This window comes from Anomalospiza imberbis, chromosome 4, assembly GCF_031753505.1.
Source record: "Anomalospiza imberbis isolate Cuckoo-Finch-1a 21T00152 chromosome 4, ASM3175350v1, whole genome shotgun sequence".
NCBI lineage: Eukaryota > Metazoa > Chordata > Aves > Passeriformes > Viduidae > Anomalospiza > Anomalospiza imberbis.
In genome coordinates this window covers 57681941-57739714 of record NC_089684.1, presented here as the reverse complement: position 1 = coordinate 57739714, position 57774 = coordinate 57681941, and the positions used below count along the sequence as shown (strand labels likewise).

The 57774-nt window shown below is 40.5% G+C and overlaps 2 protein-coding genes across 6 annotated transcripts; both read right to left on the bottom strand.

Annotated features, from left to right (window-relative positions):
• Positions 1-273: 273 nt before the first annotated feature.
• On the bottom strand, positions 274-23124 carry CD38 (CD38 molecule). Its single transcript, XM_068188707.1, has 8 exons — positions 22826-23124; positions 9141-9270; positions 8377-8512; positions 7586-7668; positions 5856-5932; positions 5135-5227; positions 2843-2929; positions 274-1014 (listed from the first exon to the last, which is right to left on the bottom strand). Exons 1-8 carry the CDS (start codon positions 23062-23064, stop codon positions 933-935), a joined length of 927 nt encoding a protein of 308 aa, XP_068044808.1. The 5' UTR covers positions 23065-23124; the 3' UTR covers positions 274-932.
• A 15641-nt stretch (positions 23125-38765) lies between these two features.
• Positions 38766-55020, bottom strand: BST1 (bone marrow stromal cell antigen 1). Of its 5 annotated transcripts, XM_068188710.1 has the most exons (10): positions 54953-55020; positions 54177-54290; positions 50263-50392; positions 49102-49237; positions 48535-48617; positions 47859-47935; positions 45170-45262; positions 43599-43685; positions 43059-43118; positions 38766-40018 (listed from the first exon to the last, which is right to left on the bottom strand). In XM_068188710.1, exons 1-10 carry the CDS (start codon positions 54961-54963, stop codon positions 39904-39906), a joined length of 906 nt encoding a protein of 301 aa, XP_068044811.1. In that variant the 5' UTR covers positions 54964-55020; the 3' UTR covers positions 38766-39903. The 5 variants fall into 5 exon arrangements, with proteins under 5 accessions (XP_068044811.1, XP_068044813.1, XP_068044814.1 ...); XM_068188712.1 differs by lacking the exon at positions 54953-55020 and having other exon boundaries at positions 38766-39658; positions 54177-54411; XM_068188713.1 differs by lacking the exon at positions 54953-55020 and having other exon boundaries at positions 38766-41487; positions 54177-54410.
• Positions 55021-57774: the final 2754 nt, after the last annotated feature.

Sequence of the window (57774 nt, the reverse complement as noted above, 5' to 3'; positions counted from 1 at the left end):
AATTGCACACCTCAAGGCATCACCTTTCACTGCAGAAACTGAGGTCAAGAGAGACTCCTTATTGTGGCAACCCTTTGATGTTTGTGTCTATTCCAGTGGATGGCCAGGTTGTGGCCTGAGGGACCTTTTATGAAAGTTGGGAGGCTAGTGTTTACTGCTATATTAAGAACAAAATGTAATCTGACCCGCAATGGTGTATCCAGTAGGATTTTAATGGAGCTATCTGAGTCAGTCTCACTATTTTCTCTCCCAGCTGCACACTCAGCAGCTCTCACAGGTGCAGGCAACCCTCTGAGCAGTTTCTGTTTTTTTCTTAGCTCAGCTCAGCTGTCTTCACACCAGCTGCTCACTGTGATACCATTAAAAGGCAAGAACTGCTCTGCCTATTCCATTGCTTGCTTTACCTGGTCAGAAGTGTCACAGTACCTGGGAAAGCCATGATTTATATTATGTGCCACTGGGCAACATTCTCCTCTGGGGAAGGTTGCGCTGGGATGCAGGGAAAGTGTAGCATGCCCTGGTCATTTCCTGCTTAACCTTTCAGCAGGAGGGAAGATGAGCACTAATCTAGGCGAGTTCTGTCTATCCTGGAATCTGTTTCTTCTCTGTGCATGCCCCCAGGGAATCCCTGCTCCGTGCCAGTGGTGAGCTGTATAGGAGGGAGCAAACAGGGCAAAGCACCTGCCTTCCATCACTGACCACAGCCCCGGCCCATCTGAAACAGCGTTTGTGTGTCTGTGTGTGTGTGTGTGTACAGCACCACACCTCAGGTATCATCTCCTGCTATTTGGCTGTTAGTATCACAGCAAGGATTTCTGGTTATGGACTCAGTACACACCATGCTACTGTTATCACTCTTAGCTATGCAGCCACATCTTCTCCAGCTTTGCACACAAGTAAGGAAATTCTTCAGTAGCACGGAGAACTCTGTTTCAGGGAATTGTTGTGCTGTTGGTGCAAAGCCTGCAGTCTGTGTGGTCTGGATTATGCACACACTGAAGGAGCTGAACAGGCCTGAAATAAGACACAAAACCAAACAAATATTTAATAATCACTTTGCAAGTACAACAGAATTACTTCACAGTTACTGAATGGAAAGTGAAAGTCAAAGAGCATGTTACATCCATGCTTATCAAGCAGATGGATTTTCTTAGGGGATTTTTTTTTTTTATCTTGCTGCAGAAAGGTAACTTTGGAGTTCTTAGGGACAAGAGCAAATCAGTACAAACCAAAGTAGGATCTGACCTCACGGCATGTCATCTATTCTGCAGTATAACAAATAATTACGAGAAAGAAGAAAGATGTCTTGCACAGACTGTGGAATTCCTGCCATGCTGGAAGTTCACCATCTGTCTTACTCACTGGTAAACCCTACTGCTACAACAGAAAGCTGTTGCTGTGAATGTCAGATATGATCAGATTTTTTTTTTCTAATGCATTCATTTTAGAGTTACTGTTGACATGGACAAAAGCAGGAGAAAATGACCAGCACCAGTTGGTGCTACGTGGCATGCAAAGGCAGATGCCCAGCTGATACAGACCCACACGGCTCTATTTGTGATGACTACAGGGGAGTGAAGCCAACTTACACAGTCTATCCTGAAGTTTGGCTTTATCTGTACATTTTTTATTTTATTGTTATTCTGCATATAAAATAGCAAAATTAATGGTCTGTGTTGCAATTCCCAGTTGTTTATATATGCGTTAGTTGAGCTTTGACAAAAAGCCCTACTTGTCACTTTTCCTTCAGCCGCAAGTTGTGAGACACAGCCATGTGTGTCAGGTTCCTCCCTGTGCTAAGCCACAAGGGGTCTCAGCTATGATATATTTCCCCTTCCTGCCTCGCCCTGTAGCTTAATTCATCAGAGGCTGAAATAATCTGTACCTACTTACAGGTCCTGGGAGTATTGGTTAAAGGTTCCATTTACCCAAAGAGAAAGTAAGCACATGATTTGGCAGATTTATTCACCACACCAGCATTAATTTTTTCAGAAAGTGTGGAGCACCCATTAATCAGGTTCAGCAATACCCAGAGAGAAATATATTGCTCTGCCTTCACATTTAAAGACCTATAATTTGTTTCCTTTGCAGACCAATTTTTCCTTACTTAAACTATTGTCACAAACTCAGAAGTTTATAGAAATCTTTGTTTACTTTGGAAGTGTTCTTATCCAAGTATAAGCCCTTGACACTGAAAAGCTGCTCCTGTCAGACAAGATATGAGCATAATTGAATGTTTGCCACTTTTATAATGTCTCTAAAGAACAATTTTGCTCTGTGTGAAGGTCTCTGAACCCACACATAGGAATGTGGCTTTTGCATTTCCTCAACAGGAAGATGGAGATTTCAGGCAAGTCAGGACTTGGACTGCTGTTTCAGAGACTCCTGTTTTTTGCTCCTGGAAATGGTAAATTACAGTGATTAGTAATGCTTATTGTATCTCATGCCTCACTCTCTGACAAAGCAGCAGGACAGAAAGCATGCTCAAACCATGGTGAAGGAAGTAAGGACCACCCTGCGTTATCTGTATGCAGCAGGGAGGAAAGCTGCCTGTTTGGTTCAGAGTATTTTAGGTAAAAGCCCAGTCAGAAGAAAATCTGGTGGCTGGATTGCTCCCTTCCAGAAAACAACTGAACATGCTCAGTGGGAAGAGTAGGGCAGAGAGCAAGCCCCAGACCCAGCCAGCCCCAGGGCTGCAGCCTGGCTGGAAGCCCCTGAGAAGGACCCAGCCACGCTGGAGAGATGTCATGGCAGTCAGGAGGAAGTCCACTCTAGCTTGCTGTAAACCTGCAATATTAGTTTTATGTTAGCAAAGTCATCACCAATAAGAGTGGATAATTACCTGTAATTGTCTTCACAGATGATCTTAAAGTTTCGTTCTTCTAAAATGCTTATTAACCTCTGAATGGACTGACCTGAGCAGGATTCACTGTGGAGAGAAGACTTCAGTTACTTGTGTTCCTTGTGTGTACAAAATGCCCACCTAAATTCCACACTATGTCACTGCTTTATTATAGGTAAGATTCTTTAAAAGCTTGTTTGCTAATGTGCTCTGAAGTCCATTGGCTTTGTGGAGCTTTGGCTACCATTGGGCCCTTGCTGGTAGAAACGATGTGACGTTCAGCTGTGCATCTTGCAGGACAGAGTGGTGCAGGAGGACATCTGTGGAACATGACTCAGTTCACAGCTCAGGGTGCTCTAGAACTGCTCCACTGCTGCTGGTGGCTTCCACCCACAGCAGCACGATATAAGGCTTACTGAAATCTGTCAAAGGGTGAAAGGGTCGAGTCCTCTGCATGATGAGAAAAGGCCAATCATGAAAGCCAGCAGTGAAGTCCCAGGTAGGAAGTAAGATAGGAGGAAACTGATAGAAAGCAGGGGACAAAGCAGGCTCTGAGCACTTCCTGTATGTTTGACTCAGTTTACAGCTGCTGCTGCTGCTCTAGTTTGGCAAGGGGATGTTTCAACCACTTTTGCATTGGTAGGAGCCCTAACTTGTGTATTTCTTTCCCTTCCAGATAAAGGTTTCAAGAAGCAAGTAGCACTCTCATACCTTCAAGATCTTTATCTCTATGTTTAATTTAATTAAATAGCCCAAGGGCCCCAAAGCTGTAGTGAGAGGTTTGACAAATGTCATAGGCACAGACAGAGACACAACAAAAGACTTGTTACCTCAAGGTAAAAATCATCTCCTCATCCAGAGTATAGGACTCACTTCTACTAGTGGAGACAAAACCAGTTCCTAACATATGACTCGTGGAGAGCACTGCCAGCTCTTTTTTTTTCACTAGACTTGTCAAGCTATCAGTGATTCAACATGGAATACAAATCAGAAGATATAAGGAATACACACTATTGGGGCTACCCCTCCCACTCTCTTCTTAGAAGCAAGTAAAAATAAAAAGGAAATTGCTATGAACTTGTCACAGGAGGAAGGTGTGTCCAGCAAGGGGGCTGGCAGGGCACTGCCTTGTTGAAGCTCTTGAGGGGGAGCATAGTGGCTTTTCTGATGCTGGGAAATCATGGGACAAAGGATTCAGTGCTGTGTGTGGGGAAACTGATGTAAAGATTACTCAATGTCCTTTTTCCTCAGCAAACCTTTATGCAAAGGACCACAAGACTAAGTCTGGTATGCTGACCCAGCAGAGATGCACACCTGTGAACGTGGCAGGTGTGTCAGCTCATATGGAAAAGGGACACTTCTGGGTGTCTGAGCTAAGGGAGGGGCTGCAACACTGGAGTTGGAACTGTGTCAGAGAGTGAGGCTGTCTGAGCAAGGTCCACACTCCTTCCTGAGTTGCACTGCATCATCACAGCCTGCTTCCTGACCCATGGCACCAAAGCTGCTGTTTCTCTTGTGGAGATCATTAAGAATAGGAAAAACCATGGCAGTGCATTATGACCATGTAAGCCACAGAACTGGCTCTGAAAGGAGGGGTCAAAGGCACAGAGCCTCATGCTTAGTGTTTCAAATGTGGTAGATCTGCAAATGAATCTCAATTGGATGAAAAATATCACTCAGAAAGGCTCAAATGTGATTTGAGGTTGCTGTTCTGGTATCAGTAATTCCATGGTAAGCATTTCAACTACAGATTTGTTATTAAAAATCACAGAATTATTTAAGTAAGAAGAGACTGTTTGATGGGCTGGAAAATATGAGCCGGAAAAGGTTGCCCGGGTCCCATTTAGGTTTTGAGTATGTCCACAGATGGAGACTCCACAACCTGTTCTGTCATTCAAAAATGGCACAGCATAATCATACTGCTCCTGTGGACAAACATATCCATGTTTGGATGAATACATGGACATGTTTATCCTTGCACACATAGCCTGGTCTATGACTTCAGTGCTGCACGTTTGTGACCTCAGTGGAGCTGAAAGGAACTTAAAGGTCATGGGACCTCTTGAAAGCAAGGAAAATGTCATTGTGTTTTACCTATAACTGTTCAGCAGTACCTACAACAAATACTAGGGGGAAAACCAGTACAAATGCTATTTTTTTTCCTGCAAAGTAAGCACCTAGAAGGTGAGTGTAAAGCAGATTTCATGAGTTTAAAACAGTGTTGCTGCCAGACCTGAGCTGTGCCCTGTGCCTTCCACACACTGCTTATCACTGTGCACCAGTGTCACTTACCTTTGAGGTCCACCAATGTTTTGCATAAGCCAAATGTGCACTTCAGACACTTTATCTGGGTCCAGGTTAAAGATCTCAATACTTCCAAAAATGCTGTAAGAATGGAGCATGAAACAGCAAAACACTCTTAGTTATCTCAGAAAGACGTAAAGAGTATGCTCCCCAAATACTAGTGCGTGTTAGTGCTGCTATTACACTCTGTGAGAGAACATTATCTTGCCAATGGATTTTCATAGAATATTTAATTGCCTTATGGCCAAATGTTGTCTCCGCCTTCTTATTTCACTTTCAGGGGAACTTCTGAAACTGCCTGCAGACAGAAACGAGCTGAAGTTTTGCCATCTTTAGTGCCTCATCTCCTGTTCAGCTTCCTGGCTATTGATTTGGTTTGGTGCCAGGGAAATAACCATGGCTGTTCCCCCAGAAAGCATATTCTTCATCTTTCGATATTATTCAAGACTGCACTTCCAGCCAGGTAGCCAAGTCTAGTGAAGTAAAATCAAAGAAATTGTAATAATCAAGTTGCTTTGAGCAGTAAGAGCACACTGGATACACCACCCACATAGGCTCTGAAGGATTTCAGTTACAGTCTCTGAACAGAAGGAGTGAAAAGGATCAGCCTTACAACATTCAGGTTGTAGCAAAATCCCTTCTGCACTGGGATTCACAGGCAGACAACCACATGCAGCCCCACAGAAACACGAATGTGTTGAGTGAATACCTGCTGCTTTTGAAAGCTCCAGCTTCTACTGATCCATTGAGCATCACTTGAACCACACCACATGCTGCTTCTGCAAACTGAACCAAACCAATGGACATTACACTCTGACACTACATGCAGTGCCATGGCAGACTTGGGGCTGGTAGAATTCACTGATGTCCTCAGAATTGTCTAATACAAGCAGAGGATCTGGGCAATATTTTTGCAGAACATTTCAGTGCTAAAAAAAAAGCCTCTGAAGGCTGTGACAAAACTGTGATAAAGCCTCATTAGATAGCTATGAATTGGCAGTCTAAGGTTGCATGGGACTGTTACAGCAGCTTGTCTGGTTTCAGTTTTATAGGGCTTTCCAGAGCCCCTAAGCTGCAGCTGTCTGTAGTAACTCACAGTAATCCTCAGACTGCTTTAGTTCAGAAAGTAAGGACAAGCCAGAGCAGATTTATCACTAGTTTAAGGACACACAGACCACCACATGCTTGTTTCCTTGTGACTCATGCTCTGTGTTCTTTTGTGCCTCAGGATTTTTCTCTCTTGATATTTTAGTGGAATTATCACTGAGGTTTTTTAAATTTGATTTTTAATATACTGGATCACTGCTTTTTAAATTCTTTTAAATTTATGTCCAAATATTTAAAGACTACTAAGGTGTATAAAGTACATACTCTAGATATATAAGACATTGGTAAGGTAAAGAATTTTAAAAAAGCTTAATGCAGGTGACTGTAGTTATGAAATCTTTCATGTCCTCATAAACAATGCGGCTCAAACTCAAATCTTGAGAGCTGCAAAGTTCCAGGAAGTTTCATTATGTGTAACTTTCAAATGTATTAAGCATGAGTTTCAGTAGATCTTGAATTTATATGGCAAGGAAGCCTGCAGCTGAGCAATCCCAAGTCTGTATGTGGTTCTATCTCTCACATACTCTGGAACTGAACCATTTTCACTCCTAGTTTACCCAGAAAACATTTTTTTCTATGATGAGTATACTTTTTTCTTACATACATGAGAACTGGAGCAGATAGCAATGCTTGTTTTCCACCTGGGTAGTCATCTACTAATAGTCATACCAAGGGTGAAATCTTGAGAGACAGGTAAAATTGAAGTAATACAGGACATCAGGTTTTTCTCTGGCAGTTTGTTCCTGTGAAGTGCTGATTCAACAAAGCCAGGCTAATTGCTTAACTGGGACTAGCAGGATCTCATTCCTGTGATGGGAGTTGGCATGTGTCTGTGGGTGGGGACATCACAGGATCCGTGCCAGGTGCTGATGTGGGTGGATGTGCTCTTCAGGTTTATGCTGGGAAGCGCAAGGGGATTCTCGGCCTCTTGGAAAATGTCTGTGCCAATTTGGGTGCTGTTTTCCACATTAGCATGCTAAAATAGATTTTAGTGTAGCAATTTACATTCTGTGATTTAATTAAGGTGATTGTTATAATTGATAGTATTACTTGCAGAGCTCCAGATCTCTGCCAAAGGTTGTTCTAGACACCGACCTCAGCCTCTGTCCACAAAAAGAATGCCCGAACTACAAGGACATCAAATGTTGTACATAAGATATAAGGCCTTGGATTCCAACACGATGATTTTTTAACATCTGGAGCTAAAGCTTTTGTCAATTTCTATTATTCCATCTTTTAAGTCCAATCTGCAAAATCATATTTTTTGGCAATGTCAGGAACTTAGTGCCTTTCCTTGCTATTGGATTCAGGGAGATGTAGTCTAGATCTTACCATCTTGGATGCCATTTTCCAGAACACAGAGCCAGGGTTGCTCTCACATTCATTTCGTTTTGGACAAGATTCATAGTTGATTCCTGAGGAAAAATACATTTATAGAATAGCTAAGGTTAGAGTGAATATTTTTGCAAGGCTCACGTGGCTTTGTGAGAAAAGAAAATTTGCCCTGTACAAAAGCAAGAATGCTAAATGGGGAGAGGGCTCTAACAGGAAAAGGAATTTGCATCTGTTCAAAGGTCTTCCTGTTTGCTCACAGTCTTTTCAGGGAAGCAGTTGCAGATCCCATATCACAAATAATTCTCAGAAAACTGAGAAGGGAAAACACACAATCCCAAATGTAAGAAACGGGTAGGCTCTTGACAAGTACTGTCTGATTGCATTGAAAAATTAAACTTTGGCCAACATTTTCAGTAATTCCAGCCCAGTTTAAGGTTCCCAGCCTTAAGCACCAACCCAGGAGTCACGTGGGCAGTGATTCCCCCAGGGTACCTGCACACTGCCCCAGCACTTTGATATGGCCAGGTCCTGTTTGAATGACATTCCTGCTTTGCAGTTTGTCCCACAGGAACCACAGGGTGGAAGCAAGAAAACAAAGTAAAGGGGGCTAGATGTGGCCATTAGTTCAAGCAACAACTTGGTGTTAAAATAACATCCTAAGTTGTGGTTTTTAATTTAACCTGAGAAACAGATGCTATTTTCAGAATTCCAAAATATTGGACAGTTAAAATTTCAAACTAAATCACTAGAAAATAGTGTGAAAAGGATTGTGTTTAGGTGCAGATTACCTGGGGCAGAGGGATCTCCACACCACGAAACTCTGTCGGCCATATAACCCAACAAGGTGTCCTCCAAGGTAAGGAAGTTTTGATTGGATTTTGTATAACGATGGACAAGATCACCTGTCTTGCTCCAAAACAGTGACTGTGAAATAAGGTACAATGTCTGGTAAGTGACAGCTATACCACAGCTGGCCAGAGAAGTGTTCTGGAGAAAACCAGAAAGTAAATGACAATGAAGGAATTTTAATTTTATTGAAATGCAGCGAGTTCACCCTAGTGGGTCAGTTCTTATTTGAACACTGTTGTTTGCAGAATATTTTGGGTAGGTTTTTATTTTTTCTGGAAAGGGACATGGTTAGCTTTTAAAGGATTTTGAAACAAAGGTTTGGCTAGTTTTCATAGGATATTTACCACATTTGTTGCTTGTTTGGAGCTGCGGATGGAAGAACAGCTTTCTGGAAGCAATGTCCCTCTAACAGCACGATGGCATGCTCCTTACAGAGAGCCACATGCTCAGGGAATGGGGACATCCCTGTCACTTCACTGGGATGATCCTGGCTTAAGCCAAGCCTTACACAGGGATGATTCCCAGCGACAGAGTATGGGCAGGGTTACTGGGGTCCAAAGGTGTAGCTGCAGGACTGTTGCAGTAAGTGCAAAAGTCAAAATGCCATCCTCATCAACCTTCAGACCCTCACAGTTGTGAGGGGTGAGATCCCATTGCCCAGACCAGGCATCCCACCACAGCCCACCCTGCACTGTGCTGTTACCTTGTTACAGGGGATAGGATGACTCGCTAGCTCCATTAAAGGCTGATAATCTTCTGGTGTGATATTACAGGGATTCTTGTAAATGAACGCATCTTTTAATGATTCCCATATTTTTAGACAATCCTTATCTCTGCCGAAAGATTAAAACATAGTTAATAAATATTTATGAGTATTTGTGCCTGTGAAAGGCTCTCCCTCTGTTGTGGTCAAACACTCTGGATCAGATGTTAGAAGAATTCCAACATTCCAGTTTGGTGCTCAGGCACCAAATACATGATCCATTACAAAAGCAGAGTATCTTCAGCAGATTAAGTATATACTGAAGAAAGAACAATTTAAAATCATCTCTCTTTCCTGCATTTCAAATTAATTTACTGCAATATCTGAATATCATCATGTTTTTACTCTTTAAAATGATCAGTGATGATTTTACATGAGCAAAAGATCAAATTTCTTGATTATTCACACCAAATCATGAGAAACAAATAGCTTCTCAGACTATAGGTTGTACATATTAAAAGTAAGGTCAAAGGATACTGACCCCTCAGATACAGCAAGCCAAAAATATGGCTATGTATATCCCTGCAGAGAGTTTGATCCTAGAGAAAAAAAACCCTGTAATTTAATCTAAAACAAAAGCAGAGATTTAGCTGTTTGGGACCTGAGTTTTTTTTTATTTATGCACTAATTTGCAGCTATTGACTTTGCTAGAGGCACAGCTGGTTTGCACACATAAAACCAGGATCCAGATCGGGTGCCACTGCACAGTGCTGTCTGAAACTGAGCCTGGGAGCAGGGACAGGACACATCAGCCTGGAGGGTCTCCAGCCAAGTGGCCAACTGAGGCAGCCCTGGCACGTCACGCCACGTCACGTCACGTCAAATCTTCTGTCAAATGGCCAGCCCCAGCTGCATTAGGGCCCACACCTCTCGTTTATATGAACCAAATTTAGCTCATGGTAAATAAAGATGAGTAACAACAATGGCTTTTTAACAGGACTATTACCTTTCATTCAAGAGCCTAAATGCACTTTCAGTTGCATCACTGTAGAAATAAGAAGCCAAACTGGGTGCTGCAGGGAGCATGGTCATTGTTTTGCTCTTGCACTCTTGTGTCAGCAAGAATTCATGTTTTACTTAGCAGGACTTGGGTGTATTAAATTTTCTCCTGGAGGAACATTTCTCTGTCTGCAAAGCGCAAATAACCCACAGACACCATACTCCAAACTTTGGTACTTTATTTAGGGGTTAGGAAGTTGTAACTACCTCTTCTTGCCTCTAAGGATTACAACATGGACACACTGAATCATCCAAAAGAGAGGGCTCCTGCTGACTGGGGGGTGACATTAGAGAATAGGCAGCTGTCCCCTTTGCTCTGCACAGTCAATGGTATCATAAAGACAATTTGTACAGCTTGGCTGTAAGCACAGGCACATCTCATAAACATTTATATGGCTCACACTTTCTAATTTGTCAAATGATTTGTCCTCCAGGCAGGCTTTTATTTTTCTTTTTTTTTTTTTAAGCTACTCTGAAATCTGCTTTATGTAAGAGTGTTAACAGCCACAGGTGACAGCGGGGTACCCGGTGATCTATCCCTTCATATGGCAAAGTTTTTATGCTTGGTCTCAGAAGACAAAATATTTTTCAAGAACTCATAAAAAAAACCATATTTTTTTTTTATTTCCAAAGTAGAGAGGTAGGAAATAGACACAATATAAAGCATTTCTGCTGCTAGACTCAAGCCATGGCCATGAGAGGCAAAAAGAAAACCATCCAGGTGATTCCTGATCATGCCAAGACAGATTGCTGAGTCACTAATCCAAAGCATCAGTGTTCTATCCTTTCAAGACACCAAACTCATCCCTGGTTGACGTGTGTCAATGTTGTCAGTATCTGAGAGAAGAGTCTTTATGCACAGTCCTGGCAGAGCTGAGCAAAATTGCATCTTTAATGTCATAAGAGCTGGTAGGTCTTAGCCTGCAAGTGGGGGAGGCCCTTCTACAGCTGCTAATTGGTGTGGAGCTGCCAGCTGTACCACAGGGAAGAACGTAAGTCATGAAGATGGGCTTTTATTGAAACTAGGCAATTTCAAGCATTGTTTTAGGAATAAAAATACAGATAATCAATGTAAAAAATACATAAAAAAACTAAACAACCTTTTCTTTTTGCTGTCCTCACTTACCAATATAGGGTTTTTTTTTACAAATGAATAATTATAAATCATTGATTTGCCACAGGAAAGCTATTTCTCTGATATGAAACACAAAATTTGTCTCACATCCTGAAGAGATTACCAGGCACATAGAACTGTGATTTTGGTTTACATATGATTAGCAGTGAGAAGGCTTGAAGACCTGCAAACCCCAGCTCCTGGAAGATGTGCCATTCTTTCCAGTCTCACTGTTGAGGTAGATTCTGTTAATAAATTTTCACCTGACCTTTTTCCAACACAGAAAGAAAATACTTGTCTGGTGTGCAGCATTGAACTCGCACAGAGCAGAGGTGAGGGCAGAGACTTTCTGTAGCTCTGGGCCTTCTGAAACAATATGAGAAGTTTGCTAGCATGTGGTATGCTAAAAATTCCAGCAAGGACAGCTTCAGGTTGAAACAAGAATATGTGCCTTGCCAAAAAAAAAAAAAAAAAAAAGACACAAACAAAAAACAAACCACCAAAAAAACAATCAAGCACGTCTGAGAAACAAACTTTTCTCTTGAAGCTGCTCCCAAGTCATAGAATATGTTGATTTAATGTTCCTCCTGGATTTGCAGGAGAAAGAAAGGCTGCAAAAGAGATCCTCACTCTACCAGTTAATTACATTTACCTAATTCAGATAACTCTGGAGTCCATGGGGAGTACTCTTATGTCCCACACTGCTGAGGGCCTTGGGCTCTCTCTTTCTCTGGCTTTTGTTTGTATATTTTGGGTTGTATATGAACTAATTCTGCATCCTATCTGCAAATGCCATATAATCTCTCCAGGCGTAGTGAACTTCTTCTTTTGAGGCTAGCTTTGTTTATGCTGAAATATCTAAAGCATTTTATCATGCTATAGGCTCTGAAATATTGAATCCTAATTCAGTGATATGAAGCAAATATACTCTAATTTGCATTTAATTTTTTCAAGTTTTATTTTTTTTAATAGAGTTTTGGCAATACTGGTAAACGTGAAATAATATCTAACAGAAAGAACACATGAAATCTTCTGTGAACTTGAAAACTGCAACATTTCTCTGGAAAACAAGGACTGAAGAACTTGCCTTAAGACCTTTTTGAGCCAGAGATTCTACCCTGAACTCAGTATAGCATAAAATAAGGGTTGGGATACAAATAAACTTTTGCTTATTAAGTTCAAATGTTATACATATTGCAAAGCATATCCTCCATTTGTCCTTACACAGGGGTAGAAGTTGCATTTTCCAATAAATTTGAGCATTGCTATCCATTTGCCTTGTAGATGAATATCACATTAATCTATCAAGCAAAAGCTGAGGCCAAGAATATTTCCATTAGCATCTATCCCAGCAGCCAAATTTTAATGTGCATATTAGAAAAATGGACAGTTTCTGCATCATTATTTCTTGCATATCCATACACTGGTCTGGCTAACCTTGAAAGAATATCCTTACCCTGAAAGGAACGGGACAGCACTGAACTATCTGGTAAATTACTGTTATTATAGATTTTTTTTTTTGCTTTGCTTTACAATTTTTTTTCTTTAATTGGACATGATTAAGCAAATTCATCCCAAGTTTAAACTGATTTAATTGGTATAATATCAAGGATAAGTTTCATCCCCTCTGATTTCAGTTGCACCATGAACTAAGTCTTGCTTTCAGTTCATTGATTGACACTGAATGCTGAAAACATCTTAAGAAGGGCATGTGCTGCCTCTAGTTTTCTACTCAAGAATTTGAGAGCAATGCTTAAAGTATGGGACCCATTTCAAATTTAAAAGTAAAGAATTACTTCCAGACTTTGGAGAACTCAATCAACTCTGCCCATGTTTTTAAATCAGCCTGCCAGGCAGAGACACTTTGCTGGTGAGACCTGTTCTCCCCTGCAACCAATATCAGATTTTCCAGGGCCCAGAATTTTATTTCTAAAACACTGCAATGTCCACAGGACACCCTGAGTTTTTAATTGCAGCCTTGTGGTGAAGCTCTCAAGTTAACAGCTGGAAACAGTCCCCTGAGCCCATGTACCTAACGTGTGCAGTGATCAAATCTCTGCATTGTGTGTAAGAAAATCCTTCTCATTTGCTACCAGCACTAGCCAGAACAGTGATGAACCTAAGCACTCAGAAATCTGACTCTTTAAAAAGTCAGCAAGATGTTTGTGGTTGTAACATAGCTCCTTAAAGACATAAAGACAGTTTTCACTCTTCTGGGGATCTAAGGCATGGGTTTCACCTATAAAAAACCAAATATCTCAGAAGGAAAATGTGTATCAAATGAACTAAATGGTGTAGCAACATTTCTGCATCTAACAGACCCATCTTTGCCTGTGTCAATTTATCTGCTGCATTTTGATAAACTGTGATGTCTGTAGACAGCAGTGATATTTATACATCCATAGCTGATCTCTTTTATTCATGTGAGTTTATGTGTAGCTCTGTCTTTATGCTGGAAATTATTCAAGGACCAATTATACAATTGGTATACAATTATGTAAGTATACAATTGTATGTTTATCCCTGTGTTGAGAGGAAGCCCTCTGTAACTCAGAATCCTTTTGCTACCTTTTCTGCCCCAAATATTTCTGGGGTTTTATTTCTTCAGCTTTGCCTTCCCTACTTCCAGCCTTGCTGTGTCTCACTGCTGCTTTGGAGCAGTTTTTTTGGAGCTGCTGCCAAGCACAGCCCAGGCAGCTGTGGCTCACTGGAGTGAGGCTGGGCTAGGAGCTAAAAGCAAGGAGAACACTGCCATCAGGTGGGAGAAGGAGCTCCTCGGGAGCAGCAGCTGAGGTCAGCCCCAAAGGCGAGACCCATCTGCAGGGCACGGAGCTGAAGATGGGGACGTGCGCTCGGATCGGCCTCCTTCTTGGAACTGTAGCACCTAAAGCCTCCCATCAGGTATCTGTGTCCTAAAATCCAGACAGATACGAATTAAGAGAGGTCAGCCACTGTCGTTGCTGAGGATTTGAGGGCATTAATGCCTGCTGGTTTCAGCATTAGGATTATGGAAAGGGGGAAAATTAGCAAGGTAAAAGATGAAGGAAAGAAATCAGATCTGTCAAGCTCAGTGTCTTCAATAAGCACAAGCCTCTCGTTTCCCATTTAGTTTAATTATTGTAAAGAGTCTGCCACCATAACACCTACGGTGAAAGATTTTTTGTCAACATGAAAATGACATGCTTGATTTTTTTGGCAGCTTGGTTTGGTAAGTATTGCTTTCTGCTAATTACATAGTTGAAAACTCAGTAAACAAAGCATTGGAGAAACTGACTGGGCATAGAGATGGAGATCCAGAACCCTGCCTCATAGGAAGATGACTTCTGGAAAGGTTGCCTGTAAATTAAATTCTGCATGGCAAAGAAGGGGGTGCCTGGAGGTCTGGAAAAAGAAGTCCTAGTGAGATTGCTGCTGGGTGCACCCCAGGGCTTTGTGTGTTTCTGTACAGTGAATGACCTGGAGCAAGTGACAGCTCCCCATCACACCAGTCCTTCACCTTTGGCAGCAAGAAGAAGGTTTTAAGGGCAGAAGTATTTGTGGCTTTGGTTTATGGCTCCTGGAGTATTTTATGTGAGTGGGGAATTGCTGCTGCAGGACAACACTGAGCCTTGTCACCCTTCTGGGAAGGGCTGAGCCAAAAGGTGGCAGCTGCAACCAGCGAAGGGTTCATCTCCACGAGCAGGTTGTTTTGCTGCCTGGATTTCAGCCTCCCTGGGTGAAAAAACAAGCTACTAAAGTAGGTGGTGTTTTCAGAGGTGCTCTTTAAGTGGAATGGAGTCTCCAGAAGGGCAGAAGTCTCACCTGGACTGCATTTTGACAGAGTCATAGTTGCTCTATAGTTTAAGCTTCCAAGTGAGGGCCATGTCATCAACAGATATAGAGGGAATAAATTCTAGCTGGGATCTTATCCTTTGATCAGAAAGGGTATTTGTAGTAGAGTTTAAATGTTCATATTAAACTTCTAAGAACACTTCTGTAACAGTGATCTAAATTAAAGTATGTGCAGGGAAATATTCAATGGCTTAATGCACTTTCACTTTTTCCCACCCATAACATGAACTTGCACTACATTGTTTTGTTTTGTTTTGCTTGTTCATTTGTTTCTAATAGAAATAAAGCTGCTGGAATGTGGCATAAATGCACTAATTTGTGAGAAGTCCCTGCTTCAAGGGTGGGCTCTGTCAGCAGGACACAGACAAGGGAACAGATTGATTTAGTACATCTGTGAGTGAGCTTCTTGATAATTCCTTATTTTGTGGTCATCTCCTGGGAAGACAGAATGCATCTTTAGCATGTTTTTTTTTGTCCTTGGACACTTGAGACAGACTTTAATTTGACCCTAGAGGGAAAAAGGATCTATTCCTCCTATCCTTATGGATAACCAGAGATATAATTCCACATGGTGCTCTGAGGTGTTAAACAGCTCTTGAGTTTTAACCATACCTTAGCAATGACAGCTGAGTCATATCGCCTCTGAGTGTGGGGTTTTTTCACTGACATCTCTACAGATGTTATAGAAGAACAGAAGCAGGGAAAAGTGGGAGAGAACAGTATTCCCCTTTACAGCTACAAGCTCATAAAAACATTTAATAATTTCAATCCTAGGGTGGTGCTATAATTCTAACAGCCACCAGACATTGCCCTGTAGAGTCAATTCTATAAAATCAATAAGCAAAAAAGAAGGTAAAGTAGAGGCAGCTAATTGACTGCACATGACTAAATGGCCGCAAGAAGTTACGGTGAAAAACTAAGTTTAAAAGTATTTCATCAGCAAATACTTCTGATTAACATGTAGAAGATCAGTACAGACAGAAAAATATTCTCTCTAATATCTGGGATTAAAACCAAAGGAGATTTTGATTGCAAGGATATTTTAATATAGTGATGCAATATGTGTAAACTAACCCAAATATGAAAAATTATTTGAAATTTTATGGAATCTTGCAGTAAGAATCATTAAATATCTATACATTGTAAAATTAATGTAAAAAAGTTTGTGTATATGAGAAATATAGAGTTGTTTAATAACAATTTTTATGTGATAAAAACTCAATATAGAAAACTGAGACGTGAGTTGATATATGTCTGTCAAGTGAGAGATAAATTCAGATCTCCACAACATTTCTGTATCTTAGTAGTACATTGATGTTGGCCATGGACAAAAGACAATTCATCTTTTGACATCTCCCCGTTACACTTGCTGGACACTCAGACCTTGGGCTGTCTGTGGAGTTGCAGTGTGGGAGGGTAGATTTTCAGCACAGAACGGATCCTGAGCTTTGCACAGAACTGGATGGCTTTTCACAGCCTTGCAGTGGCATTTATTCTCCAGAAAAGCAGAAATAAATATGCTGGAGATTAATGTTCTCAAGAACAAATAAATGATAGCTACCCACTGCCCTATGAACTTTTGCTAAAAGGAAGTTAATTTCTTTCTGATGAACTTCCTTTAGAAAGAGATGACAACAAAACCCAAATAGAGTCCTACCTTACAGTCCAGAGCATTTAGGGAAGCTAGCTTTAAGCAGCATGAGGACTCTTTTGAAAGACAAACTCCAGAGCCAGTAGCCCCACCTCTCTACTCTCAAGTACTAATCACTGCCTTTTTGTGCCCACTGAACATTATATTCCAGTTCCCCATTAAAGCTCAGTACAGCATATTTCAATAAAAGTGTACTTTTAAGTAGGACTCAAAGAGTTGTTAATATTTATAAGGATATCTTTGCTACCAAGAAACTACAAGAACAGTCAAAGTCACTTGTATACAATTTAGAGAAAAACAATTGTAGAAGAAAACCTTGTTATAAACATTGAAGGGTAGAATAAATGAAGAGCAGAGCAATGCAGGTTTCATATAACAAAGGCTAACACAGAAAAGGTATTAAAGTCAGCACACAAGCACATGAAATAGGGAGGGGAACTTTAACGGCATACACAAATGTTAGGACTTGGGTATTTTAATAAGCAGTGTGCTATTATGATGATACAGTGCCCATCTTAATGCTGAGAGACAAACCAGATGTAGGAACAAAATATCAAGACAATTTTCATTAGAGATGATCCAAAACATTTCTACATTGCTGTTTGTCCTAGTTTACCAGTGGACTTCTTCCAAGTCTAAAAGCATTTCCTAAGAAATGAAGAAAAGGAAGGCACTTCTGGTGATCATCTAATCCAACCTCTGTCTCAGAGAAGGTTTCTCAGGACCAGGATCTGTCTAGTTTTGAATGTCTCCAAGGATGGAGCCTCCACAAAGTCACCAGTCAACCTGTTCCAGTCTTTGATCACCCTCAGAGTAAAAAAAAAACCCTGTTTTTTCCCTATGTTTAAATAGGATTTTCTGTACTTTAATTAATGCCCATTGCCTCTTGTCCTGCAGCTGAATACCACTGAGAAAAGCTTGACTCTCTCTTCTTTACTCCCCTCATCTGGTATTTACCACCTTGAGCCTTCCCTTCTCCAGGCTGGACAGTCTCAGCACTCTCAGCTCCTCTCTGTATCTCAGACACTTCAGTCACCTTCATGTCCTTCACCAGATGTGTTCCAGGTGTGTCCCTGACTCCCTTGTAGTGACAAGACCAGAACTGGAGCCTGCACTCCAGACACATCTCACAGGGCTGAGCCGAGGGGAAAGGTCCCCTCTGTCCCCGCCGTGCTCGTCTCGTGCAGCCCAAGGCGCCGCTGGCTCTTGTCACAAAGGCACACTGAGGGGTCACGTCCAGCCTGTCACCAGGCCCCAGTGTCCTTTTCCACAGACAGTGCAAATAAAGCCTTTTGTTTGCTCTGGGACCAAAAAAGATGGCATAGCAATGATAACAGATTTTTTTTTTAGAAAGCGTATTCTTACAAACAAACAAACAAACACGGAGTCCTTTGCAGTTTGATGGAGATCAAATTAGGAAGCTCTAGAAATCTGCTGAGCGCTCTAAGAGAGACTAATGCATTACAACGGGGTGGTAACTTGTACTCTTCAGAAGACTGGTTCAGTAATGGTTTCTCTCATCTAAGGCACATTTTCTCAATGAAAAAACAAGCCTAAGGTAAGTTTCAGTATAATATCATGGCTATAAAAATAAAGCTAGGATTTTTGTGAGACTGAATAAAATCGTGGTTATTTAGTACAATGCTTGATGTGAAAGCATTAACAATCAGTGAACAAACACAAAGAAATTAGATTAAAAATGCCTGGTAAAGCATGAAGGCAAAATGCAAAAGTAAGCATACATCAAACCCCAGATTTCTTTCGGGAAGAAATTATGCTGTGAATGCAATAGTATCTCACACAAAATCATGGTCCATATGTTCTTTTTGACAAAATGTATCTCCATCTCCACAGGCTGCAAAGGAATGGGAAGGCAAAATGCATTCATGATAGTGCAGTGAGGAGATAGAGCTCTCCTGGACATGCACCAACTCTTACTAAATTTAATGGAATTATAGACAGTTAAAATTTGTTACAACAGAACTTGCCACTAACGATAAAAACAACATTGGTTAATCTGATTATATGTAAGGGGGAAACATATTCTGTGTCCATACAAGATTGCATGAAAAATGTATTGAAGTTTTACACTTTCAGCTTCATCATCAGGTTTTTGTATTGCTTAGTCAGGCACAGCGGCATTGTTTGGCCTGGCAGTTACATGTGTTACGGATACTGCTCCCTGTCTGCGTCCTTGGTGCCCCCTTCCTGTCAGAAGTTAGACAAAAAATAAGTTGGTTTGACTTCAAACAATTTTTAAATAGTAGGTCCTTGCCATCTTCTCTGGACACAACTCTGTGTAATGTACTCTAGGATGATCCTGCTTGGGCATGGAGGTTGGACAAGCTGACCCTCTGTAGTCCCTTCAAAGCTGACCCATTCTGTGATTCTGTGGTTCTGTGAATTAAAGACCAAGAAGTGACTGCAGCTGTGAGGGGGGAGCACTTATTAGCTGAGAATAAAAATTCTCTCGAGCTGCAAATGTAATATCAGTTATTTCTAGATCCAAAAAAGCATCTCTTATGCTTTGGGCATTAGTGAGCATTAATGACCTTTTATATAACGTGGCTTCTCCACTCCTTCCCCAGGTCACAAAGTGCTGCTGGTTCCTGCCCCCAGCCTGCCAATTCAAATGTGGTGAAGAGGAAACCTAAACCAGTTAACTTAGGCTACAGCTGTGGCAACTTTTCCTGCCCCAGTAGGTACAGAGGTGCCAGACGACCAGAAGCAGCATCCCGCGAGTGATGGGCGAGCGCTGGGTCACCACAGCAGGTCCCAGTCAGCAGGGATCTGCCGAGTCCCCTGACCTGCGCAGGCGAGCCCGCAGCGCTGAGCTCCCGCTGCGCTCCCCGCCCTGCTTGTGCCGGGGATAAATTCCCGGGAACTTCGCGGGGCGTGATTCTGGGGGTGAGGCTTGCAAGCGGTTCGATAGCCACGAGAGGGAGTCCGTATTCCTGGGGAGGAGAGGACGAAGTCATTGGAGCTCAAATCGTTTCTTCAGACCGAACTGCTTTTAGCTTTATTCAGCCAAAACTACCATACATAGTGATGGCCACGCAGGATTTTTACAGGACTAGTGAAATCAGAACTTCTAGCTTCTGTTAATGTTGAAAAAAAAAGGTAAGACTACCAAGCTATGACAAGCTATTGCTCTGGAGCCAGTATTTTCCAGGGAAGTCAAAAGAGAAATACTATTCTTTACTGTCAGTATGTAGATGCGTGACTCGGTATGCAGAGAACAAACCTCCTCAAGCCTGCTGCTATACCATCCACATTTCTTCCTAAAAATAAGGCTAATATTGAAAATGCTTTATTGAAATGTTTGGTATTCTCTTGCTCTTTCTCTTCCTCATGAACTTTGTCATGACAAAGATTATGCAGGAAGACTGAGGAAATTGCATGTGTACGAATACTAGGAGTCAGCCAGCAGCAGAAATAAATCTGAGGATTGTATGGCACACAAGCAGTTGAACAAAATTATTACCAGCAGATGCTGTAATACAGTCCAGAGAAATGTCCTTTTGTGAGCAGGTTCAAGGCAGAGATTGGATGAACTTGAAGAATAAGCAAATCAACAGGGTAAAATCTGATTACATGAGGTGTTTACAAAACTCAACTGCAGACAGCAAGAGCCTTTCAGTGGCCTCTCTGGGCTTGGGTTCAGCCCAAAGATTGTATTGGAAAAGAGAAGAGCATGACCAGAGAGAGCTGGCTGGGCATGGTAAAAGGGCTCCAGTAAGATAAGGGAGAATGCAAAGAGGTATCCTCTAGAATTAAAGAATTGTGATAGTGAAGGTGTACACTAACATGTCAGAGGCCTTCTTAAATTATTTACAGCACACAGATGCAAAAGCAGAGATAAATGGAGGCTGTAGAATTTTGTTAAAACCATCTGTGATAGCCAGAAACAGTATAATATCCATAGTCATGTCAACAATCCCCCTTTTTTCAAAACCTGCTAGCTATTTCAAATTGAAATATGGCACTACAAAATATAGTTAATGTCACTAACTACCACAGTGAATAGATTTTATGTTTAGAAAATATCACCAAAGTTGGAACTTAGTGACTCTGATATAAAAAAAAGTAAAAATACCTGGAAGTGTCCACAAGTTTTCTAAAGGCAGATCTTTTTAAAAATAATGCACATCAGTGTAAGATTAAAAGGGCTAGAACAAAATATGGACAAATTTATGAGAAAATGACAAGATTTCTAACCAAGATAATGAAGTTCCATGGTGGGAAGCAGTGGCAGCAATAGTCCTGGCAGAGTACAGGGCACAGCTTGCCCAGCATAAGACTGCCCATGTTTCTGCAGTTCCCTGTTCCTACTCCTCTCTTTGCTTAAGTTCACCCATACATCAGATGTATGTATCTGATCCCATACAACAGAGGATCCAAGGCCTACATTAATGATGAAAGAGAGAGAGAGATGAAAGATCCCACTCTCCAATGTGTCCTAAAGGCACCCAGCTCATTATCAAAAAGTACTAGTGACAGAAGTGGTTGGTTACACAACCTGCACAGAGCTCAGCGCAATCAGAAATGAGCAATCTTGAATTAATTGCCTAAACAAATCATTCCTAGAGACATCTGTGGTCCAGAGTCAGACTGTGTTGTCAGTGAAACCACATGTGGCCATGACTGAAAGCACACTCACACAAAAGTGGTTTTCACATCTTCAGCACCCCAATTTGAATGAAACAAGCCCATGTAACAAAGGTTATTAGGCCTGAAAACAACTTCAGACTTAAATATTGAGTGTATAATTCTTTAATAAATTAATTTATGCTTTTAGAAACATGCATATGATTTTGCAACTTTCAGGAGCTTTTTAATTTTATTTACAAAAGAATACTCCTTTCCCTCAATAAAGCCAGTCAAATATTTAACATAAAGCATGAACAAGTCTCTGTGTGCTCAGGCCATGATTTTCCACATGACCCTTCAAATACTGCAGATCAGCTTTTTCATACAGTGCAGGATGTCCAAAGCCAAAAGAAACCCAAATGCAAGCAAACTACATACAGCTTTGTTCTCATTAGCTCAATGTCAGAAAAACAAGAGGTGGCAATTGCCTTTTTTAGGACAAAGACTAGGATGATTCTGTCACCTGGCCAAGGTGTGGGGCAGCCCCACAGCACTCAGCCCAGGGAGATGGAAAAGTCTGCCAGAGGCTCACTGCAGACACAAAGCAGGGTGGCTGGTGCCACAGAAGGGATGGATGGTTCCCTGCTGAGAGACCCTGGCTGCTCTGGATCCTGTCCTGGGTGTCCCCAGTACCTGCTGGGGGGCCTGGGGCACTCCTTAGTTCATACTTTGCCTTTCTCGGCAACAAAGGGGATCAGAAAATCAGTTCTCAGCTCCAATACGCTGTTGCAGCCCGTGGAATTTCTTCTGCAGGAGAAGAGGGATGGGATGCCTCGGGTGTTGCACTACCTGCTGTGATGAGCTGAGCAAGGACCACCTCCGGGGGAAGGTGTTTCCAGGGACTGATGAGCTGGTATTGTGATCCACCTCTATTTCTTCATGCAAGTTCTCTGAGCTCATCAAGAAGCCTTACCAACATGCTAAAACAGTTTTGGATAACCTCAAAGTACTCCTGAATGTTTTTCTAACATTTTTGTCTGTCCTATAAATCTGTGTTGAACCTTGTCCTTTCCCTCCCTCCTGTGTATTTTCAGTTGCAGGACAGCAGTGTCACATTACAGACTTCGGCAGATCAGCTTTACAGCAAATAGCTTCACCTCCATGTACTCAAACCTGTTAGAATTCAGCTTTTATTTCAGCAGGCATTAGGGAAGTTGTAAAATTCATTTATAATTATGTTTTGATTAGTGTTACTTTTATTGCCTCTGCAGGTAGTTTCCTTAAAAAGCCACCTCTGGGGCACCGAGTTTCTGTCTGTGCATTTTCCTACAAAACAGGGCTCTTAACAGCCTGATTTCTCCCTGGCACTGCAAACGCAGTGCGAGGCGGAGGCGAGAGAGGGTCCTGCTCACCTGACACACGACCCAGACCTCTACTCACCCCAGCTCCGGGTGCTGCGCCGTGATGTAGTTGTAGCATCTTCCCAGAATAACTTCTTGCAAGTTCTTCGTGGTCCCCCTGTCCTTCCACTTCAGCATTTTGGGACCGACCTCGTGCCTTGCGTGGGTCAGGAGAGAGGCCAGCACGACGGCGAGGACGAGGGCGGCCAGCAGGACGGCGATGCCCACCAGGAGGACCGTGCGCTGCCGCAAGCGGGCAGAGCCCTGCTGCAGCGGCATCGCGCTGAGAGGCGGCGGCAGCTGCTCCGCCGCGGGGACAGCGGCTCCGGCGGCCAGCCCGCGCCGCCCCCGCCCGGCGGATGCCCGGGAGGCCGGGCTGACCCCCGCCCGCCCCGGGTCACCGGCCGCCCGCAGAGCGCGGGGCTGGCCGGGCACCGCTGCGCCCTCCGGGGACCGCCGGGCACTCTGAGTATCCCTGGGCTGTCCCGGGATCCCGGGCTGACCGAGGAGCGCGGGGCTGACCGCGGCCACCGCGGGTCCGGAGGGGCAGGGTCCGGACCGCGGGGCCGCTTCCCACGGCCCCCGCCCCGCCGGCTCCGTCCGCTCCGCCGGTCTCAGAGCCGAACGAGGGCTTTTCGGGGCTCGGGGCGGGAAAGCGAGAGCCTGGATGCTGTTTGCGCTCTGTGCCTTACTTTGCCGTGACCTCCCCGAGGTAAACTTCGGGAAGTAATCGGTGGTAACGCACACAAGTGAACCCCGGGAAATAACTTGTAGAGTTCCTGGAGTCCTCGTTCAAATACCTGCAGCGATATGCTCCATCTAATGTGTGAGTAAAAGATGAATTCAAATCACCACGGTCTGTTTGCTCTAAATTAATTGTTTTGTACAGGACAGGTGTTGAATCTGACTTTGCGTAAGGCGAGAAGGCAACTTTGCAGAATCGACTTTGCAGTAGTCATAAAAACATAGTCTATCAACACACAATGGGTTATTTTACTTCTCTCCCTTGCCCATAGGCTTGGATTAGTTTTCACATTAATATTTAAGACAAGTGTGTAAATTATGGGTGTTTGAGGCTGTATGAAATAATCCAAGGAAGTATTAAGTGTTCTCTGCAAGAGGGTTGGTTCCTTACTGTACTCTCCAAAGAGGGCAATTCTACTTCCTTAGTCAAAAAGTCAAAACCAAGTAAGACTCAAATCTCTAAATCTTAACAAAAGAAGTGATGCAATTCCAGAATGTTAACTATAAATTGTTCATAGATTTTTAATGATTGTTTACCAAGCATCTGTCTTTAACAGACTGAATTTGAAAAAAGGAATTTGTGACAAATCTCAGCCAGCCCTAAGTAGTTCTTCTGAAAGACTTGAGATATGCCATGCTCTGACAAAAGCCTGTACTGGCAAGTGGTATTGCTAAGCATATTTTTCTGATTACATTTTCCCAGAAATTATGTGAACTTTGCAGAACTGAAACCTCAGTTTTAAAGCGACATATCAGGCTGCCAGACCTGAAGTGGTCAGGCAGTTATAACAATATCATCTCCTCATAGGAGAGATAACAGTGTTCTCTCTATGACACCTCCTGTGGCCCCTGTGGTCCCCACTGCTGAGAGTGCACACAGTGCAGGAAGATCTGTAGGAGACAGTTCAGTAAGAATTAACTCATAAAGTAAGTTCTTCCCCACATTCCTTTCAATAAGCATGTGGGTTTTCCTTGATAGGCTCCATTGATTGTTCTCTATTTTCACCATCCTGTAAATGTGAACGGCAAAGTACTCACAGCTGAACTGTGAACTATTTTATTATATACAAATACAAGAGAAGTTCTTTAATTTAATATTTTTGCTGTGTTGTTTTTCCTTTTTTCTGTGTTTTCTACTTGTGATTTTAGTTTCATTAACTAAAACCAGCTAGTTTATGTAGTAACATTGCAATCTCTACTTGCTTTAGATATTGAAAATACATAGCTTCAGTAAGAGTCACTTTAAGAGTGGAACGATAGAATAGTTAATTTAAAGGTTTAAAACTTTAAGAGTCCTATTTTTCAGTAGCCTGATTTGAGTAAACTTTTCCATCTCTTCAGATATGACAATGATTCCCGAAGAACGAATAAGTAAGGTGAGTGCAGACTCAAGAGGCTCTGGAAGGTGTCCTTGCTGCAGATTTTGTAACACCTCAAACTACATGAGGAGTGTCAAAGACAAGTAAATGTCAAGCCTCCTTCCAGCAAGCCTTGGCAGCCTAATCAGAGTGAATAAATAGGACAAGCAGGGTTGACTGGACAGCACTAAAAACCAGTAAAAGCTCATACTCCTAGCGTTTCAGAAGGTGGTAGATTCTTTCCCAGCATGAATGCAAGCATCAAATCACTCCTCACAAACTTTCTGGCCCTTGAGTATTTCCACGAGAGGTGTGATTAAGATAATAAAAGTGCCTCAGCAAAGAAGAGATGAAATAGTATTCCCTGAATGAGATGGGAAGGAAGATCAGAAGATAAAGTGAAATAAGGAGGGCTGAAGGGAGATGAAAAGCAGTGCAAGGGCCTTGCATTCCCTTAGCTCTGTGAAGTGAGCTGGATTTCACTTCTTCCCTTAGAAGTTTTTTCAGTGCCAATGACCTTAAGCTGAATGACTTTATTCCACAGGAATTCAGTTCTGTAAACAGGACCCTACTGAAATCCAAACTCAGAATTTCCCCCATGATTGCAGTTAAGGGCTCATGGATCTCTATTCCTCTTGAACTGTTTTCCTAGTGCTTATTTTTCCACTGTATAAGGAAAATCACAGTTTTTGAAAGCACTGTATCTCATAAACTGATAGCCAGTTTCTGGAGTACTCTGAGCTGTGTGAATTTCCAAGATATCAAATCTAAACAGATCTTTTCAAGGCGTGTTACTTTTTTGAAAGCCTTTACACTAAATCTTCAGATGGGGTGATTAGAAAGTGTTTGTGAAAGACCAGAAGACAGAAATACTTCAGGAATCCAATTGTCAGCCTCTGCCTTGACACCATGTCAAGGTGTTCCCAGCAGGGAACTTGATAGAAATGGTTCTGTATTAAGTACAATTTATCCAACAGCATAGGAGTATTGTAAGACAAAAGCAGCAGGTTCCCACTGCTACCTGAGAGTTCTGTGGATGATATTTTTGAGGCAACTAGGGATAAAAGACTATCCTCCAGCTATTCCAAGGCCTGATCACTCAAATTTTTGATTATCCTTTTCTTTTTTTACCTTCAAATGTAGATAGTTCTGTCATCCAAAGCATGGCTGAGGAGAGAAAGAATCCTTCATGGTAGAAATTGCTGATAAAAGGTGGTGTGCAGCAGGTGTGACTGAATCTTTCCAAAACAACCACAATATCTGCAGTGCCACTAAACACTCCCAGTACTGTGGACACCTCAGATTTCTGGATGTCACTTCTCAGCAGAACTTACAAATGAGAGAACTTGATCTGAAAAGAGCAGAAGCTGTCGTAATAATTAAAGAAATTATATATTTCCTGAATTTTGTTGGAATAGCAGTGACTGTAATTTCACTGTTTCCCAGTTTCAAAGGCAAATGCTGTCATAACATTTAGAAAATGTTTGAGAGGAACATTGAAAATTAAGTGATAAAAGGGCTGGGACAAGGAAATCATGTAGCACAAAGAGACAGCTGTGAAAAAATATGTACCATCTAATCACACAATCTCCTGCAAAAAAAGCCTTTGTAACTCGGTTGTCTGGGCATCCAGTTTAGCTCTTCTTGCTTTCACCTCCTCTGTAGATGCTGCTAAAATGTAAATTTTCCTGGTGAGCAGTGCATGACCTGCAGCATATAGGAGTCATTTAACCTGTAAGTTGCTCTCTATTTACCTGGTGGCAGCCCCCACTGCACCTAACCTAGAGCTACAGGCAGGCAAAGAGACTGGCAGAGAGACAAAGGTGCCTCATCTCTGTACCTGCGCTGGTGGCCCTCTAAAGCATGTGAAAAGAACCCCATTTGTGTCTTGTGCAAAGGCACATCTGCTGCTGGGAACACAGGACATGTTATACTCCTGTTTACCAAATGAGCTGCCTGGAGATGGTCTGAGCATCAGCATTCCCTTCCCAACCCCAAATCTTTTTTGTTCACCTGGTTGATGTTACATAGTTTTCTTCTTCAGTATTGTCATATTGTCTTGATCACTTTATGTTACTCCACACAGACTTTGACTTTATTTACACTTGCCTCTCCTGTAAATTCTTTAAGATTACTTCTGATGACAAAATGCTTCATTATATGTTCAACTCTAAGAAACAGATATCAGGGAGGGTTAATCTCTTCAGAACAGAATAGTGTGGCTTCCATTCACAGAAATAACAAAAGGAAGGCTTCTGCAGCCTTCCTGGTTGAAATTTCTGGCTAATTACTGTGCAAGATTCAACTTCTGGTTGAAATTGGCTAATTTGTGTGCAAGAATTTAGGAGGAAACAGGCTGACAGAGAGAGGAACAGAGAAGCAAACCAAGTGATTGCATAGGCCTCCTTTCTTTTGTAAACTCAAGGGAAATTCTCTTCCCACTTGCAAGGCTGCAAACAGCAGTGACACAAAGTACTGTGCTGTGCTAAATAAGTGACAGCATTTGCTGCAGGTGCAATACAAAAATCTACCTGATGGATGAGGTAACTGGCTGTGAGACCTTTGCCAGCTAATCTGGTACTACAATGTTCCATGATATATTGAAAAATTTTTAACCTCTTCAGCATTTTCTCAATTCTTTGAAAGGATATTGCCTCCTTTTGTTCTGTGCCTTGCTGAATAATGAAGCTGTTTGAAAGTTCACAAGCCTTTCTATGTTATCTGTGTGGTTTGTACACGAAGTGCAGGGCTCTGCTAGCACACAACTGCCCTGCATCAAATTGTGTAGCAAGTGTACAGATAGACACAGCTTCCTCCAAGCAACTAAAGCTGAGGGTTTGCTGCATTTACCTTATAACTTTGGACTACTACATTGAATCCCTGTTTCCTTCAAATGGTGATTTAATTTGTACCCGACCTGTATCTAAGTAGCTTACTGGAGCAATCAGTAATGTAGATGTAAAATTGATCATCGAGTTTAAAGACACACAGCTGTATTTTTACTGTTTTATTTTAGACACTGGTAGCTTTTCAAATGTCTTTTTAAATCAGTCCTTAACTTTTCTTCTAAGTATCCTGAAAAATTGTAAAGAAATTGGTTGTGCACCAGTCCTCAAAACTAGAAATGCTTTCTGTGTGTGTGTGGGCAGGTACATTGTCTCACTGATACTGGATTTTTGCAAGGAGGTGCTCCTGAATTAATTTGTTGGGAAAATTAGTAATTTCTTAATTGCTATCTGCCTCTGAGTGTACACTTGTGGACTTGCTAATGTACTTATGTTTAAGCACCCAGGACTTTTCCGTGCAAGCAGAAACACTATTAGATCATAGGCATCCTTATATTTAAGAATTGCTGGATAGAAAGTGGTGTAAAACTACTTTCCCAAGTCCTCATACCTATATTAGTCACAAGTGTGACTATGCATTCTCTGAGTGTTCTCAATATGGACACTTTATTCTTATTTTTGCTGCAAGTAACATCATCATGATGAGTATTACCCCTTCTTAGGAAGAAGGAGAGGTATGGGGCAGATCATTGCCATTACCTGCAGCTGTACACGCTACCACCTGGGCAGGAGAACGCCAGCTCTCATCACTGCAATCGCTGCATCTAGTTGTGGATGCACACACATTGCTCCATGCTGAGGGTACGTTCTGGGGCTAAAGCCCCCGGGTTTGGAACTGGGACTTCATCCGGGCTGCTTCATGCACAAGTTCTCCAAGGAGTGCTGCAGGCAAGAGCAGACTCACCTGACCTGTTAGGTTAATGGTTGGACTCAGTGATCTTAGAAGCCTTTCCAACCTAAGTGACTCTGTGATTCTATGACCACAGAGCAACAGGCTCAAGCTGCTGGACCCAAGGCACAGAAATTCATCCTAGAAATTGATGAGTCATAATTTGTAGTTTGCCCGCTACAGGCTGCTGGGGCTGTCCATGTCTTTCACCCGCATCATTTGTAAGCAGCCTGTTTTCCATGTGGAAGTTGATTTGTTTTGTTTCATGTGCTGCAGATGGGTTTGGGTGGGGAAACGAGAGCGGATCAGCCCATGCTGATGAGCAAATGCCTGTGTCCTCTCAATAATGCACTCTGCTGTCTCAACTGGAACCGACTATTTTTCCTATGCCTTCTCACACCAGGAGAGTGTGGGAGGACCAAATGTCACCACTGTGCCTTGTAGCTTTTGTTGGTGACCTTTTTACTACCCTGCACACAAGCCTGGCTAAACAGGGTGTAGTTGTTTCTCAAAACTTGAGCAGGAAGTTGAGGGTATAAGGAAACAAAGAAATAACAATACAGATAAAATCTAACCAATATGGAAGTGCTTCTGCTTTCTGTGTAACTAATGTGGAAAAGTACATGCACAAAGAGCTTAATGCTGGACTGCACCCCAAGGCTGATGCACCAGTTTTGAATTGCAGAACCAGAAAGAGCCAGCACAACAGCATGTGACAAAGCAACATCTAAAACGAGAACCCTTGATTCAAGACAAAACCCTCCTGTATTTGCACAGGCTCATGCCAGTCTCCTTCCCCCATCCCTTTTCCCTCCTCTTTCTCAAATACAATACTTGTGCACTGCTGAGGGGCAGGATGGGGGATGACATAGGGCCACCAGAACAAAGCTATTTTATTCTTGTGCGAGTCACTGGATGATCTGGTCCATCTGTCAAACACCCGTCAGATCTGCAAATAGGAAGAAAGTTACATGGGGCCCAGTGGACCTGCTTGGGCTGCTCATGAAGGTCCCCTCTCCATGCTCACAGCTTCTTTTGCCATCTTCTGCAGCTCTCTGCCTCAGCCCCACTTCTACAGTTTGTACGTGCAAAACCAACCTCTCAGGGCACATCAGTCCAGTGCTCTGGTGATGGGCACCACCAGTGACTGGGGTGTCTTTCAGTGACCTGGTACAGTAGAGAAGTTGTGCTTCTCTGTCTTTTATGGGGGATGAAATGATCGGGTAGTAGTTTTCTCAAAACTCATGGAGTCAGTGACTTATTTCTAGATGCCAATCAGCAGGATGGGAAATTTTGTGATCTGAACAGACTATCAGTCAAAAATTACTGCTTAGGGAATGTTGAAAAGTGGCTTTATGAAGGAGAACAGATACAGAACTGTAAATGCACTAAAGTTGGTGTGATAGAAACATTTGTGACTGAATGACTGTGGTTTCTCCAGAGACCTGGTGGGTGTGACCCAGGATGTGATGTTCAGGAGCCGCTGAATTTCAAAGGAGGCCAAGAGAACAAGTTGATTCAAGGACAATCTCAAAGCATGAGAGTAGCCTATTCCAAAGGGCAGGAAGTCAAAGCTGTGGCAGGAATCCAGCTTGGCCAAATCAGGAATTCCTGACCAAGCTCAAATGTTGGAAAAAAGAATAAGGGGAGAGCAGAAGCAGGGGTGGACTGTCTGGGAGGAATGTAGAAGCATTTCCCAGACTGTTAAATTATGTAGCAAAGCCTATCTGCACGCCCACAAAGGACCTTGGAGAGACAATGGCAGGGTGGGGAAACCAAGTAATATTCTTCCTGGGATATATTGTGGGATGCAGGAAAAAAGCAGTTCATGATCACAGCAGACTTATACTAAGATGTTTAGGAGGGGAAGGAAAGGTGGGACAAGAGTGATTTAGGTAGATTGTGAGGAACAAGTGTGGTGAAATAGACAGGTAAGGGACTTAAAAGGGCAACTGCATATGAATAGTTGGCTGGTCAGTTCACTTGGCTGTGCTCTGTGTCTGTTTGAGCCAGTCTGTCCTGACTTCAGCTCCTTCCCAGCTCTTCCCTGGGTGATGGTTTTCCAGACTGTGTGCCTGGGTGTGTACTGGGGTGTGAGTACAGCAGTGGGTCTGTGTCCCTGGTGCTGGTGGCTGCAGTGAATGCGGGTGTGGGAGTGATGGTGAGCAGGTGACATGACCTGGGAGCAAGGGGGTGAATGTGTCTCTAAGGATCCATTCTGGATAAAGCAACACCAGGATGTCTCCAAAGTCAGGAACTATGGGACAAGGGGAGTCCTAGCTGGCCCTGTGTGTGTAACAGACAAGCAGGGAAGAAATTAAGAAAGCCAAACCTAAACCAAAGTTAAAATTTGTGAGGTGTGGAAGGGCACCAGGAATGGCTTCCACAAACACAAACAAAGCTGAACAAACAGAAAGAAAAAGATGGGGCCACTGCTGAACAGGGTAGGTGACCCAGTCTCAAAGAACACTGATAAAGCAGAGGTGACTCAAAAACTTAACACTGTCTTCACTGGTAAGGTCTGTTCTCATGTCTCATAGGGTCATTGTGCCTACAACACTCACATAGGAGTTTGGGGCAGAAAATGACTACCCATAGTAAAGACTGAGTTATGGACCATTTAAGCACACGTGTTTAATCCAAGTCCCAGAGGAGACACATGTGAGGGTCGTAAGGGCAAATGGGCTTATGTCACTGCAAAGCCACTCTTGTCCTTGAGAGGTGCCTCAAGCTGTGTCTCTCTGAAGCTATCGTTTTATGAAAATGATTTGCAGAATGTTTTCTAATGACTATCTAGTGGAACTAAAGAACTTTATCAGACAGGTCACCAAAGATACTGGTGAATTTAGGGAATTGAAGACAGATGGAAAACTAGCTAATGTTTCCTTGAAGAAAATAACTGAAGTCAATTGCATCTAAGGGAAACCTCCAGACAGCTTAAGGTTGACTGTGAACGCAACATGCTGTGGAATATTATTTGTGCTGCTTAAATTAGAATTTTAAGTGATCTTGATAAAACATGTTAGGCATCAGGTTTTAAAATAAATGCATCCATTATGACTGCTAAAATTTTATGGATGGCTAATGATGTTATAAAAATAAAGCTGTCTTTCCAGTTAGGCAAAAGTGTTGTGAAATAAAAAAGAAGAAAATACTGTGTGTGACAGGCCCTTCCAGAAAGATATTTAGTCATTGCCATTCTTGGGAAACTTAAAATATCACTGAATGATGTAGGGATGTCTGCAGGTTATCTGGCCCCAGCAATTGCTCAAATCATGGCTTTAAGTATAAGGTTAGATTTGGTTACTCAGGATGTTCTTCAGTTCTTCATTTTTTTTCTTCCACCTCTATGGATGAAGAGTCAAGAATCTCTTTGGGAAGCCACTCTCATGGTGATTTTTTAAAATGTTTAATCAGAATTTCCCTTGCTGCACAGTTTGACCATCGTCCTTTGTCTTTTCACTGTGCACCCCTGAAAAAGAGTATAGCTTCATCTTCTTGACAATCCTTTCTAGACAGTAGAAGAAATTATCCTTTCTGGATAACTTTCTGATATTCTCTTGGAAAATTTGTTGCTATAGCATACAGAAGTGTCTCATGGACAGCTGTGGTGTTCAGACTTTTACAATTTTCTGACTCCCATCCACATGACTTTGGAAAGATTTTTAAGAAATGCTTCCTCTTAGATCACTATTTTTGGAAGAAATTTATGAGATTAAGGGAAGCTGGGGTAAAGAGTTACAGCATGGCTGTGTTAGGAGAAATTGGGGGTTTCTTTCCCCCCAGAATTATTTCCATTAGGGATTTGGTAAAGCAGAAGTTGTGGACTCTGAGACCTTGAGTCCTAGAATACAATCTCCATCTTACCTAATTTGTGTTCCAAATGTCCTCACTTTCACACGGGAGATCACAACTGGAAGAAGAAAGGAAGCAAACTGTCTTTTCCCTTCTTCAAATACTGTGTTATAGCATTGAGGAAGAATCTTTTATCAGTAAGTGCTAAATTTTCCTGATCAGTACATTAACTTCCAAAATCTTTCTGATTGCCTGCTAGGGTATGTTTATCTTTGTATGGATGGTTACTCCTGTTTGCTGTTGTCCTATAAAATTCTTCTTCAATTATTGGTTCAGGGATGTTTTGTAAAGGTATTTAAATTTTGTATATATGTATATGTTAATTTCTCTAAAATCTTCCTGATCAGGAAAGTCCTACCAGACTTAGACATAGAAAACTACCTCAATTTTTTTATATTACATTGTTTCCCACCAGGCTATGGAGACAGCATAAGAGACAAGAGCTTTTCAAGGCCAGTAACAGAGCTTAAGATTCCAGAATTCATTGATTGCTTTTTCCATTGGTGTTGTGCTCTGCTGAAATGGCACTGGAATGACAGATTGTAAATTGTTTCTTTCTAGGATGTGATGTGGAAACAGTCATATTATTTCAGCAGATTTAAGCAACTGGCGAGCTGCACTGACATGAAGAGCCATACCCTGAGCAGTCTCAGAAGTGGTGACATCTGTCCTTCAGCTCCGATGTTTTGAACTGTACTGCAGCTTTGACTGCCCTACAAATTAATACAGTATGACTAGATGTGCATTTAAAGCCCATGTCCAGGGCAGGGCTGTTTAGAAACAGCTATTCCTTGGTCATTGTCCAGGCAGACATGCACAGCCTGGTTCCTTTCCCTTGTCTGTCCGAGCAGCCCCAGCCTCTCCCTGTGTTGGCTGTGCGAGCTCGCCTGCTGCCAGCTGGAGCCCTGACAGCACTGACGGCGCTGTTCTCTGTGAGGCAGGGTAACAGACACCAATTACTGATTCTTTTCTTTGTTCACTGTAAACAAAGATCCCGAAGGGTCCAAACCATTCTGCCTTTTAGGACCAAGCGCCTTCCTCCCGTTTCTGTGCTTGTTTCCTGCCGCAGTGTCCAGGAAGAGTCTTCTTGGTGCTCCCCTGCGGGGAGCCGCCCTTCCGTGCTCAGGAGCGGCTGAGGGTTAGGAGCGCTTTCCTCGGAAGGCACTGCCGGCGAGGGTGAGGGAACCGGGAGGAGACAGTCCAGGCTGTATCAATCCAAGGCTTACTGCTGGCTCCGGGGAGCTCCTGGCCTCAGGGGTACAGCGCTGGAAAGCCCCCGAGGAGACCGGAGCAACCCCTTTTCTTAGGGGCTGGAAACAAGGCAGGGGTCTGGCTATCCACCAGCGGGGGATAGAGGGGAGCGGGACATGAAGCCATCGACAAGCAGGACAACATCGGGGAGCTGAGGAGGGGGGACCCCTGGCTCTTGGCCAATCACTCGACGCCCTGCGTGGAAGCTTCTAGAGAGAGGGGATGGAGAGTCGTGACGGACAAGGTGCCAGGGAGGGGATGTGGGGATTGACAAGGACATTTCTAGGGATTTGGGAGGAGTGGGGATGGGATTGACATTTAGGGAAAGGGAGACAACTTGGGATGAAACCATAAATAAGTGAAAAACAGGGACAAACCAAATAACACAATACAACAGTTTCCCCTGCTGGCTCTCCTCAGTGTCATCCCATCTGCTCCTTCCCCTTCTCTTGGAGAGCCTGGCAATTCTACAGGTGCATCCTGAGCTTTGCAGTTCCTGAAGAATTTCCTGCTGCCACCAGTACTGCTTCTTGTATTTTGCAATTCCCAATTCCTTTTTTCTTTAGCCAAAGTGCTGGGTTTGTAACAAAAAGAAGTCATAGCTGGAGTTTGCACATTGATTTTGTCAAGGAACAAGGCAACATGCCAAGAGATCTCCTACATACCAAGGGGAAACAGGTTGCTTCATTCTTTTGTATCACCTTCATCACTTTTTGTTATGCCTTTCTATTATACATGTCAGAAAATGATGTCCTTGGCAAACTAGAAAAACACATTCCAAAATGTATTGTTTAAAGCACAGCTCTGAAGAGTGGGAGGCCCATGTTTAATGACTCATTCATTCTACCTGAATCAGGATATGAAGAAAGTGGTTTTTACTCAAGACATACTTAATTTATAAAAATTTTAAAAATTAAAATGTAATTAAATTTAATTAAATTAATAAAATATAATTAAATTTAATTTAACAATTAAAAATTAAGGGCTGTGATAGTTGAGTTTGCAAGTGAGAGCTGTACCAAAGTTACATCCTATCAGTGAAGGATCTTACCATGATTTCTGATGAGGTTGCTGTACTTTTCTTGTGCAAAGCATTTTTCAAGGTTTAATTTAGTGCCGAGGAAAAGCACATGCAGTAATCCCACCAGCTTTCATGAAACTGAGTGCTTGTTTCCTAGCCAGTACTAATTGTTATGCCGCTCACACATTCTGAAGAGAAATACCCATAAGGCTCCCATCCCACTGAGGCAGCCAAGGAAACAAAGTTGATACAGAATTAGGCTCTTCGACTCCAGGAGTGCATAAAGAGCACAATTACTCCTAAAAGACCTATACAGGGTAGTTATGCCATTTGTAAAGGCTTCATGTGATGGCTCAATGGTCAAAACCAAAAAACTTGACAAAGATCTTGTCTAGTTGACAGCTATGTAAAAGATGCATTTATATACATGTGTAGAAATATTTGTCTGGGATTTGATGCTGCATTTTACAAGATTATTGGTTATGCTTACTGTCCTTAACTACTTTTCAAGTGATATATGTCAAGTGATATATGTCATATAATCCCATGCTAATGTGCAGTGGTGACAGAAAGTTCTGAGTGAAAGCCCAAAGCATACATTCTGAGTTGTGGAAATAGCAGCTCTGGATTTCCTGGTACCTTTCATCAAAGCAAAGGGATAAGTAAAAATGAAGCTCAACACAGGCCAGCATGTCCTACAGTTGGAACTTGGTATCAGAAGATTAAACTTTCCATGGGATACTTTGCTTCTTCGCTTGCTGCTCTTCAAAATGGCACAAAGTGACCTAGGACCTTTTCCACATCTGTACCCTGACACAGTGTAGCAGATAGAATGCCTGTCAGTTCTTTAGCACTCTTGACTTTACCTGCTGCAAATAGGGGAAAAAAAATCTTCCTGCATTTCGGTAACCCAGAATTCGCCAGAGTCTTCTGGTTTCTGCCTATGGTACTCAGATTCTTTGTTAATTATTTATTAAGTATTGCATACTGGAAGAATTCTGGAGGATTGTCTCTGCACTTATGGAATTTACCACACTTACTGCTTCCACAGGCCACAGGTATTCCTAGTCAAATGGTCACAAGTGAGAGATCACTTACATCACTTCCACAGCACTGCCTGCTGCCGGAAGGAAATGTATACTATAATTTCCACAATTTCCACCTTTGTTTTCCTCTAACAGAATTTCCAACAGCATCATTTTCTGCTCACATATTCTGCTAAAAATACAAAGTAACTCATCTGAACAGAGATCAGGTTCACCTTAGCTGCAGAGACAGGGAGAAGGAAGGAGGAGGGGGGCTGCCAGGCAGCACGGGCCCTCTGGCACAGGGTGAGGGGACATACGTGCCACCCTCCCAGGCTCCAATTTCCTGCTCCAGTCTCCCTGCCAGCCTGCACTGGAACTGAGCTGCTGCCCTAAGGGAATGAGGATCTCTGAGCTTGCCTTCATCATTCTCAGGAAGCTAGGAAATCAGATGCCTGCAGATTATAAACAAAATCTGACAGATTAAATTCTTTGCCTCTTACATAAAATTGCATGTAAATTTAGACTGGGCAGAAGCTGGAATTAGGAAAAACCTGAAAATCAAAAAGAACTTGGGAAGTGTTTGAGCCACCCTGACATTTGGCTAAATTAAGATACTGTACCTCCCCGTACTGAGCTATTTTAAACCAAACTTCTTGGCTCTGCTAAAAGCACTCTTCTTCCACTTCACACTATTGTTGAAGCAAAATATATCAGAATTATTTCTAGGTAATTCAATTGAGAAGAACACTATAAAAAGAGTTAGCTTTCATGGAGCAAAAAGTATTATTCAAATTATTGAGGTTTCAGGTCACATTTCACTACATTTAAAATTGTTGATTGGAAACATAGTCATGTCAGCTGAATATCACATCAAGACCAATATGACAAAAATAAGCACCGGCAGTATAAAAAGGGCAGAGAGGTCATCAAGTTGTCTTCGCTTTATTCTCATAACTTTTTACTCCAGAGCACTCAGGACTTAGCATTTAAAAATAGGCAGAGCAGGTGTGAGCAGATGTATATGTGTGCATGCACATACATGCTGGAAAAAGGAACTACTCTGAATTAGAGTTCAGCTTCTGAAATTTATGCAGCAAAAAGAAAAAGTAGGTTAGTAGGAGGGGAGATTATATTAACTTCTATACAGCAATGTAGAATGTGAGATAACTGAGCTCTTACGTGGTCCACAAAATGGGCACAGCAGGAAATACTGCCTTATTCCCAGTAGCTTCCACAGGTCTGTCTGCAGAAATGCAGAAAACCTTGTAATGCTCCTGCACATGATGTTTTCATTTGTCATAAGTAGTTGGATGTTAATAGATTTACACAGGATTTTGGCATCTGACAGGACTCAAAATTAAGTGATATATATATTGTTTTAATCTGAAACATTTTCTCCCTCAAATTCACATCTGAGACAGCTGTTTTTGTAGTACTGCTAGTACAAATATGAATGGTTGAAACATTTTGAATCTATATTTGTGAACTTCCCCAGGCTTGAATGAGTTTAAGGAAAAGGGCAGATGCCTTTTGGACAGCAGGATTTCTCCACATTTGGCACAGCTCTTACATAAGACATTGCTAATCAGAGCATTTCCTGGGTGTTCAATACATAGCACAGGCTCACCACAGGCTGACAGTCACCACTAAAGTGTAACATATATCTGTAAATAGTACTATTCACATCTTTATAGATGTAGAAGTAATAAAAAGTCATGTTCATGTCTCTCCCTCCCTCTGGGAGTAACAAATGACCTTATTGTTTCTTGCTTTGCTGACACTTCTACCCCTCACCTTCCGAGACGCCAGTCACACTGTTCTTTTGCACAGATTAAAACCATTATGTTAAACTCAGAACAAATGAATCACACTCAGCTTGAAATTTGCAGCCTCAAAAAATCTCAGGAAACCTATGTGTCTAGAACTTTGCCTTGTTGCTTTTTTTTACTAGCCATATTATTTGGTTAGCTAAAAATCTTTACGATATTCCCAGGTTTTTAAAGCAAGTTTGAGACACTTTGTTGAACAGGTATTAGAAAAGAAATTGCTGTCTTTGCTACTGTATTGAAGTAATGGGAAAAGAGGAAAGAACATTAGAAATAAGAAAACACTGCAAGAGGTTCTGAGCATGTTGTTTTTGACATAAGGTTATGCATTAAAAAAAATCTCAATTGTTTAAACTGTAGTTATCCCACTTTATATTTTTTTTTTTTCCAAAACAGAATTATTTAACACTTTCTACATAGTGTTTGGTACCCTGTGTAACTGCCAGCACTGACTGTGCTGCTGGAGTCAACCACATGCAGAGGCTGGAAAGTTTTCATAAGCTGGAAAGCAAAAGTTGGCCAGCTGGGATGCTTGGATTGTGGCTGGAAGTTGCCTAAGAGGCACATGGCTGGTTAATGGTATTAAGCTGTTCTCTGGATCTCACACACAGGTCAGTAGGCAGGACACACCAGCCCTGATACTGGCTGGGACACCTGGGAGCCTCACACACACAGTCTCTACAGCCTGTGGCCCAAAACATGGCGTGATATGATCTGCTGTGAGCAAACAGAAGATTGATCAAAATTGCTTGGCTTTAGCTGAGATGTGACTCAGACACCTTTAGCTATGAGGTGTTACAGATACCTTTCTTACTACTCTGGTGGCTGATGTAAATAAAACATGAAAAAATAAAACAATTAAAAATGAAGAGGATGTTCAAGGAAATAATCAAAGAACTAAATTTACAGCACAGATAGGGAACAATTTTGAGGCATAATACAGCCCATATTTTTAAAGGTCTGTAACTTCTGATTTCAGTACTTTTGTACTTTCAGTACTTTTTTGTGTCTGAAACAGATACAAAAATCCTTCAAGCTGGAGCCTAAACCCACCTGTCACATAGGCAAACCCAAATATGTGTGCAATGTAAAGAGATTTACATTAAAACCAAATTAAAGATTATTACAGGCAGGGAAGAAAGACAAATAAGCAACTACAATATATTTTAAATATTTTATCTTTCAAACATACATGATACAGCTGCATCAGGGATTAAAAGGATGTAAATCTACTATGGACCCTTAAATCAGATTCATTGAGATAACAGGAACATCCTCTCCAAGTTTCCTGGCAACCAGTCAATACAAACACAAATAAATAATACAGAAGCTGACACAAAATGTGCAAAAGATATCTACATACAATTATTCTATGTAGAATGACTATTTTTTTCTGAAGATTTATGTGTTGTCTTGGTAGCTGGATGTCGTGGTGGTTTAGAGGAGCCTCTAGCTGAAGCACTCAAATTCACACAAGTAACCCAAGAAACCTTCAGGACGGCATCTGCTCTCTCCTCAGTGTGTTCTGAACCCTGTATTTGAGTTCACTGCCAGCAGGCCAATGTCTGACTTGGCAGGTTCTTTATCTGAATTTGATGTACCATAAATCACATTGTGGTGGAAAAACCGTGGAACTTTCTAGACCTGGTATTTCTGACTATTTGCTATCCAGTGGCCAGGAAACAGCCAGCTGAGGAACAGCTGTGCAGATGATGAAGCAATTGCCATTGTGTGGTAAAATATTGTATGCAAGTATGCACCCAGAATCATGCTGTACCCTAGCTTTTAAGTTTGGCCCAAGTACAGGATCACTTATGAAAATGAATGTACTTTTCCACTGTCTTACCTATTGCATCTTGTATCAAGTGAGCAATCTAAGATCTCTCCCACTTGGATTATGTTTCGCCGTCCCAAAACATGATAATCAGTCACTTAGTTTCCAAGGTCAGATGCTGGGATGGTTTTACAAACAAGTAATCTCTGTGGGTGATGTATGCATAGTATCATTTTTCTTTCTGAAATATGTGAACAGGAAGTATTATTCTTGATTTAATGCTGGAGAATAAAGATAATAGGAAATAGCAATGAACTTCTTCTAGAAAAAGAAAATGAAGGGTGAGGCTTTCAAGTAGCAGTGGGATAATTTTTGATACTAAAACAAGCCAATAATTAGTATGCAAGGTTTTAATATGGCAGATTTTCCTGTCCCAAAAGTAGAATGAAACTGCAGTTAGAAATCAGCTGAAGCCAAATTTATAGCCATGTAAGTCAAACAGAGGATATGGATTCAGTTGATTAACTCAGTACACTAAAGCAAATCTGAACAAAAAGCCTGCAAAAGAAACAAACATGAGCTTGTTCCAGCTGCCTCCTCTGTCTGAAGTTATAGGTCCTCTTTGTGCTGCTGGTGCAGATCTGAAGAAGAGAAAACAAACAGGATGTTCACAGCACAGAGCTGAGTTAGGATTCTTTTAAATATCAGGGGTTTGTTGCCAAGGATGAAGTTTGTGGCCCAAGTGCTAAGCTAGAAGTTTCTTTATATGAGCCTGCCAACAGATTCCCTTTGGCTGTCATGATTCTATTACAGAATATCTTTGCAAAACCCTGGGAACTCTTCTTTCTACCTTTACACAAGAGCCTTCTTGTCTCTCCACATCCATTTGCTGTCTCTGGCCTTATGCTTGTGATTTTGTAGTGCTCTTCTAGACAGCAGTGGTCCTGGAAGACTGTATTTTTACAGCACTTGGTGCAATAGTATCCAGATCCACATCTATGTCTCTGTGACATCGCAATAATGCAAGTAATCCATGCCACCACTAACAGCTTCCATCTGGCGTCCTTCCTGCTTACATTTGTAAGCCATCTCTGCCATCTAGTGGGTATTTTCTACTCACAAATTTTTTCTAACGTCAGGGTGTCATCCTAACCTTAAGTCGAAGTCCAAATTTGACTCAGCAGGAACATCGTTCAAGTCTGGAGTTCAGGGGCACCACCACCACACAAGAAGCCCCAAGTAACTACAGCACCCTCTAGGCCATCCTTGTGCTACCCTGACTCAGCTCTCACCTTTGCTATGCCCATGTAAAGGGAGTTGTGCTGACATAAAAAGTCACTTGTCCAACTCTGAAGTTTTTGGGCTCAGGACATTATTCTCTGGAGGCTGAGAGGGCACCTATCAGCCTTGTAATAGCAAACAGCCCTGGTGAAAGGGATGCATGAGCCCCTGCATGCCTGTTCCACTGTTCACTATGGAAGTATGAACACTGAGAGCACCTACTCTGCAAAGGAAACTTTTCCTAACAGATACCCACTCCAATTAGTGATACCCCTACTGACCAGCCCCCAGTCAGTTAATGGACCATCACAGAACACAGAAAACATACCTAAAAAGGTTATCACGAAATAATTTATATGCATCTGCTTAAGGCTCTTTCTGAAAAGGCAGCTAGTTTCGATGGAGGTGGTGTTATTTACTGCAGAGAATTGAGTGATTCTGGGAAGAATGTAAGTATTCATTGGCCTGTAGTATTTAAATTACTTGAATTTCAGGGAGAAGAAATGATAGTTTTGCATGCAGATTGGGAAGCTCTATTGTGATTTGGGATATATAAGAAATTAATCATACTTATTACAGTGCCATGCATAGAGGATGGAATACAGTGCTCATGAAGGAAACAAGCAAGGAAACTTTTCCTAAGGAGGATGAGAACAGCTGAGTTGCTCACGAGTTACCCCAGGAGAGTGTGAGTCTGGTGTTTCAAGTGCACCAGGGATTATGTTACTTTGAGTACCGACATGGATGGAAATGAAGGGGCGGCTGCTCCCCTGCTTACACACTGCAAACGCCATGCGGCAATACTGCAGAACTGCATGCTCACCCTTAGCTGAAAGGAAAAACACATTAATGGTTTCCAAAAACCTTCTCATCCGGGTGTCCTCAGCTGCGTAACACACCCACATCACAAAACTTTGAGAAAAAATTATTTAAAACCTGGGAGAGGAGAAAAATCTTCTGTTAACAGCTCGATAAAATATTGTATTTTTCAAAGTCCCGTGCTTTTTCTTCCACTATTTCTTCAAAGGGGATGACTGTATTTTCTTTTTACACATTGTCCTGGGGTAACCATTCAGTTGCAGAACAAGGAAACCCTATTTTAATCCACTGTCCAAGTGGCATTTTGTAACCAATCGAAGCCCTAACAAGAAGTCTGTTCTATGATCTACTGCCTAGAAGAAGTCTGGAGCTATCAGTGGTATCTGTAAATCCACCATTTTCATAACATTTATATGCTGGTGCTAGGATATAATTTGCATGCGAGAATACATGTTGCATTGCAAGGTGAGTAAAAGTTTTCAGTGACCAGCAAGAACAGGGAATACACACTTTCTCTGTAGGTGTGTACCAAGAACTGGACATATGTTACAGAAGGTGATGTCCACCTCCTTTTCTGTACTGCATGAAGCACTACAGCCCCTCCCAGAGGCAGGCAAGCTGGAGTTGCACCTCTGCTGCCATAACCAGGCACAGCAAATCAGGACTTTCATAGCAGAAGTTATCATTGCAATATCACACAGGTATTAACAAATAAAAATTTGCATGTGCTTGAATAGGGAAGAAAGGACAGTAAGAAATAAAGCATGGATTATCCATAAAAAGAATATAACCACAAAACAGTGTTTATGTATTGATATATTCTACAACATTCCAAACAGTGAGGAAGTTCTCATTCAGATATCTTATGTCTATCTATATATGCAACAGCATATAGATTATGAAACATAGTCAGAATTGAAAGCAGTCATTTTTACTGTAAATTCACCAAAATACATAATAAATTAATTGCATGTTCCTCATATAATATAGATAAATATGGATAAGTAGGGAGTTTGGGAGCGATGCTTGCTAATTAAGAAGTTATGTCTTGGATATAATCTGCACACTTTGTAGATAACTCACTGGCCCAAGGTAAATACATCAAAATATAGAGAGTAAGTTTCACACAAAATTGAAGATTAAAAGAAAACTTCCTCAAAATTTAGAACTGAAAATTCCAGTAGTTGGAGAAATGTCCTTTAGATCTGTTGCTATTTAATCTATACTTTGATTAGTCAAGAAATTATATTAATGAAAGCAACTTCAAATTTGTATATGATTTTATATCAGAACAGCAATATGTACAAACTTCACATCATCGATATATAGTGTGACTGTGTGATCAATGAGGCTCCATTAACACCTAATTTTGAACAGCAGGTGCTCACAGGCAGCTGTGAACAATTTGTGACTAGAAACTGCTAATTCAATCCACAGTAACTAACAAATTCAAGACCCCCGTGTATTGTATATGGGGAATATATAACAGGTGGTAGAGGTGGGATCTGTTGAACGGTTGACTTCTGTATCATTTATTCAGTTGTAATGACAATGAGGATAGGTTGAACTCCTTTTACTTACGATGCAAGGGCACACTTAGAATTATCAGGATTATCCAGGCAGAGTAAGAACATTACAGACCTGTGAAAATACCATTTTATTTAGCATCTTTCAGGCAGACAACTGAGGAAAACAAACATGAAAAAATGAAACAAATTCACAATACTATCATGTTTAAATCTTCCCTTCATTAAATTTATCTTACAATCTATGAGAATGACTAGAGCTGTGAAACCTCTTGTGAATAACTGGTAATTCTGCAGACATTCAATAGTATTTTTAACTATTGTTTGGATTTTAAATCCAAGTACATGAGGCTGTTTTCTGTGTCTGACATTGAGTAAGTACAATGCTCCACTCAATCATACAATAAGACGTAGTGTTTTGCTCAATAAACAACGAAAAAATGCCAAGTCTGAAAAATGTGACATCATCCCTCCAACATATCAGTCCCTCCTGAAGACACGACATTAGTGGCACTTCAGTATTGCACAGCAAGAATCAAAATAGATATAAGGTGCTTCTGCAAATACAGCATAATAATAAAAAGTTTTCACTTACTTGTAATTGTCACTGCAAGTGACATCAAAACCAAGAGTTTTCAGCCTGTTTTCCAACGTCTTTACACTATTAGTTCCACAGGAATCTCTGTAAGGAAGGATTTCAATATTATTGCAAATCTTTTGTTATATAATTTCTTTTCACTGAACTTGATGGAATTAGTAAAGTATATGCCCATTACTTTGCCTCTTCTGTATTCCATAACACCTCCAGAAGAATGGTGTACATTGTTCTTTATGCTTCATTTGTCTACATTACTGTTGTTTCACAATTTATCCTTTTACAGTTTAGAGTCTGGAAGATTAGCTTTAGCCAGTGTAGCATTTTCAGATTCTATTAACTAATAATCACACATTTAATATTTGACTAGACAGAAAAAGACCTAAATAATTTTGTAAAATAGTGTTTTGTTTGTAATATTCTTTGGCAAGTATTTAGGTAGTGATAAAGTTGATACTATCTGTCTTTACAGAGTAAGTTTGTTATAATAAATGAGAATTATACTTGTTGTTAGAAGCTTGTTCTCTCTCTTGAATATTGAATAATAGAAAAATACAGAGAGAAAAAAAAAACAGAAACAATCCTAAACACAGCTCCTGTTTCTAGTACTGATTTTTTAATTTGTAGTCCAGTTAGTATAAGAAAGTTTACAGAACCTACTGAGACCTCTAAACTTGCACCAACATAAAGTATTAAGGCCAGTGCTACTTATCTGCTGGTCAGTAAATACCCATGACTAAAGAAATCGTATGGAGACCAACAAAGTAATTCTAGAAAGCAAATGAATAAAAATATACAATTACTCCTATGCATCCATTTGCTGAAACATAAATTAAGATTCAATGCTTGTCTTAGTTTTTCTTTGAAAAAAGGGCAACTTTTGCAAAGATTACTTGTATGTTTTTTCCCTCCCAGAGGATATGATTCTTTGATTTAGAGAGAGAAGCTGAAAAATGCTAATCTGAACTATGCTATGTAGTCTCCACAGCACTGTGGTAAAATACACAACAGACAGTCCAAACTGTTTGAACTAATCAGCTTTGTTATATTTGTTTATTATTTACTTGTTTGTTTGCTATATTTAAATTACCAGCAAAATTAGACACTTTTAAAACTGACTTTTTATTACTGGATTCATTACTGAGAGAAAAAGAGCCACCAGTTTGTATTTGCCTGCTTCTACAAATTTTCAAACAGTAAATATAGGTGAAAATGAAAAGAATGCATACAGTAAAGTGAAAGAAATATCACTCATCAGCACTTAATCTGAAATTCAGATTGACTCTTAGTAAAACTGTTCATGCTCTATCTTCATTCAGGGTCTGAGTCCACACACACATCTAACCAAGACTTGGCTCCAGATTTAATATTAGAATTTATTCATATTTTCTCCAATTCTGGTATTTCTATACTCTATGAGAATGGCAGGTTGTGTCTCCTGTGTTCATGAAAGCATTTAAAATACTTTGTTTTTAGTAGTATGCAAATATAATCAAACAGAAGATAAGGTGAAATTTTAAAGACAGGTCCAAAAGAAAGAAACTAACTTTTATTTTGAAGACATAACTTACATATCTGGTCCTTCAATATCATCCACAACCCAAATGACAATTTGTGAGATTTTGTCTTTCTGGAGATTAGGTACTTCATAATCTGCAAAAAAACTGATTCAAGAAAAAAAAATGAACTATAAAGAACATGAAAATTAAATAGTAATTTTTCTCCTCTATTAATGAATTCACCTAAAAGTGAACAAGAATGAACTTTTGAAAATGCAAAAACAAATCAAAAAGCCTTTGATACTTCCTCATAATATCTAATCTAAGAAGATATGAAATCCAGTGGTTGATTTTAATGTCTCTAGATTGATTTTTTTTTTGGTGAGATGCTGGCATTTCAAAGCCATAGATTTCTAACCCTTTTAGTAACATGTAGCATAATGATTTCCAGTATTTTAGGGTTTTTTTTCACTCAGAAAGCTTGTAAGGGCTGTGTCCTAACTGAATGCCTGGTCCAAGTCTGGGCCTAGGTCTCTCCTCTAATTTGCTATTTGCCTATCATGTGTCTTCTTAAATGTCTACTAAGTGTCTAATAGACATTGGTGTCTTCTGTTAAATGTCTATATCAGCACTACAGTACTATATATATACTATCTGAGCCCTTTTAAATGTTCTGAGACCTCCACAGAGAGGAAGGGCCCCCTAGTCGCCACTTCCTGGATGGGACCAGCAGTGACAATGTGGGTCTGTCCTCATGGTGCCTTCAGGCAAACTACCAGGGCTCTGCCATGGAAGTGCAGGACATGTGCTGCTTGCCAGTGTCTGTTGGTTCATGAAGTCAGCAGATTATTTTAAATTTCTGGAGAAGTGGAACAGGAGGACAGATACCAAGAGTTGCTTTCTCTGGTCCCATCTGGTATGGAGGTAGCTCACCAGACACCAGCAGCAGCAACAGCAGGTTTGCCTTTCTGTCCAAGGTGTCCAAGCCTGTCCAACATGTAGTGAAAATATAACAGAAAATAAAGATTCCGACTCATTTACTCAGTCATGCATATCCTATTGCCAGAAAAAAAGAAGCCTGCTCCCAGATTTGGAGAAATCTTTAACTAGAAGTCTCAGAAACTGTGGAGGAACAATGTAGAACTGACTTCAGTAAAACAAATTTTTGAACTGGCTTCTATTATTAAAGAAATCTGCCAACTAAATTCATACTGTGTGAATGAACAAAGTTATTTTGCCATGAAATGAAAAATAAATCTTAACTGAAATGGTATCAGGTGACTTAATGATGATTTAAGTGTACAAACTTTAAAACTGTATAAACTTTGAAAGGGGCTTTGAAATACTAGAAGACAGACCAGAGAGATGGTTAGGAAGACAGGCAGGTCTTTCAGATTACTTTCTGCTATTAATTACTCAACTTCCAGCTTTTTTCAAACATGAGCTCTTAAAAAAATTCAGTCATAAATGGACCAGAAGATACACAGCAAAGAAAACAGATGGAGTAACTGGCTTTGTTTTCTTCTTGGCAGTCTGAGTTCCAGTAGTGATTTCACTGGTTAAAATACCACCAGACTGGCAACCCAGGGAACTGCTGGAATTAATGTGTGTGTGAGATGTTTTTGAAATAAGGAATCTGTAAACTAACAGAAATAAGGAATCCATTTCTAAAATAAGGAATCTATAGCAGATTCTGGGTATTGTCCTGCTGCCAGGTATTACCATCTGCAGAAGATTTGATCCCAGTTGACCATTTGACCAACCCAAGGAGACTGTTTAAGCCTTTGTGATTAGCTGAAAGCTGTGTACAAAGATGGATGTTTTGGGGGACAGAGGTAAGTAGTTAGGAGGTGTTTTGCGAAAGATGGTTCTTGTTTCCCTCCTATCCAGGGATAAAATTGCCTTTTCAATGGTCATTTTTAGTCCTCATGAACAGGAGGAGACTCTCTTCTCTGGGTTTTAAAAAAATGTAATATTTGATCTGCTTTGGACAAGACAGTTGCTGAGGTAATGAAGGATGCATTTCTTACCACAGGTAAGTAGTCACTACAGACACAGTGAAAGTTCTAAAGGGTGTACTTTTACAATAAATTTTGAATCTAAGCTTAGATGAGCTTCTGCATGGTGGTACACCTCTGAATCAGGAAAAATACATCTTAATGTAAAATACATCTTAATGTAAAATATCCTTAATATAAAAGGAACTAAGAAGAAGAGGAAGCTCATCTTTGTTATTATCCTCCTGAACAAACTTTTTTTTTTTTTGTTTTTGTTTTTTTTTTTGTTTTTTTTTGGTTTCTGAAATAATAACAGACTTCAAACTACATCCACTTTTGATCATGGAGAAATAAATACTTTCCCTTTTGAACTTACCAAGGCCTGACAAAAGCTACTGTCCTTGTAACAATATCCTTTATTTGGACATGTCCCTGAAGAGAAATTTCATTAACACTCATCTTTTTGAAGACATACACATTTTGCCACAGTATATTGGCTGACTCTAGGGCAGCTTTCAGAGCATTCATCATGCTTACAGGAGTTTGTAAAATGCAGGAGTTGAAAGGATTGTTCCCATCCACTACGTATTAATCCTTCAGCTAGGGACAATTAACAGTTTGTACACACAACTCAGCAGACTTTGATGCAACAGGTCCTTTCAGCTACACTTCCATACTTTGTGCAGCAGAAGGCCCAAATAACTGGTTGAATTTTCTTTTTTATAGTCATCGGACCCTGCACAGAAATCAGTCAGTTCTCTTACCCTGTCTGTGGATAGGCTCCTCCCTCTGCAGAACCATTCAGCAAGACCTGTATCACCCCAGAGCTGTGCCGTGCATACTGCAAGAGATAACAATGCTTTTCAGATCTCACAGATTTGTCATATAACTTAGTATCTTATTGCAAACAACAGTGACCAAGGAAGGAATTTTACCACGAAGAATATCAGAACTGCAAAAATAATACTAGACTAGCACCCAAGCAGGCCACTGAAGTAAAAAGGCCAGGAACCAAACAGGCCATGGTTTATTTCAATGATTCTTCTCAAGCTATTTTCTCGCATTTATTGGTAGTTTCTTCAGCACAAGAATAAAGCATTTTGGCATTCTCCGTTGAGTTTGATATGTGAGTAAAGGGTTTTCAGCAAGGCTGTCAAATTAGGACCTGTAATCAATCAGTAGACAGTCAGTGTGCTTACTGTGCTTAGTATATGGTTTCTATTAACAAAGCTAACAGAATTTTAACACATTATCTAGCTAAGGTGAATGTTAAGTTCTCCTTGCTAAAACACTGCAGCCAGTCTAAAATGGTGTGTTTGTGTCAGGGGAAATAATCCAATAGAGTTAAAGGTTTAAATCTGTTTTGAACTAGCAATGTTTTCCTGAATCATCCCAGACACACCCACAGATGTATGAATTCAGCACTGATAAAATATTTACAATGACTGAGGCCATCCTCCAGAAAGAATCCACCGGGTTGTTTTCACATTCCATCATGGTAGGGCAGGATTCATAGTCCAGGCCTGTAGGAAGGCATGTGATTTGTGCTATTAGAGAGGTGATAATGACTATAAAAACTGACTTTAGAAAGCAACTAAATATATATTTGTGCATTACTCACTGAACCCCCAACCTATGTTTGACATAGCACTGAAAGCTGTTGTATTTTTTCAATAATTTTCCATCCTTTATAGTTTACACAAACAGTTACATTCTGAGGATTCAGTAATTTGGCTGAAATGGTTCTAACTCTGTTCCTGGGGTGCAGGGAGCTCCAGGTTCAGAAGACTGAGAAAGAGGTTTATCCCCACTGCAGGACCATTTAGATTTCACTGTGTGCTCCCCTGACTGCGGTGTTAAACATTCACATGATACAAGAGAAAATGAGACAGTGAAGCTATCCCAGATTTTTTGGGGTAAGAGCAAATTTAGTTTCTCCAGGACACAGCAGTTGGTCTCTGTTATGGTTTTACAGATAAATGTTTAACATAGCACTCATTGTCTTACCAGGGCTGTCTGCCTGCCCACACCAGTTCAGCAAATCTCCAACAAAGCCAAACAGAGTATCAGCCAGAGGCATGTAGCGACGTCCTCCATCAGCAAAGCTACTGACTAGTAGCTGATTATTTTCCCAGAAAAGAGACTAGGAAAAAAAACATAGAGAAGAAATGTACCAACACTTAGGTGCAGACACAGTGAGATTATGGGGTATTGAAAACAGCTGAAAACATGTTTTGGTATTTCTTTCAAAATCCAGCTAATAACCAGAAATGTTAGCTATCTCTTTAAAGGAACAAAGTTTTTTAATTTTCCAGAGGTATAAATTCTGATCACAAGTGACTTGAGGAACAGTATGAGATGAGAAAGGATATAGTCCTCTTTTAAATATAGATAGGCCTAGCTTTGCCTGCCTCAGCAGACAGATTTAGGGGAAGAAGAAAACAGGAAGATGTTTATACACCAGATATATGTTACCAGAAATCTCTCACGTTGCTATGTTGGTTTACGGTGTGAAAAAACCCCATATGTCTAGATGTTATTTCTGTGTGTGTAGAACTCCTCATGAATTAAGCTATGTTGACAGTAGTATTTGTTGGTTTAGCTTGTATCATTTAGAAATGAGGAACAATTGTGCTAGAGGAAAAGCTGCATTAAAACACAACACGTCGTTTGCGCTTCCACAGTTCTTTGCAATTGCCAGCACATCAAACCCTTACTGTTCTGTGGCATAGAACAACATCCTCTCTCATTTCTGCTTTTGCTTGTTCAGCGTGTCAGTGTTTAGCATGGCACTGTCATGAGACTTAGCTGAGAGGAGTAAAAGCAAAAGGTGATAGCAGGCACAGCATTTGTAGCCAGAGCACCTAATTTAAGGAAAAGTAGAAGTGGAAGTTCAGGGACTATGGCAGAGCTCCCAGCACAACAGGAAAAATGGGGGATCTCTGTAGTATGAAAAGAGAGACATTGCTGAGAAGTTACTGCATAAAATAAATGGAACATGCTATCAAGTCTGAGTCTAGTCTATAAACTACAGAGTCTAGTTTACAAACTACAGATGGGTCAAAAAGAGTGACTCACAAATCAGTTACAGAATGACTCCTCAATTTTGAACTGTGTCACGTGAAGTCTGTTGTATATCACAGGACAATTAACATAAAAAATTATTACCTTGTTAGGTGGAATCGTGTGAAATGTGAGGTTGATAAATAATTCATAATCCTTAGGTAGAATGCTGCAAGGGTCCTTGTTAACAAATGCATTTTTAAATGCTTCCCATATCTGTGAACAATTCTTCTCACTGTAATCATTAAAAAAAAAACAAATAGTAAAATTGGTTTTTTCAAAGCTGAGCAAGGAAGATACTTGTTCTCAACTCCTTCAAATACCCCGATTAAAATCTGTATAAGGCTAAGGCAGAAAACTGATGCCAGGGTGTAAAAAACTTGTAGCTCAGGAAGAGCATAGAGATCTTGTCTTCTGAGTCATAACTGCAGCAAATAAGGAAGAGGTAGCAAGGAAAATATTAGCATTTACAGTGTGGAATTAGAAACACATTGATTCAACAAAAATCTTAGTAGGTATGGTATACATAGGGAGTTATCCAACACTGTAGAAATACTGAAGAAAAAGCTTTCTTTGAAATTTTCCCTGTTCAAAAATAAACCGATTCAAATAAACCATAACTGAATACCCAACGCTGCTGGAATGCAATACTACTCTTAAAACGTCAGATTCAAATACAGGATGAGCTGCTAAAAAGCTTTGATGGTAGAATAATGATGGTGACAAAGAGATGCCTTCAGCTTCTAGGCCCTGGGGCCCTGCAGTTTTATCTTGTTGGAATGAGTACAATGACCAGGGACTGTGTGACACGGACACACACTGTCACTATGCAGTAGCTACAAGAACTACAAGTATGTTGTTAGCATTCAACAGTTCAAGGGCTGAAATAAGATGCTAGGCTGTGCACTCCAACATTTCCCTTCTGCCAGCTCTCTCTTGGGGACAATAACCTCCATGGAGGGACAAGACAGGCTGTCTACAGATGAAGTGTCCTATCTCTTTGGACTTTCAGGATCTCACCTGTCACAGCTCTGAGCCTGCCTGGACTAATAAAGAAGGGAATTTCAACTTTCACCACTTTTCCACAGCACCTTCCCCACATCATGCTGTGACAATGTCTATGCCAGGAACACTCTGCACAAAAGAATAATTACTTTATGTGCATACAGTCTTCCTAACATGAATAGTTGTCATTGCAAAGCTCTAGCTTGAACAATTGTAGTGTTGATAAGTAAATCAAACTTTGCCATTACAGTGTTTTGCTCATTTAGTATCATCCACATGCAGCATGGTTTCTGCTGGTACAGATTCTTTAGGGAGCTGCTTTGTGACACTTTAAAGGAGCCCTTGTGATGAGCTATGCAGGAAACAGACCACAGATTTTCTTACAGAAATCTCTGGTCATGCTTCCCACAACTATATAAAAATTCCCTAGATACTATAGGCAGATATGAATCTTGACCTGAAAATTTTCAGTGATGCAATAAGATCCTTAATCAGTAGTTTCAAGGTTTAAACAGATTTACTTAATAAAAGAATTTGGACCCTATTTCTGATTTCAAGCTGTTATACTTTGGCTTCTGACAATTGTATATACTTAGGTTTCATTTTGCTAAAGAGCTTTCTACTTGAAGCACTTACGTTAGTACTTGTGGGTTATGATCAACTGAACTTTTAAGATCTTTCTTGACAGGTGCATCCATCAGTAACTTTCTGGTTAATTCACATATTGCTTTTTTTTCATGACTTCTCACCCAGTTTTGAACAGCTTGTAAATCAAAAGGATTATTCTGCTCTGATACTCAAAACTTCTTAGCTGGCAAAAACACTTATTGAAACTACAGGGTGGGGAAGGACTACAGTTCAGGACAATTCCTTCTAATCTTAGTAGACCTAAATAAGTCAGATTAATTTCACACTATTTAGTTAAAAAATTGTTTTCAAAGCTTTCATGATAAACAACAAATACGGAGGAAAAGCATTATAGGAACATTTGTGTTATTTAGCATACTCCTGTTAGGAAATGTCAAATATGATCTTAATTCAAACTCCTCACTTCTGCATGGCCACAGCATTTTGTAAAATGCCTCTTTGGATTGCCATTTTGCATATTCTGTTTTAACACATGGGAAAGTTTTCATTATGTTCCTATAGACATCTTTATGTTTTAACTATCTTGCAGTGTAAAGACATGTTTTGTTAGCTTCCTTTAAGTTAGCAAAGTATTTTTAGAAAATTTGTGCATAAATTCAGAAGCAAAATCTATCCAGGTGGTCACATCTCTATAAAAGCCAGTCAGGGGCAACTAAGAAACAGACAGTGAACAGAAAGGGCTATTAATAATTATAATATCTATTTTGCACCTGTGCAATATGAAATTTCCATTTTGTTTGGATTACATTATTTGCTTATACACCTAAGGGAATGAGAAAAATCCCCACATTATAAGAAATCAGTCGTGTAACTCTTCTTTTAATAATGCCATTTTTGGTCTGAATTCAGGAAATAGTCCTAATGTCCTGCCTGGCTTCATGCTGTCTTGAGCAAGAATACTTTGATGAACATGTTCAAACCTCTCAATTTTAAAATCATGTTGTGAAAATGTAACCAGAATTCAGTAAATCCCAAATCTGTCATAAACATGAGACATATAGAAATGTTTTCCAGAATATTGCATTTATATCTCTAACAGTCCAAATCAGTTAACAATATGGTTCACATTTCTACAGTGACTACTCTTTATGTTGCTCATTTTAGCATATTCTGTATTATTATTCATGTCCTGTTTCATATATAAGTGAAGTGGCATCTGTTAAGTCCTGCAGAAGCTCTACCTATCTAGAGCCTACTGCAAGACCAGATTACCTATACAACTGTTAACTAAGTTCACATATTTTATTTATATTATATTATATTATATCATATCATATTATATTATATTATATGCTGTAGGAATGTAGAAATCTACACTTAAAGTTCTCTTCCACCTTCCCTGGTGACATGTTTATAAATTTGCCAAGCTTGAACTGTTCCACTGAAATTCATGCACTGTGTTACTTGCATTAGGATTATCTATTTTTCTTCATAAGAAACTTGAAAGAAAACATTTCTGAAAGTTCAAGTGTTATTATGCAGAAGTATATTGTTTTGTCTTTGTTAAAAGCGAAAAATTTGTTTTAAGTCCTTTATCTTCCTCTTTCGCAACAGGAACTGAAAATGGGAGGTTGGACATTGGACAATGGAAGGTTGGTGATTTTTATAATATCATCTAACCCTGTTTTAGGACAGCAATTAAATGCTACAGGAACCCAGATAGGGCCCCTCTGCAAATACCTCTTCACACTTTTAGGACAACTTTTTAATGGCAGAATAAAGGGCTGAACACCAGGAGATTGTCTTTCTTATTTGCTTCCTTTTTACTTGGAGGTTACAAGCCCTTACAATGCAAGGAAGACAGAAAAGTGCTCATTTTAGCAAAGTGTGTGATTTACCTCCAGTTCTGTATAATTACCACAGCCAATAGAAGTTCACAGATAATCCTACTTGAGCAGTTGATTAGTACTTGATTTTTCAGGTGGATGAGCTAGACAGGTTTCTTTAGTACCAAAGGATAGCTATAAAGTGAGGTGTTCCCCTTCGTACATGACCTGACATACAGGCATGCAAGGCAAAGCTGGTCTTCCCAGGACTGCTGTCAGATTTGGTACTTCCACAACACCATCCCTGTCATTTCTGTGTGTTGTTCTCCTTACAGAAAGTAACGGGGGTGGGGTTGGCAAAAAAAGTGAAATAAAGACTTGAAGGATTAAAAATCTTGCCTCAATTACACTACTTTACCTAAAACATGATTATCTATCAAAGTAATTTTGTTGTTTCTAGACAGCTACAAGCATGTTGGCTTCAAAAGGATCACTTTCATGGCTAGAAGCATAACATCAAACTTCTGATTAACAACCATTTTGTTAATCAGAACATTGTACAGAACATAAAAAACTAATCCAGAAACAAGCAAAACTTACCCAACAGCAGGATTCACAATTCTAATATAATCATAGCATCTTCCAATGACAATACTTTCCAGGTTTTGAGTAGTACCTTCACCTTTCCATTTCCTTCCCTGCACTCCTGAGAAGCTGTTCATACACAGAACAGAGACAAATAAAAGAGGAAAAAAAAGGCTAATCATCATGAATTCCTGACAATCCAAATTCTTAAAAGAAAAAAAAAAAAAAAAAACAAAGAAATAAAAAAGTAGAGTTCAATGATACAATTTAAATGCAGTCTGAACGTTTAATATTTTCAGTACTAGCTACAGCTCAGTACACAAGACAAAAGCGGAATAAAAAACCTTGCTGGACACTATAACCTATTTCCTGGAACGATTGCAGCACAGGGATACATCACTTCCTCATGTCTAAATTATTCCCCACTTCAGAAAAACGAGAAAGTTTGAAGGCCACCTGGTGATAACTGAAGAGAATTACAGTATATCTCCGTAAAGGAAGGAAAAAACCCCTTACCACCTGAATACTTAGGACGCCTTTGGTTCGCTTAATACTCGTTGCTGTGCTACACTTTCCTAAACTATCAAAAAAATGCTTGCAAGCAAAAAAAAAATTCCACTAAAATACACAGTTACAGCAACGACAGTGTAAATATCCAAGTCCTCGAGTTACCTTTTATCACACACAGGGGTAGCATTAGTCAGCTCTTTTTCCATCTCTCCTCTGAACAGTGACAGTGGCATTTTGGTATGATGAAATGTGCATCACGTCTTTGTGAAAAAAAAACCTGCCTTGCAGTCATGAATCAATCATAACGAGACATATAAGGATTATGACTTATATCTTGTGCACTGAACAAATGTCTTCAGCTTCTGCTGTCATTCTCCCCCAGGTTCTTCCCCTAAATACTCTGTTAGAACATCAAAAGGCACCAATCTAATCTTCAGAATATTCTCTGGTACACACTGCTGCAAATATAACCACATTGGGTTTTTTCCTTAAAAAAAAAATAAATTCAACCTCCAAGTATTTTATATTCAACCTCCAAGTATTTTTGCGCTTACATTTCTGAGGAGCGTGCTGGTTCTTCTCTCCTTTCTTTTCTTTCTTTCTTTCTTTCTTTCTTTCTTTCTTTCTTTCTTTCTTTCTTTCTTTCTTTCTTTCTTTCTTTCTTTCTTTCTTTCTTTCTTTTTCTTTCTTTCCCTCAGTGAATATATAACTTTATTTTTTGTGTACTTATTTATGTAGTGTTACACTTCCGTTGATGCGCTGGTACTCAGCTGGTGGATTTTGCTGAGGGAAAAATCTTGCTAATCACTGAGCAAATTCCTGATGATGGATTTCTACTATAAATGTGATAAAAGGTAGCCAATTGCTTGCTACCTGCATCAGAGTCCTCAGGAAAGCCAGCTTTACTCAGAAATGGATATGCAATGTTGTGCTTGACACGGTGGAGACACAGGAAATCATGTGCTTTACTCCTGTTGCTTCTCTAATGCTTTTTCTTCCTATTTATCTTCCTAACCTCTCTATGTACATGCTGATAGGGCATCAGAACAATAATCAAACGGTTTCAAGCCAATACTTTGGATTCAGGATTAGAGAGTGCAATAGTCCATGGAAGTCACTGAACATTTTCTTTTATTATTAACTTTGCTGCAACCAAATTTCACTCAGTAATTTCAGGGTCTAACAGAAACCAGAATGTGATGTGATCTTCTATACAGAAATGTGCAGAAATTGTCACTGATTTTTGCATCAAGGCTAGAACTTTTGCTTGAAATATACAGTATAAGTTAGGAAGTCATACAGATAGATACTGAATGTTTCTCCAAGTACACACTAAGTTCACCTTGGGGAAGAAGATGTGGGTTCCCTAACAAATAGACAACCTGTCATAACATCCCAGAGGAACTGGATCCAAGAGTTGTTGGGATCCCCATTTCAACTCCTATCAAGCTTCCTTTCCTCACTGGCAACTTCTAGAAACACATCAGGCCAGAGGGCCTCTGATCTGACTCAGCATAGCCATTTTAAATTAGTGTTCTAGTTTTGTTCTAAATACTTCACATGAGGGCTAGATTAACAACCTCCAGGGTTCCAGTTGTTTGATAGCCTTGAGAGTAAAACCTTAGCTCTGGCCTGAACTTATCTACTTCTAGCTTCCAGTCATTGAATCTCATGATATCTTTTTCTCTTACATTAATGAAGAATCCATCCTCAGAATCATCTTTCCATGTAAATTCTTGTAAAAAATTACCAAGTCTACCCTTAACCTAGTCCATGAAAATTCAGTATTTTAATCCCTTTATCAGGTAATTTTTCTTGTAGTATTGTAATTCACTGCCACAAACTGGCTGCCCATCTTGCCTCCTGAGGTCTGGCAATTCATGGTGAATGCAGATCACCGTTCCTCTCTCTCTGTCCCTCTCTCCTAGAAGATGCTATTGCCCATGAAGAAACATCAGAAAATTGGCAGCATATCTGCTCTGGAGATACTGTAGTTCACAGACTGAATATTAACCCAAAAAAACATGAAATTCAGCACATGTTTACATTCTGAACCCCAGAAGATGAGGAACCAACATGTTCTCTCCTGTTATTTCTATCAGAGGGGAGTGGTAAGTTCCAGCAGTAGGAAGGTGTAACAGACAGTAACGTTAATCCTCTGTTACTACTCAAGCATGAATTTCTGGCAGAATAACCTCAATTCTGTATGACCGCATGCTTTAGGCCTGGAAATAGAACCTCATATTCACAAGCTCCTTTGTAAGCAATGAACTCCAAACATTGTTTCTTAAGGGTTTGTGTCTTCAGTGCATAAGTCTACCTACAGCAGTAACGCAAGGTCTCGCCTGCTCCCTTGTGTGCCAGGGCACACTCTCTGTGAAAGACATGCTCAAGCCCAAACCCAGAGCTCTGCTCACTTGCCAAGCTGTAAACACAGCTGTGTGCTGGCTAGCCAGCTGCATAACACCTGTGCTTTGCCTTCCTTTCTTCCCTCCTGTGTAACTGCTTTTTTTTCCCAGCCCGAAGTTGTAAGAATTTAAACTTCCAAGGTCGTACATATTTGCAAATATGGCTAAGTAGGTCAGCATGTTCAAAAGTCCTTAGAGGAGGAAAGGATTAATGGAAAAGGAAACGCCTAGTACTGCAATTGCTTAAGACTCATTTCTTTAGATAAAGAGATAAAAAGATTATTGTGCACAGTGTCAGCTAAGTAACACATTACATGAGCTCTTCTGCTTAGTTCACTGTTTACTGCTTTTACCAGCATTTTATTCCCAACATTAGTATGTTGAGAAATACCGGACTAAAAACTCACGTGACTTGTTGAAAAATATTTCAACGTGTTTACAATGAATTGCTTACACCTATGACCTCGCTAACTCAAATACATTTAATATCTGCAACATAGACTTTGTACAGTTTTCAGTCAGAAAGGCATGCTGCATCTATTGTGTGTTTGACAAAGAATTTTGGTGACATTTACTGAACATTGCAATGCTGGTCAACAGTTTTACAACACTACATGTTGGTTGAGTTACAGCTGTTGTCAAATGGATGTGCAATCTCAACTTGGCCCAGTGTTCCTGTTTACTTTGAAATGTTG

Bases quoted from the DNA above. Each gene is read 5' to 3' on its own strand.
- CD38 (XM_068188707.1), bottom strand. From the start codon at position 23,064: ATGCCGCTGCAGCAGGGCTCTGCCCGCTTGCGGCAGCGCACGGTCCTC. The intron at 8,513-9,140 runs GTAACAGCACAG...CTTATTTCACAG, and splicing joins ATCCTATCCCCTGTAACAAG to TCACTGTTTTGGAGCAAGAC. The intron at 1,015-2,842 runs GTAATTATCCAC...GTCTTATTTCAG, and splicing joins ATCTGTGAAGACAATTACAG to GCCTGTTCAGCTCCTTCAGT.
- BST1 (XM_068188714.1), bottom strand. From the start codon at position 54,346: ATGATGATTAGCCTTTTTTTTCCTCTTTTATTTGTCTCTGTTCTGTGT. The intron at 49,238-50,262 runs GTAATAATTTTT...TTTTTTTCCTAG, and splicing joins ACACGATTCCACCTAACAAG to TCTCTTTTCTGGGAAAATAA. The intron at 43,119-43,598 runs GTAAGTGAAAAC...GTATTTTCACAG, and splicing joins ACTTGCAGTGACAATTACAA to GTCTGTAATGTTCTTACTCT.